Genomic DNA, 72089 nt, shown 5'->3' with positions numbered 1-72089 from the left:
TAACTCCTCCGGTCATCGGAACCCAGACCCAACCATATCGGGTCAGTAGCCCGCGGCTATCCTGAACAAACCGGGCGCTTTCGCCTTTAATCCTTTCCAATTTCCTGTTCTCTAGTTTCATACCCTAGATCTGAGCATCTCTGACCAAACCCACCAGTGGGGAATCCACCGCTATCCTGAGACATCTGGCTGGGGTAGAAGAACCAGCTAACTTGCGGCTCAGGGCATCCGCGACCACATTCGCTTTACCAGGATGGTAAAGGATCTCACAATCATAGTCCTTGACTACATCCAGCCACCTGCGCTGCCTTATATTCAGGTTCGGCTGATCCATAATGTGCCTCAGACTCTTATGATCCGTGTATATGGTACAACGGACCCCGTACAGATAATGCCTCCAAATCTTGAGAGGGAAGACCACTGCTCCCAACTCAAGATCGTGTGTGGGGTATCTCGTCTCAAGCGGCTTCAACTACCGTGATGCATAAGCTATCACCCACCCCCTCTGCATGAGGAATGCTCCCAAGCCTGCGATGGACGCATCACAATATACCATGAAATCCTCCACTCCCTCGGGGAGTGTCAACACTGGTGCCTCGTATAACCGCTGTCGGAGGGTCTCAAATGCCCTCTGCTACTCCGGTCCCCACCGGAAGTCCACTCTCTTTCTCGTTAGACGAGTGAGGGGTACAGCAACCTTGGAGAAATCACAATTGAATCTTCGATAATACCCTGCCAAGCCCAGAAAAACTCCTGATGTCTGAGGGATATATCAGAGCCTCCCACTGCATAACCGTCTCCACCTTGGCCAGATCGACCAAAATCCCATTCTGGTTAACGAGATGTCCAAGGAACTAAACTTCCCGCAACCAGAACTCACACTTTGAGAACTTGACATAAAGCCGTTCTCGTCGCAGCACCTCCAACAGCTCCCTGAGATGCTCCTCATGCTGGTCTCGGGTCTTGGAATACACCAAGATATCATCTATAAATACAATGACCGAGCGATCGAGCATCAGTCTGCAAACTTGGTTCATCAGATCCATGAACACTGCTGGCGCGTTGGTGAGTCCATACGGCATCACTACGAACTCGTAATGACCATAACGAATCCGGAATGCAGTCTTCTCCACATCTTCCTCCCTCACCCTGACCTGGTGGTAACCTTATCTCAAATCAATCTTGGAAAACCAAGATGCACCCTGCAGCTGGTCGAAGAGGTCATCTGTCCTCGGGAGCGGATAATGGTGCTTTACCGTTAACTTATTCAACTCCCTATAGTCAATGCACATCCTGTGCAAACCATCCTTCTTCCTGACAAATAGGATCGGTGCTCCCCAGGGTGAGCTACTTGGACGAATAAACTGCTTGCCTAGCAGTTCCTACAACTGAGATGACAACTCCTACATTCTGGCGGTGCCAAAATGGTACGACGCCTTGGCGATAGGGGCCGCACCTGGCACTAGATCAATCCTAAACTCAACCTGCCTCACCGAAGGCACTCCGGGTAACTCCTCCGGAAATACATCAGCAAACTCTCTAACCACAGGGACCGCTAAAACTGAGAGCTGTTCTCTAACCCGTGTATCTACCACATATGCCAAATAACCGGCACACCCGTGCTGAATACGCTGTCGAGCCCTGGCCGCCGAACAAAACCTTGATCCCGACCTGGTGCCCTCACCATATACCACCAGTTCTCCCCCACTTGGGGTTTGAACCACCACCTGCTAACCCTCACAGTCGATCATGGCGCCAAAACGGCTAAGACAATCCATTCCCACAATCACGCATACATCCCCCATGGGGATAGGAATCAAATCTATCAAGAAAGACACTCCGAAAATCTCCAACTTGCATCCCCGGTAGACCGAAGAAGCAGAAACCCCATCCTCATTGGTGATCAAAACTCGCAACGGGCACTCAAGATCATCTATCAGCACACTGAACCCTCTAGAGAAGGTCTGAGATACGAACAACCGACTCGCCCCTAAGTCAAATAAAACCAAAGCAGGCAAAGAATTTACTAAAAACGTACCTGATCATAGGTACAACCAATAAGCATAACACAACTATAACAACTGAGATAGAGAACAGAAACATACCACCAACCACATCCGGTGTTGCCTTGGCCTCCTCGGCCGTGAGCTAGAAGGCGTGACCCTGAGCCTTCGGAGGCTCCAACTTGACTGGCCTCCCATCCCCAATCCTCCAAGTAGATGGCGCGGAACCCTGCGCCGACTTGGCGGCGAGCTGCGGACAGTTGGTCTTCACATGACCAACCTAATGACAATGGAAACAAATCCTCATATCTGCTGGAGGGGCGGACTGGCGACAATCTTTGGCAGAGTGCCCCTCCTTGCCACACTTGTGGCACCCTCCTCCTGCTCGACAAACCCTTGCATGAGCCTTGCCACACTTTCCACAAATGCGGCTCTGATGACCCCCGGACCGTGTATCAGCGGTTTTTGACCACTTAGGCGTCGGCTGAGACTATGTCGGTGCCTGACGCTGCTTCTTCAGCTGCAGCTCTATCTCCAACTCACGCCGCCGCGTGGCTTCCTGTAGATCCAAGAGGGTATCACATCGCTGAGTAGACATAAACTGTCGAATATCCGTCTTGAGCATACTCAGATACCGAGTCATCTGAGACTGCTCAGAAGCAAACTCCGGGCAAAACATAGCCCTCTCCGTGAACATATGGGTAATCTCCATCACAGACTCCCCATCCTGTCTCAAGGTCAAAAACTCCTGAGCAAGCCGCTCCTGTTCCACACGCGGAACGTAGCGGGTGTGAAACATATCCCGGAACTGCTCCCAGGTAACAACAGCCCTCTGGTCATCTGTATACAACCCAGCCGTCAGCCTCCACCAGTCCTTCGCCCCAAGCCTCAGCAGGTTCAGGGCACACCTGACCTTTTTGTCAGTGGGATAGGAACACGTGAAGAGACATCCCTCCACGTCAGATAACCACCTCATAGCCTGAATAGCATCCTGTGTGCCATCAAATGTTGTGGGCGTCGTATTGTCGAAGTCCCGGTACTGGAAAGCCCTGCCGACTCCTCCTCCTCCATTCCCTGCAGCAGTTACAGCCAAAGTGGCTGCAACGGCAGCAGTCTCTGCTAGAGCGGCATACTTCTCATCAAATTACTCGATCATCGCGGTCTTAATTGACCCAAACATCTCTGGCAGCTGCGCTCGGAACGCAGCAACAATCTCATCGTGCATGATCTCCCGAATCTAGGAATCCAACTCCTCAGTCCCGATCTGAACCACGGGCTCAGGTGCTATCGGCACCTCCAATCCTCCGTCTCCTGACCCTGAACCTGATCCGGATCCTGATCCGGTCCCCGAAGCAACACGTCTCATCACCACCATACTGCAAACAAACTCAATGTCTCAAACAGATCATATAATGACGGAAGACCAATTACCCTCAAACCCTAGGGGTTGTGACTTCCTTGATACGTGTATAGGTCTTGTGCTTTCAGTAGTATGGGCCCCTACTACTTTCCACACCTACCCATATTTGTGTCAAGTATCACCACAACGCCCTAAACTGTATTTAACATAATCCGCTCTCAACCCTCACTAATAGGGGACATCGCCTAACTAGTAACTGCTCCAGCAGTTCCACACCACTCACATATCCATGAAACTTCCATTACCCCCTGTAGCTCTAGTGTACACTGGTTGCACATAGTGTAGGACCCGATAGACTTTCGAATATCCGATCCTACACTAAGGTTGAATCGGGCATTCTTAGGCTATAAGATCTTGACTATCCACAGCCGTGGTGCATACACTAAACATCTACAGTCATGATGTCAATCCCGTATACAAGAAACCCTAGGCTATTAGGTATCATACAATCAGGCCAATCTATCATGTGATTCCTAAAAATACCTAGCCTAGCACTAGCATGCTGTTCTAATCATATCAGAATATCAAATAACTATATAGTATTTTGGGGCTTACTTATAGGCTCCGGCTGATCGTACCTTCTGCATCCTCCATCCTTTATGTTGAAAGCCATTTTTAAAACTTATTTCCCAAAAATCTCCTCGGTTTGAGACTGGATTCACACGAGTGTTCCTCCAATTCGCTCAAACCAAGGCTCTGATACCAACATGTAACACCCATAAAATTTATGCAAAATTTAAACTTTTAATACTAACAAAAGAGTCAAATAGTAATTGTTTTTACAAAACATTTTCAATTCATTTATCATCAGAGTGTCCCAAAAATAGATCATGAGGATGAGGAGCGGTACGGTCACGTCTTCGCCTTCCCTCGCTGTCCTGAAGTACCTGAAACAATAAACTGGAAACTGTAAGCCCGAGGGCTTAGTGAGCTACCCCCAAAATACCAATACCACACAGGCAGAACCATAGCCATAACGATCAATCAAACAACATACATAATGGGCCATCGGCCGGACTGGTCCGCCCTATTGGGCCTACAGTCTATCCGAATCTATCCCGAACCTTCGGCATGACTGGTCCGCCGCGTGGGCCAACAGTCTCCCCAGACCGCTCAGAGGGTGTGTTGGCCTTCAGCACAAAGCAGGACCGCCTCAACCCAACCAACAAGCAACTAACCATGTACGCATACTATCATATACTGGCATGTACACATAGCAAACATATCCATATCATTTGTCATCAATCAAATAGTTCACTCATAGCTAGAGTTTCGACCTAACAGGTCACTAACCAACCAATCCTCACGGATCATAAAAGCATAACATACTATCTATCTTGATTCTGATCCTATAGATCAGAATCTTATGCAGCATACCATAACTACCGACCTCTAGTATAACAACCATCCTAATAGTATAAATTCCAGCAAAGCAATAACATAACACCTATCCTAAACCAGGATGAAATCTAACATGGCAAAAACAAAGAAACCATCCCAACCCAGGATGTAATTCATAAAGGACCGGCCTTGGCGCCGTAGTCCCTATAGATATAGTGAGGATAACTCACCTTGCAGATGTCGATAGGAATGCAAACTCCAACAATCAGATCACTTGACACCGGTTCCACCACCTATAACCATAGCATGATATACTCATACGTTCTTACCCTTTTGGGACAACCCATAACCTCATAGAACTTCCTGATCAAGGTCAGAGTCCTTAGTCAAAGTCAACAGCCCATGTTGACCTCTACTCGTCGAGTACACTCGGCCACTCTCCGAGTTCATGGAGCACACTCTAACTCGCCGAGCCACCGGAGTGACTCGTCGAGTTCCTTCGAATCCCGATCGATCCTTAAGGGCCACCCGTCGGGTTTCCCTCCTGCAACTCGGCGGGTACACACGCAAGTCTATCCAAGGGAAAAATCATCCGACTCGCCGAGTTGTTCTTCAACTCGTCGAGTTTTATGGCGATCTTCATCGGACTCGCCGAGTTGTTCATCCAACTCGCCGAGCTCAATGACCATCTTCATGGGACTCTCCGAGTCACCCTTGCGAATCGCCGAGTCCATTCAGTCCTCTTTCCATACAGATTTGTTTTGAGCCATGCAGCGGCTCCAAATCACAGATCCAAGCTTCTAGGGAATACTTATCACGTAAAGTTGCAAACTTTACGTACATGCATGGCTATAAGGGATCCAAATGTATATTTTAAGTTCTTAATGGAGCTTCTAGTCCAAGAGGGACTTCTTCTACAACCAATACAACAATTTTATGACTCTAGCACCTAAGGGGGGTTCAGATCCGAAGTTACAACTTCGGATCTAGCCTATAACTCAACATCCCAACTTGAAAACCCATAAAAAGCCCTAGAACTCAACAAGAGGATAGAAAAGGAAGTAAGAATGGCACTTTAATACCTTCAAAAGATGCTAGCTGAGGCAAAAACCCATCTCCCCCTCCTTTCTTGCTTCAATTTCCTTTGCACTCTTAACTCCCTTCCTTCAAGATCCTGTTTTCCAAGCTTCAAAACCACTCCAAGGCACACACACACACAAATTAGGGTTTATAAGGGCTCTCAAAGACTATAAGGAAGCCCAAAGGAGGCTGAGGCTCCTTTAAATAGGGCGCAAACCCTAGGATTTAGGGTTTCATCTGCCAGCTCCTACTCGCCGAATCCAAATAGTGGACTCGCCGAGTAGGTCACTAAACACGCGTTCTCACCCCGCTCCTACTCAACGAGTAGGTTGACCAACTCGTCGAGTAGAGCTTAATCCAGAATTTCATAATAATGAAATACCTGAGGATCGGGGCGTTACAATTCTCCCCCACTTGAACTAGACTTCGTCCTCGAAGTCCGCTGAAGAAAACAATGTCGGGTAGTGTTCGTGCATTTCCGCCTCCGGCTCCCACGTCCACTCGGATCCCCTCCGATGTTCCAACTGCACCTTTACTAAAGGTATTTCCTTATTCCGCATAATCTTATTCTTCTTTTCTAAGATAGCTACAGGCCTCTCCACATAGTTCAGGCGCTCATCGACTTGAGTGTCATCCAACGATACCACTGCCTCCTGGTCCATGACACACTTTCGCAATTGTGAATCATGAAATGTGTTGTGGATCCGGCTAAGTTCCTCCGGAAGCTCTAGCCTATAAGCCACCTTGCCAACCCTAGCAACAATCTTGAACGGCCCAATGAATCGGGGACCCAATTTTCCCCTCTTCCTGAAACGGATCACACCCTTCTAGGGTGAGACCTTCAGGAGAATCATGTCACCCACCTGGAATTCCAACTCAGATCGGCGTCGGTCGGCATAACTCTTTTGTCGACTCTGGGTGGTCAGCAGCCGCTGTCTAATCTGCTGTATCATCTCGGTAGTTTACAGAACTACCTCCGTCCGACCCATTACCCTGTGCCCAACCTCGCCCCAACAAACTGGCGTCCTACACTTCCGCCCATACAACAACTCGAAAGGCGGGGCACCAATACAAGAATGATAGTTGTTGTTGTAGGCGAACTCCACAAGCGGTAGGTGGGAATCCCAACTCCCACCGAAATCGATGACGCACGCCCTCAGCATATCTTCGAGGGTCTGAATGGTCCGCTCACTCTGCCCATCAGTCTACGGATGGAACGTTGTACTGAAATGTGGTCTCGTACCTAGTTCCTCGTGGAACTTCTGCTAGAAACGGGAAGTAAATCGGACATCCCGATCGGAAACTATGGAAACTGGAACCTCATGGCGAGAGACGATCTCGCGGACGTATAGGTTTGCCAGCTTCTTCACCGACGAACTCTCCCGAATAGCTAGGAAATGGGCACTCTTGGTCAATCGATCCTCGACAACCCATATAGCGTCGAATCCCTTTGCCGTCTTTGGCAACTTGGTAACGAAATCCATCGTAATCCATTCCCATTTCCACATGGGTATCTCCAGGAGCTGCAACTTACCATGCGGCCTCTGATGCTCGGCCTTGACCATTCTGCAGGTCAAGCACCTCTCAACGTACCAAGCGATATCTCGCTTCATACCAGGCCACCAATAACTCAAACTCAAATCTTGGTACATCTTGGTAGCCCCTGGGTGAATAGAAAAAAGTGACTTATGAGCCTCCTCCATCACTGTCTGTCTAACTCCTCCGGTCATCGGAACCCAGACCCAACCATATCGGGTCAGTAGCCCGCGGCTATCCTGAACAAACCGGGCGCTTTCGCCTTTAATCCTTTCCAATTTCCTGTTCTCTAGTTTCATACCCTAGATCTGAGCATCTCTGACCAAACCCACCAGTGGGGAATCCACCGCTATCCTGAGACATCTGGCTGGGGTAGAAGAACCAGCTAACTTGCGGCTCAGGGCATCCGCGACCACATTCGCTTTACCAGGATGGTAAAGGATCTCACAATCATAGTCCTTGACTACATCCAGCCACCTGCGCTGCCTTATATTCAGGTTCGGCTGATCCATAATGTGCCTCAGACTCTTATGATCCGTGTATATGGTACAACGGACCCCGTACAGATAATGCCTCCAAATCTTGAGAGGGAAGACCACTGCTCCCAACTCAAGATCGTGTGTGGGGTATCTCGTCTCAAGCGGCTTCAACTACCGTGATGCATAAGCTATCACCCACCCCCTCTGCATGAGGAATGCTCCCAAGCCTGCGATGGACGCATCACAATATACCATGAAATCCTCCACTCCCTCGGGGAGTGTCAACACTGGTGCCTCGTATAACCGCTGTCGGAGGGTCTCAAATGCCCTCTGCTACTCCGGTCCCCACCGGAAGTCCACTCTCTTTCTCGTTAGACGAGTGAGGGGTACAGCAACCTTGGAGAAATCACAATTGAATCTTCGATAATACCCTGCCAAGCCCAGAAAACTCCTGATGTCTGAGGGATATATCAGAGCCTCCCACTGCATAACCGTCTCCACCTTGGCCAGATCGACCAAAATCCCATTCTGGTTAACGAGATGTCCAAGGAACTAAACTTCCCGCAACCAGAACTCACACTTTGAGAACTTGACATAAAGCCGTTCTCGTCGCAGCACCTCCAACAGCTCCCTGAGATGCTCCTCATGCTGGTCTCGGGTCTTGGAATACACCAAGATATCATCTATAAATACAATGACCGAGCGATCGAGCATCAGTCTGCAAACTTGGTTCATCAGATCCATGAACACTGCTGGCGCGTTGGTGAGTCCATACGGCATCACTACGAACTCGTAATGACCATAACGAATCCGGAATGCAGTCTTCTCCACATCTTCCTCCCTCACCCTGACCTGGTGGTAACCTTATCTCAAATCAATCTTGGAAAACCAAGATGCACCCTGCAGCTGGTCGAAGAGGTCATCTGTCCTCGGGAGCGGATAATGGTGCTTTACCGTTAACTTATTCAACTCCCTATAGTCAATGCACATCCTGTGCAAACCATCCTTCTTCCTGACAAATAGGATCGGTGCTCCCCAGGGTGAGCTACTTGGACGAATAAACTGCTTGCCTAGCAGTTCCTACAACTGAGATGACAACTCCTACATTCTGGCGGTGCCAAAACGGTACGACGCCTTGGCGATAGGGGCCGCACCTGGCACTAGATCAATCCTAAACTCAACCTGCCTCACCGAAGGCACTCCGGGTAACTCCTCCGGAAATACATCAGCAAACTCTCTAACCACAGGGACCGCTAAAACTGAGAGCTGTTCTCTAACCCGTGTATCTACCACATATGCCAAATAACCGGCACACCCGTGCTGAATACGCTGTCGAGCCCTGGCCGCCGAACAAAACCTTGATCCCGACCTGGTGCCCTCACCATATACCACCAGTTCTCCCCCACTTGGGGTTTGAACCACCACCTGCTAACCCTCACAGTCGATCATGGCGCCAAAACGGCTAAGACAATCCATTCCCACAATCACGCATACATCCCCCATGGGGATAGGAATCAAATCTATCAAGAAAGACACTCCGAAAATCTCCAACTTGCATCCCCGGTAGACCGAAGAAGCAGAAACCCCATCCTCATTGGTGATCAAAACTCGCAACGGGCACTCAAGATCATCTATCAGCACACTGAACCCTCTAGAGAAGGTCTGAGATACGAACAACCGACTCGCCCCTAAGTCAAATAAAACCAAAGCAGGCAAAGAATTTACTAAAAACGTACCTGATCATAGGTACAACCAATAAGCATAACACAACTATAACAACTGAGATAGAGAACAGAAACATACCACCAACCACATCCGGTGTTGCCTTGGCCTCCTCGGCCGTGAGCTAGAAGGCGTGACCCTGAGCCTTCGGAGGCTCCAACTTGACTGGCCTCCCATCCCCAATCCTCCAAGTAGATGGCGCGGAACCCTGCGCCGACTTGGCGGCGAGCTGCGGACAGTTGGTCTTCACATGACCAACCTAATGACAATGGAAACAAATCCTCATATCTGCTGGAGGGGCGGACTGGCGACAATCTTTGGCAGAGTGCCCCTCCTTGCCACACTTGTGGCACCCTCCTCCTGCTCGACAAACCCTTGCATGAGCCTTGCCACACTTTCCACAAATGCGGCTCTGATGACCCCCGGACCGTGTATCAGCGGTTTTTGACCACTTAGGCGTCGGCTGAGACTATGTCGGTGCCTGACGCTGCTTCTTCAGCTGCAGCTCTATCTCCAACTCACGCCGCCGCGTGGCTTCCTGTAGATCCAAGAGGGTATCACATCGCTGAGTAGACATAAACTGTCGAATATCCGTCTTGAGCATACTCAGATACCGAGTCATCTGAGACTGCTCAGAAGCAAACTCCGGGCAAAACATAGCCCTCTCCGTGAACATATGGGTAATCTCCATCACAGACTCCCCATCCTGTCTCAAGGTCAAAAACTCCTGAGCAAGCCGCTCCTGTTCCACACGCGGAACGTAGCGGGTGTGAAACATATCCCGGAACTGCTCCCAGGTAACAACAGCCCTCTGGTCATCTGTATACAACCCAGCCGTCAGCCTCCACCAGTCCTTCGCCCCAAGCCTCAGCAGGTTCAGGGCACACCTGACCTTTTTGTCAGTGGGATAGGAACACGTGAAGAGACATCCCTCCACGTCAGATAACCACCTCATAGCCTGAATAGCATCCTGTGTGCCATCAAATGTTGTGGGCGTCGTATTGTCGAAGTCCCGGTACTGGAAAGCCCTGCCGACTCCTCCTCCTCCATTCCCTGCAGCAGTTACAGCCAAAGTGGCTGCAACGGCAGCAGTCTCTGCTAGAGCGGCATACTTCTCATCAAATTACTCGATCATCGCGGTCTTAATTGACCCAAACATCTCTGGCAGCTGCGCTCGGAACGCAGCAACAATCTCATCGTGCATGATCTCCCGAATCTAGGAATCCAACTCCTCAGTCCCGATCTGAACCACGGGCTCAGGTGCTATCGGCACCTCCAATCCTCCGTCTCCTGACCCTGAACCTGATCCGGATCCTGATCCGGTCCCCGAAGCAACACGTCTCATCACCACCATACTGCAAACAAACTCAATGTCTCAAACAGATCATATAATGACGGAAGACCAATTACCCTCAAACCCTAGGGGTTGTGACTTCCTTGATACGTGTATAGGTCTTGTGCTTTCAGTAGTATGGGCCCCTACTACTTTCCACACCTACCCATATTTGTGTCAAGTATCACCACAACGCCCTAAACTGTATTTAACATAATCCGCTCTCAACCCTCACTAATAGGGGACATCGCCTAACTAGTAACTGCTCCAGCAGTTCCACACCACTCACATATCCATGAAACTTCCATTACCCCCTGTAGCTCTAGTGTACACTGGTTGCACATAGTGTAGGACCCGATAGACTTTCGAATATCCGATCCTACACTAAGGTTGAATCGGGCATTCTTAGGCTATAAGATCTTGACTATCCACAGCCGTGGTGCATACACTAAACATCTACAGTCATGATGTCAATCCCGTATACAAGAAACCCTAGGCTATTAGGTATCATACAATCAGGCCAATCTATCATGTGATTCCTAAAAATACCTAGCCTAGCACTAGCATGCTGTTCTAATCATATCAGAATATCAAATAACTATATAGTATTTTGGGGCTTACTTATAGGCTCCGGCTGATCGTACCTTCTGCATCCTCCATCCTTTATGTTGAAAGCCATTTTTAAAACTTATTTCCCAAAAATCTCCTCGGTTTGAGACTGGATTCACACGAGTGTTCCTCCAATTCGCTCAAACCAAGGCTCTGATACCAACATGTAACACCCATAAAATTTATGCAAAATTTAAACTTTTAATACTAACAAAAGAGTCAAATAGTAATTGTTTTTACAAAACATTTTCAATTCATTTATCATCAGAGTGTCCCAAAAATAGATCATGAGGATGAGGAGCGGTACGGTCACGTCTTCGCCTTCCCTCGCTGTCCTGAAGTACCTGAAACAATAAACTGGAAACTGTAAGCCCGAGGGCTTAGTGAGCTACCCCCAAAATACCAATACCACACAGGCAGAACCATAGCCATAACGATCAATCAAACAACATACATAATGGGCCATCGGCCGGACTGGTCCGCCCTATTGGGCCTACAGTCTATCCGAATCTATCCCGAACCTTCGGCATGACTGGTCCGCCGCGTGGGCCAACAGTCTCCCCAGACCGCTCAGAGGGTGTGTTGGCCTTCAGCACAAAGCAGGACCGCCTCAACCCAACCAACAAGCAACTAACCATGTACGCATACTATCATATACTGGCATGTACACATAGCAAACATATCCATATCATTTGTCATCAATCAAATAGTTCACTCATAGCTAGAGTTTCGACCTAACAGGTCACTAACCAACCAATCCTCACGGATCATAAAAGCATAACATACTATCTATCTTGATTCTGATCCTATAGATCAGAATCTTATGCAGCATACCATAACTACCGACCTCTAGTATAACAACCATCCTAATAGTATAAATTCCAGCAAAGCAATAACATAACACCTATCCTAAACCAGGATGAAATCTAACATGGCAAAAACAAAGAAACCATCCCAACCCAGGATGTAATTCATAAAGGACCGGCCTTGGCGCCGTAGTCCCTATAGATATAGTGAGGATAACTCACCTTGCAGATGTCGATAGGAATGCAAACTCCAACAATCAGATCACTTGACACCGGTTCCACCACCTATAACCATAGCATGATATACTCATACGTTCTTACCCTTTTGGGACAACCCATAACCTCATAGAACTTCCTGATCAAGGTCAGAGTCCTTAGTCAAAGTCAACAGCCCATGTTGACCTCTACTCGTCGAGTACACTCGGCCACTCTCCGAGTTCATGGAGCACACTCTAACTCGCCGAGCCACCGGAGTGACTCGTCGAGTTCCTTCGAATCCCGATCGATCCTTAAGGGCCACCCGTCGGGTTTCCCTCCTGTAACTCGGCGGGTACACACGCAAGTCTATCCAAGGGAAAAATCATCCGACTCGCCGAGTTGTTCTTCAACTCGTCGAGTTTTATGGCGATCTTCATCGGACTCGCCGAGTTGTTCATCCAACTCGCCGAGCTCAATGACCATCTTCATGGGACTCTCCGAGTCACCCTTGCGAATCGCCGAGTCCATTCAGTCCTCTTTCCAGTCAGATTTGTTTTGAGCCATGCAGCGGCTCCAAATCACAGATCCAAGCTTCTAGGGAATACTTATCACGTAAAGTTGCAAACTTTACGTACATGCATGGCTATAAGGGATCCAAATGTATATTTTAAGTTCTTAATGGAGCTTCTAGTCCAAGAGGGACTTCTTCTACAACCAATACAACAATTTTATGACTCTAGCACCTAAGGGGGGTTCAGATCCGAAGTTACAACTTCGGATCTAGCCTATAACTCAACATCCCAACTTGAAAACCCATAAAAAGCCCTAGAACTCAACAAGAGGATAGAAAAGGAAGTAAGAATGGCACTTGGATACCTTCAAAAGATGCTAGCTGAGGCAAAAACCCATTTCCCCCTCCTTTCTTGCTTCAATTTCATTTGCACTCTTAACTTCGTTCCTCCAGGATCCTCTTTTCCAAGCTTCAAAACCACTCCAAGGCACACACACACGAATTAGGGTTTATAAGGGCTCTCAAAGAATGTAAGGAAGCCCAAAGGAGGCTGAGGCTCCTTTAAATAGGGCGCAAACCCTAGGATTTAGGGTTTCATCTGCCAGCTCCTACTCGCCGAGTCCCAATAGTGGACTCGCCGAGTAGGTCACTAAACACGCGTTCTCACCCCACTCCTACTCGACGAGTAGGTTGACCAACTCGTCGAGTAGAGCTTAATCCAGAAATTCATAATAATGAAATACCTGCGGATCGGGGAGTTACAAAAGATCATCACTAGCCCAATAGAACCAATCTTATTATCTATAACACTTTATCTTTTTCTAGAATGCTCTAGAAGATTCTAGAACATTATGGAAGACTTTGGAATAAACCGGAAGAGTCTAGAATACTCTAGAACGACAGGGAAGACCTTGGAAGGTTATGGATCATTCTAGAAGACACTAGAGCAACCTAGACCTCTCTAGAACATGGTAGAACATTCTAGAAACATATGGAAGCTTATAGAGTATGTTAGATAGTTCTAGATTTATCTAGTAAGTAGTAAGTGTATACTAGTATGTAGAACCTTCCTAAGAGGCCTATAAATAGGTGTGGAACTCATTTTCTCCAAACCATCCGGGAAAAGCCTCAAAGAAAGAAAAGTGTCCAGTAATCTCTCAAAGTATAAAGTTCTTCTTAAGTGTCTTAATAAAAGTATTGTTGTTTCCCATATAAAGAGTCGTGTTCAACATGTGCTAATGTAAATGTGTTACAAATAGCTTTTTTTATAGTTCATTCCTCTTTTCTCTATATTTAGTGTGATGGCTTTCATCATTGTATTTTCTTCTTTAGCACAAGAGAATGCATTTTGGATCACTTTTATATTTTAACCAAGTTTATTTTTTTCAAAATGACGATTTTGGTCATTTTCGTCATTTCAATGATGTGAAACATATCCGGTTTGTATTATGTTCATTTTAAACTCATCTTCATCTTACAAAATGATGTATTTGGACCTTTTTTTTTGTCATTTTTACCATTCAACTCATTTTTTGTCATCTTTACTGGAAGTTTTTTTTTTTTTTTTTTTTTGATTTTTTAAATGATATTTGAATGTCCTTAAAGTTGATAAAGTATAGCCATTAGAATTGACTTTTTCCAAAAAAAAAAAAAAAAGAAATAATGTCAGATGCATGTATGTAGCATGTTGTATTTCACCATTAGACAATGAATATGATGACTCTATTCTATTTAATCCGTAACAAAATTTTCTAATGCTTTTATATTGGAATCTAGAGTTGTGGTTTAATGCATAATAAAGTCAAGTCCCCTTTTCTATGGGAGGTCGATAAATGTGTTAAATTTGTAACAAATGTTTTTACATTGAAGGGTATATATGGAGAGGTTGAAAAAAGTTAAAATGTTAAAATGTTGACCAAAATGTTGTGTCCGACTAAATGTTATGTTTATGAATGATTGTATTTGATTGGTGATATATAGTAAGTATAGATAATTAAAATTATGTCCATATTGTGAAGCGGATTAGGAATGAAAATGAATAACATCAACATAATTATCTTTGGTTATTATATTTTTATTGGAAAATGGCAATATTTTTTGTTGTTTTAAACCATATTGTGGACCCAAATGAATAAATGAGAACATACATCAGAAAATAAAAACATATTTTTATTTCTAACTTGGTTATTTTGCATGAATTCATAAAAAAAAAAATAAAAATAAATAAAAAAAAAAAGTTGCTAAATACCGCAAAAAAAAAAAACACTAAGTGACCATTTTTTCCATCATCTCACAAAAAATTGGAAAAACGTACATTGCTATATAGCGGAAAAAAAAAATAAAAAAATAAAATAAAATAAAAAAATAAAAAAAACTAAGTTGTCTCTTTGTATTAGGTCAAAAAAATAGAAAATGAAAAATATGTTCTATTTAACGCACTAAAAGAAACTATTTTGTCTTTTTTTAATCGGGTAAACCATTATAAAAATGGAAGTACATTGTTAATTAGCATGAAAAAAAATAACTTTACATATTTCGCATCAGGTAAAAAAAATAGAAAAATAAAAGTATTTTGATATTTAGCAAAGCTAACTTGATTTTTTTTCATAGTATCATAAAAAATAGACAAAAAAATATGTTAGTTTTACATTTCAATACATTGAAATCCTCAATCAACATGTTATTTTGTACAAAGGGAAATGTAATTTACTTATTCCTTGATTCTTTGGCTTTTTGTGTTTTATTTATTGTTATAGAGTTTTACAAATTCCTCCGTCTGTCAAAGTTATATCTCTTTATATTCTTTTACCTATAGTAGAAAAATAATACAAGTTTTTACCTTTAATGATAATTTACTTACGATTTTCTTACAGGTAATAAAGAATTTCATCTCCTATATTAGAAGATTAGGTAAAAGTAAGTTGTTATTCTTTGCAATTTTCCCAAAAAAGATGAGTCATATTATTGGACGGTATTACCCCTGTGAGCCATATTATTGTATTTTTCATTAAACTTAACTTTCTTGTAAGATAATTGGTTAACTTTCAAATAAAGTAGGTGGATGTTCACTACATTTAAAGAATTAGTTTAATAATATAACATACAATCTTTTTTTAAGGTTTAACTCATCATTCATGGCGTGTTTTTGAATAACATTCTAATCGTTTTTAAGCTCATAGTAATATGGGCTAAATGTGATTGTGTCTATACTAAACTACATTACTATTTAGTATTTACAATGAATTAAAGCAATGTACTCTTAAAGTATAATTGTTTAATTTGAAATATTTTAAAAATATAAATACTCTTTTTATAATACAAATGTGAGAAATATGTTATTTTAGTAAAAACAAATGAAAGTACATTGTTTTAACACATTTAGCCCATATTTGGGTTAATTACAAGAATTAACAATGTATGTGCATTGGTATTTGTTGTAAGTAACCGACTAATGCGATTGTACTTGAATTTACAGTTAGGTTAACTATCAAAAATAATTGCAAAGAATGTAGGTTGGTATAGTGAACAAACATAAGTTTGTATGTGTTTGTATAGTTGGAACAAATCAACAATATAAATAAAAAAAATAATAACATATGTTTACCTATAATGACAATCTACTTACAATTTTCATACGAGTAATAAAAGTTTATCTTCTGTATTGGAAGTTTGGGTAAAGTAAGTCGTTATTCTTTGCAATTTACGTAAAATAAAAAAAAAAAAGATGAACTAAAAAGCCCATTTAATGATCTTTATGGACAATGTATGCATTTTTGAGTAAAAAAATATATTTTTTATTTATCTAAATATTTTTAGTAAATACGTTAGAAACTACATTCATTTGGTAAAAATAAAATCGTTACATTTTTTTTTTGAAACCCGACACCTGACCAACGGGCGTGTATAGCACTAGTTAATTTGGAAAGTTTCAACTTCCAACTAATTGGTTATTGTTGTATATTGTAAGCTTATTTATTAAGTGTAATATTAATACCAGTATACATTACATGCAGTTATGGTGTTTCCTTTTATTTGGAAAGTTTCAACTTCCAACTAGTTAATTGGTAAGTTAATTTGGAAAGTTTCAACTTCCAACTAATTGGTTATTGTTGTATATTGTATGCTTATTTATTAAGTGTAATATTAATTCCAATATATATTACATGCAGTTATGGTGTTTCCTTTTATTTAAATTGTCGATAGTGTATATATAGTGCATATAAATGTTATTTAGATATGTTATTGATGTTGATTATATTACTGCATTGCAAACATTAGAAAAATATTGAAACTAGAGATATAACTTACTTAAAAAATATGATTATGATAATTTATTAAAGTTATATGACTTTATTATTGATGTATAATACATATTATGATGATTGTTTACACTTAAATTTGTTTTCAAGTTAACTCCAAAATCTATAGATTCATATTTGATTTGTATTTTTTTTCTTCAATTCGCTTAGTTAAAAAATAAACATTGCTAGAAAAAAGCTTACTATATATTACGTTATCTACTCTACTCATATAATAAATGAATTTCGAATTGTGTACGGTCGTCGGTCGTTTAATATTTAATGATTAGTTTAGCTGTCCGTATTCCATGAATAGAACTGCTATCTCACGCCCAAATAAGAACTCCTTCTCCGATCCCTAAGAATCTTCAATACGCTAATTAAGCTCAAATTAGTAAGCTTTTTCTATATGTAATCCACACGTACCCTTTGTTTTCAGAGTATTTTCTTTGTCCTGTTTGCATAAATGATCTTCCAGACACGTAATCTTTGATATAGCAAACTTTGGAATTACATCTTTTTATAGTTGTTATATGATGAATAATGATTTCTTGGATTCTCCACTGATATGTATACTCTCAGTTTTTTCCTGATTCTCTTTGCTTCTTGTTTTTAATTTCCTTGATCTAATGTCAACAGATCGAAAGCGGGTTGTTGAAACCCTACTAATTAATGGGGAGAGGGAAGATAGTGATTCGAAGGATTGATAACTCAACCAACAGGCAAGTTACTTTCTCTAAGAGAAGGAATGGATTATTGAAGAAGGCTAAGGAGTTGGCTATCTTGTGCGACGCTGAAATCGGAGTCATTATCTTCTCTAGCACCGGGAAGCTCCACGAATTCGCTAGCTCAAGGTTTAGTCAACTTTAATATACTTATTATATATACATCTCTTGCTTGAACTATATATGTAGTTTCGTATATATGACCTTGGTTATGCGCAAATGTTAGTTTGTCATTTCTGCAAATAGGAAAAAACTAGGGCATCTATACCTGCAATTATATAATATACGGTTTGTAGAGTATAAAGGATGTCACTTTACTTTTTTTTTTTTTTTTTTTTTTTTGATCGACATGTGTAGTAGTAGTACTGATCAATTGATTTGAATAATGTTGTTGTTTAGGAATAATAAATTTAACAGTAGTAAATTGAAACTTGCTTTCTTATTAATTGAATCAGAAGGCATATATATATATATATATATATATATATATATATATATATATATATATATATATATATATATATATATATATATATATATATATATATATATATAACCTGGAAAAGAAAAGAGAACCCTAGATAATATAGGAAACGTTTGAAGCCCTTAAAATAAGGGATAAAGAACAGAAAATACATAAATTGCAAATAAGAGATAATCTCAACAATGAAAGATGGTTAATATACATCTGCAGATAGACATTATATGCATTCAGGTGTAAGTTTTTGCTATCTCACTGTGATATTTGAACTTTCATGAACCTAAGACACGAAATGCTGGAGATTGGAGTACTCGTGAAAAAAAAAAGATAAAGTTTTATTAATTACTTGATGCACATCGATCTCAAGTTTTTAGCAAGTTTAGGATTTAGATATCTTTGAGAACACACAGAACTTTAGATTTAGACTATAGAACATAAACTATAGTTATTAAGACTTTCATGCAACGTAAAAACAACATGATTTTTTCCATAATTTCATGGACAGTATGTAATTATGACTAGCTGCTTATTACGCTTACCTTAATTTTAAGCGGAGGTTACTGCTGTATGTTTAATGTTCATTGTGGTGATGAAAATATTATTAGTTTTAAGTAGGGATGTGCATTTGGACTGAATACCCTAACAAAAACCGAAACCCGGACCGAACTGACCCAAATTAGGATCGAATAAGTTATTTGAATCGGTTCGCGGATATCTATTTTAGCCCAATTCTGGTTTTCGGTCTTTCGGGTTAGGTTAACCGAATAACAGTTTAATCAGGCCAAAAGACCAACCCGAAAATTGAATAATCACTTGATCTCTTTTTTCTTCCTATATATGTCTTTCCAAAAGAAATTACAAAGAAATGAGCAAAGATGCACGGTAGAGGTAATATCAAGAAAATAAACATCAACACTGCATTTTTCTGAATTAGAAAAAACTTAAAGTTACGTATATTTACTAAAAATACATAAGTAATAAGTTCATCTTGAATATGAGCATACTTTTTAGTTATTTTACATAAACATCGTTACGTTGCCTGCATTAATGAGTAGGTTTCTGGTTAACAACACCAACATAATATGCTAGAGATGAACATGTCTTAAGAAAAAATAGACTGTTTTTGAGCAAAATGAATGAATTAGTGAATGAATGGTCTGCTTCTTCTGATATGACTAGGAGAGAGGTTCTAAACTGTATAACACATTTCTGATTGTTGTTATTTATAAGAAAGTACGTAAGCAGATTGTCATCAACCATTAACGCTCTGTTTTCATGATTTATAAATTTGGGTTATTCGGGTAATTTCGATTTATTTTGGTTATTTAGGTCATTTCAGTTCAAAAGATAATGTATGTGTTATTTCGGTCATTTCAGGTTAATAACTAAACTGAAACTCGTATTATCCGAACCAAACCGGTCCCATATTAGTATAATATGTCCGGTTTTCGGTTCCAAATTTTTATCCAATTTGGGTTTTGAGTTATTCGGGTCCGGTCTGGTTCGGGTCGGTTCCGACCCGAACCACATCCCTATTTTTATGCACTACGTATATAGATTACAATCTCCAAGGAGGCTTAGGTCTCATTGTGTTACATTACTTAAGTTAGAGTAAATTACTAAAATCATTCATATGGTTTGGTCAAAATAACTCGATTAGTCCCTAACTTTTATTTTACACTCGGATCATCCCTATACTATACTGTGTTTTTATTGCGGTGTTGGTCCTTGTTATACCTTAAAAAACTAAATTGCCTCTATTAATTAGTTTTTAATTAATTTATTGTTTATTTTTTTAAATAAAATTATTTATAAAATAATAAAGTAACACGTATATCTCCCTCCTCTTCACCTATATATCCCTTGTCAGTTTTAGAGAAATGAATAACCTATACAACCTTTGTTGCCACCGCTTCAACGTTGGAACCATCCACCATTATCGGTTACCAGTTGTCATCGGAATCGACCCTCACCCTTTATCTCTTAACCCTTCATCTCTACATCCCCCTTCATCGTGTATTTAAAGCCACCACCTCCATCCATCTTGACTCCTCCTACTATCAGAATCCACCTCTCTCAATCCTTCCTCATCGGTTAAAAACCCTTCATCAGACCCACCAACCATCGCTACCTTCTCTAAAAAAACCCATAATATTAGTAAAACCCTAGCATTTGTCCTACGGATCCTCCGATGTCGTTCCACCTCTTCGCCCCTAAACCTAGATGCAATTTGGTTTCATCTATGTGCATTGCGTCTACTCCTTTATCATCGTCTCCATTTTTTTGATGGTTTTAAAGGTCGATTGAAGTTCTTCTTTTCTTCCCTCTTTATTTGGTTTCATTGCCATTATCATTCTTCTCTTTTCTCCATTCAAAATATAACTACCACGGTAAAGCTAGATGCAATCTATAGTTTAGGCTTTGTGTTTTTTTCTTTTTTCCGATTATAGTTGAGCAAATTGATTTTGGGATTTTCGATTTGAACAATCTCATTTTGCCGCATTCTGATTAGATTGAGGGTTTGTGTTTTTCTTGGTTGTTTTCATATAGGTTTTATATATGTTTTTTTTCTGGATTGTTTGCGTCAAAGTTAAGGTTTGTGTAACGTCCCAAAAATTACAAAGAGATTTTTCACTTGAAATCAGGTTAACCGATTAAAAATCTTTAACTTAAAAGCAGTAAGTAACATTCATTTGTTTGAAACCATATTGTTATCAAAGTTGAATTACAGGACAACGGAAATCGTTACCTTCGATACGTGTGTACCATCCCGTCGAGTTATTCTCATGAACGACCTGCAAAACATTTTATCCACAACTATAATAATAAAGTTTACTGAGTTTCCAAGTATACCACATATTCCAACATATATACAATGCATCCATACAAAGTCCTTGTCTCTAAAGCCGACCTACCTGCTTTCCTAATCACAAGCATGCATCAAACATAACGGGCCCAACCCAAAGAGTATAACGGCCCCAACCCTGATCATAAATGGCCTAGCCCAACGTACATAACAAGTCAATATACATGGCCAGATCCTGGTCTTTCATATAGTTGTCAGGAGCTAGATCCTGGTCTTTCATACAATAGATAAAGTTAGATGTAGTCAGAGACAAGATAGACAGTCGAACAAGTGGTCTGCCCGAAAGCAATAAATCAGACAAGAACCATGTAATAAGGCGTCAGACCAAAATTTCTCAAGCTATCTAACTTGGACTACATACGACCCCTTAGTTTGTCAACTTAACAACAATTCAAAACTAACATTATCCTAACCATTCATAAATATACAAATGTTGTGATCTAACCACAGCCTTTCGTACAAGTGTTGTGATCCAACCACATTCTTTCATACAAGAGTTACAAAAACAGTCTAGCGTAAAATGACACCAAGTGTCGTATACTACACATACATATCAAGGAAGTATTTAAATCAACTAGAATGCTCGTACTCTAACAGTGCTTCTATCTTATTATGCAAAGGATATACAATGGCATATGTGGCATAGTGAGAAACTCACCTTAACCAAAGAACCGAAGAAGCACAACAATACTCTCACTCCTTGAACTAATCAATCCCATGAACCGTCTAACACAAAATAAAGATCAATCCTCCATTAACAACTAAAATCCTTCAGGTTTGACCCAAGGTCAAACTAGTCAAGAGTCAACGGTCACGGTCAACAAAAGTCAACGATCAACCAAGGTCAACAACCACCATAACATGGAGACTACTTGGCCACATCATGGGCATGTTAGGAAATAATAGTTGACATACAGGACATCGACACATGGTGGGCTCTCGTTGGCCATGTTGTGGGCATGTCAGGACAACATTAACATAAATCTGAACTCCACCATATTGTGAACCCTCATTGGTCATGTCGTGGTTACTTGCAGATCTTTTATTTCTTCATTAAGAGCTTAATCCTTACAGATCAACGCCCAAAACTTTAGATCTAGTCCTTATCAATGACTTAATGGATAAAGTTTCCAACTTTATCCATTAGGACCTCACCCCTAAAGCAAGATCTACAGCCCTAAGTCCATTAAGTCCTTAATATGACTAAAACTTGTGCATGGGATCAAAAACACTCAAACTAAAACCTTTTTCTCACTTAATCAGAAGTCCACGACAACAAGAGTGTCATAATGAGATTTGGAGTTTCCCTAAAATCCAAGAGCATCCAAGAAAGGGCCAAAATTAACCAATAATGACCATAAACATGAATATCAAAAGAAAAAGCTCAAGGAGCTAGATTTATACCTCCAAAGGTTCAGAAACGTGAAGAAGATGATGCATCTAGAGTTGCTCTTTGCTTCCTTACACCAAGAAGAAGTTCCTTCCTTCATAAGCTTCAACAAATCAAGAAAACAACCTCAAGATCAAGCCACCAAGATCGTAATCATGGAAATGAGGTTAGGATTTTGAAAAGAGGAGATGAAAGATGGAGGAGATGACCTAATCCAAGAGCTAAAGTCATTAAATATGGGAGAAACCTTAAAAATCTTGGGCTTGAGCTGCAACAACCACCATGTCGTGGCCACCCTCTTACCACATCATGGTGCTCATCAGGATATACTCTTAATTTAAGTCCCATGCCATGTCGTGGTCATCAACACACCACATCATGGCATAAGGTTTTCCCCCAAAACCTTATCGTTGGCCCCCTTTAAGTCTTTAACTGATCCATTCTAGAAAACTGGTGTTACACTTTGAGTATCTGAAATTGGTTTGTTTTAAATATGGTTGGTTGATGGTAGTTAACAGAAGTGGTGTTTGACAACAGAGGATGTAGTGGTTGTGGTTGTTGGTTCTTTTAGTGATGGTGGTGGTGGTGGAACCTTATACATATAAATCGACATTATTTTTTTAAATTTATAGATAATGAAAGAAATTAAAAATATGAAAAATAAATATAAAAGGTAGTATAGTCTTTTTATGTCAGTGACGGACTAAGAATACAATAAAATCATACAATAAGGACGCTCCGAGTGCAAAAAAAAGTTAGGGACCAAACATGTAATTTTCACCAAACCATAGGGATGATTTAAGTAATTTACTCTTTAAGTTATAACATACACATGCATATTTTAATCTTCTGATGTATCCTTTTCAGCATGAAAATAGTTACCGAGAGGTATGACAAAATGAAGGAGGAAAATCATCAACTGTTAAATCTTTCTTCACAAGTCAAGGTATTGTCTTTTTAGTTTTCCATCAATTTCATGCATCATCAAGGATAGCTTTATTTTTATTATTATTATTATTATTATTATTATTATTATTATTATTATTTTCTGCTATATATAAAATGGTGATGCATGTAGTTAACATAATGCAACATAAATAAATAATGACAATCTTATGAGTAACATATAAAAGTAGGCATGCATCAAGAGGATATTAATTGTCACTAATATGATTAAGTTTCTTAGCTAAGTAAGTTGTAAAACATACTTAGGTAGCACATATATAATAGTTTGACAATATTATGTCTAGGTATCAGGAATTTTGTAATAGGATAATCCAAACGAGATAGAAACTTTTTATTAAGGCAAAAACAAGAACTTGTTTCTAAATTCGTATAAGGTTTGTTCTAGAACTAGAGATCATGAAAATCCTCCCTAATAAATCAAAATCTTTTTGTCACATATCCTCTTCTTCTTTATTCGGACACATGTCATTTTTTAGAATTTTAGAATTTTCTATTTTCTATTTGTCACTTTATTGTATTTTTCATTTTTATTAAATTAAAATTCCACATTTAATATGTAAGGTATTTATTAGAAAGGGTTTATATATGTAATGTATTCAATGTGTTAAAGCCTCATTAACTTTAATAATTTTAAAATTTTCTCATTTTTCTTATAAATTAAAACTTCTCAAATTGTTAAAATTTCATATCTATTTTTTTTTAAATAAAGTCATGTAATACATGGGTCTCACACCTAGTCTGGTAATAAAATATGATATACTACTAGCTAGTTACCCGAAAACGGATAAGAAACACGATATAACAATTTTCTAAAAGTTGCAAAAAGGTTTCTGAAGAGTTATCTCATCAGCTTTAGCCCTGTTGATCTTTTTTTTTTGATGTATAATTGGAATTGATCCCATTATAAGTGAGTTAAGTTGCCCTGAGTTGACTCCCCACGAACTCAACGTATCACAAATTAGTCGGGTTAGCCCATCACATTTATAGGGACATCGCCAAGCGATCTTGCCCACCAACCAGTCACCATGACCACCATAATGGGATATTTGAGATATCCTAACAACATGTTATAAGATTGTAGTCCAAAATCTTAGAATGTAAAGTGAGAATAATTCACCAACAATTTTTTGAATAAAAAATTTAATTTATTATTTAAATAGGCTAGCAAGCATATGGGGAATAAGGGAATATAGTCCCTAAAAAGGTTACAAAACCATGCATACCACTGTACCAGCCAAACACATTGCCCTTACTACGACTTTCAACACAAAAAAAACAAAATAAATTTAGACATAAAAGATTGTGTGGTCTAAGTAAGCAACTAAAAGTTTTATCATTTTGATAGGAGTTGATTCGTACATAATATTTTTTTTCATACATAACAATTTGTGCTTTAAAATATTGTATTTTACAATTCTATACAACATAACTTGTTATATATAAAATCAAATTTTTATATACCAATCACTTTTCTTATTAGGTCCCATAAAGCCCAACTTATGGTGAAAAATGTCACATCAATACACCTAAGAACAACATTATCTTGAAAGGTTGAGATACATCAAAGGAGAAGGAAGTCAAAATCAATCCACTGAGGAACACTTAACTGCCACATACTATATATATATATATATATATATATACACACACACACACACTAGGTGTAAGACCCATGTATTACATTGGTTCATTTTAAAGAAAAAAAATATATGAAATTCTAAATATTTTCTTAAGTTTGAATTTATAAGAAAAAAATAGAAAATATTGAGTTATTAAAATTAAACTGTTTGTTTTTCTTTTAAATTAAACAAATAATTTAGATAAATAAACAAAAGAAGCTAATGAAACTTTAATTTAGAAAATTTGAAATTAGAAAGAAATCAATTAATGAAATTGATATGCATTTATTATTACATTTATTGTAATTATTACATTTAATATTAAGTGGAAATTAATAAAATGAAAAATTCACAAAAATGTCATGTGGAAAAAAATTAATTGAAAATAATCACAAAATGACATGTGGCAAAATCAATGAGAGTGTGACAGGTGACAAAAACTTTTTTATTTTATATATATATATATATATATATATATATATATATATATATATATATATATATATATATATATATAGAGAGAGAGAGAGAGAGAGAGAGAAAATGTCAAGATTTTTGACAAACTTATATTTTCCTACGATCCACTCTTAAAATGCAAACTTTTTGTAATAATATTTTTTTAAAAATAAGTGACATAAAACACCAAATTGGTCCTATAAAAACATATTCGTAAAAAAAATATCTCGAAAAAAATGTGCATATACAACAGGTGCATATGTATGCAAACGTCACAAAGTTTGGTAAAAATGCACAACAAAATCAATCCCAATGTTTCCCCTTCATGTTGAACATCTAGTTCTCCAAATCAGCAACAATCTCTATAAACTTGGACACATGATTGAAAACATAACCACCTTAAATAAAATGATAAAAATACCAGTGTCGCTTTTAGTATAAGCTCTTCGTCATTCATAATTTCTTAAATTTCAACCATACAGTCGTTGCACTAGTCTCTTTCAAGACATTTTGAAAAATATTATTATATACATACAAACAAAGTTGTAATGATGATGCTTTCAAATCATTTATTTGCTTTTCTTTAATGGACCATGAGATCAATAGGTTCTCGATACGCAACAAAACGTGAACTTTATACCACGGGGTGGTACTTTTAGAAAATATTTACTAATTCATAGTACTGTGAATTTTAATTAGAAAAATATGGTAATTTTATATAAACCGACAAGTTTGTTCTTAATTTTATAATTACTGTTTATTTTATTCAAACCACACAACATCCCACACTATAGCTAATCCCTTTCATATTCATAATCTTTTACATGTGAATGATGAATGAATAGAAAATTTCAATTTCTAGAATCTGAATCGGATTTCATGGACTCAAGTTAGTAGATCACAAAGCTTTGTTGATTATTTAAAACAAAGATGACTAAATTATATTCCAATTAAATCAACAAAGATTTTCAATGAAACAAAACATGAAAGATCATTAATATTGGTCTTGTTAGAACTACAAAAATATCATGTTTCTTGATGATTTTTCATGCTACAAGTTCCCGCTGAAGTTCCCAAACTATCTTGAGATACCCTCTGCAAGGAAGTTCTAGGTTGTCTCAAAGTTCTGAAGGGGATTTGAATGTACTAAAGCTTCACGATTGGTATGAAGAAACTTGAAGTGTGAGAGGTTAAGAAGAGATTTTTGATAAATTGATGATTGGGGGTAATGGATTATTAGGCATGGGAATACAACAATATTATAGTTGTTTTTAGAGCGAACCGATGATTCTAGAATTCGAGTAAAGAGTTAAAAAAACATAATAGATGCAGAAGGAGACCGAAACGAATGTCATAGGTTGCATATTGACAATGAGTGTGTATGATTACTGTGGATGGGGCACCGATTATAATTTGAGGAAGAAGGTCGATGTTGAAATAAAACGGTAAAAGACAGAGTAACCGATGGGTTAGAAAGAAGACGCTCTGAGAAAGAAGACCGTGTGAGGTAAATGAGATTTGGATTTTTTTTGTTTAACAAAACTAAAATTATCTATAATAAATTTTAAAATGCCATATGCTAGTAAATACTTTCTCAAATTACAATCTTATGGTAAAAAACTCACAAAACATGAGGTTTTAAATCAAGTTGAATCAAATATATATATATATAATCTTGACTTTCCATAATCGAAATATTCATTTCAATCTAACAAATAAATGACGAATTTCATAGTTGTCGTACTAGTGAAAAAACTTCAATATTGAGATGTCAATCAAACGAAAAAAACCCTAAAAAGAAATCTCTTGTTAAAACACATGAATAAACAACAATAAAAACTTTTTCTTATTATTAAAGTATATAGAAGATTGATAAAACGAGGTCAAGAGTATAAAATGACTAGCAAAATTAGGTTAGAATATAAAGTCTTATTAGCAAAGATCACTTTTTTATAGCTTTTCCTTGAATATGTTTTTAACAAATTATATTAAACTTGATGTGTATTTTAAACTTCTAATACACTATAATAATATGTATCCAATATATAAACCCTTGTAATAATACAAATCCAAAATATTACCCTATAAAAGTACAAATCCAATACTATTACATATTCTAAACAAAATAACACAATTACACACCACCATACTAGAAGAAAAAATGTAGTATAAAGTGTTAGAAATTTAATGTTTGTGGTAGAGATCTAGATACCAACTTGGATCGTGTAAACACTTTCTGATAATTCTACCATATGTCTGGGTTGTAAGAAATTCAACCTAAGATAATCCAAGTGGATACTTACGATACAAAATACAAAAATCGTAAGCAAAATTGCTAGAAAGATTCGTGAAAATTTGAAGAAAATGAGAGCTAAATTTTGTATGTCTCTTATGAGAAGAAAGAACCGTTTATATAATAAACGAGATTAGGGTTTCATTAGGGTTGGGTCATCATTAATTTCTTTGGAAGCAAATCAGGGTAATCCGGATATTAATGAGGATTTAGGGTTAACAAAACTAACGTGTTTCGTTAGTTTTACCATAATCACCGTCAATAATCCTAATTTCCCACTAAGCTCTGCCCCTTGGACCCGCTAGGGGCGCTTCCCCCCTTGGAAACCCCGGACCCAGGGGCGCTGCCCCCGGACCCTCGATTGTCGTCGAACCGACTTCTGATTTGATCTTATATATGCATGCAATTCGCACAAACCAATACATATATTATAATACAAATTATGAAGCGACTTAGCTCACTTGTTAATTCCAATTATATAAAATGACATGATGATCACTATGTTAATTCCAGTTATATAAAATGTCATGGTGATCGCCAACATAAAGTTGAACATAAAATCATATGCTAACCTGAAATTCTTTGGCAATTAACTCATTGTTTCAAGAAACAAGTTGTTTATCTAAACACAAGTAAATAATGTGTTCTCCTCGTGTTTAATCTCCCTCTCCACCTTTCATGGATTCCATTAACGATCCCCTCTATAATACCAACCTTCCTATTTGACAGAAATGACCAACCCTCTTGTGACATCTCCATTTTCACGGCCAGAAAAGACCGATTTTGTTTATGCTTTATAAAAATCAGAGTACCTTTTTAGTGAAAATGTTGCGGAATTTGTTCCCAGTAAACCATGATAAATACGTTATCAAAACATTTCCGAACAAATGTATTTTTATTCATTTTAAAACATTTGGGATGTCATCGTCAATACATAAACATAAGCATAAACAAAACTTACATTCATTTACACTAGTGATATACATCTCTTTAATCTCTCAGTGTAATGTAACTTCGTATCGACACCTATGATAAAAATAAGCTTGAGTGGGTCAGGTTGGGAAACCTAGTGAGTACACAGGGATTTAAATCCCACAATGTTATATCATATATATAATTTAGAACTCACAAAATATACAATTTCACCATATATATATATATATATATATATATATATATATATATATATATATATATATATCAAGGTTGCAGAAAACGCTCGACGTAGGCTCGGCGGTGGACTGGGATCAAGGGATTAATCGGCTAGGCGAGGATTAATCGGAGGATTAATCGGGGACCATTAATTATTAAAAAATTATTAAATTTTTAATAAATATAACATTAATCCTAAGAATATAACACTAAATATAACATTAAATATAACATAAATAGAACATTATAACATGAAAATATGATTACAAAAAAAACCCTTTGATTTTTAATACACCACATCTAAATAACTAACTATTACATTGCTTTTCTCAATCACTTCATACATCTTAATAACCAACTTTTAATGAGGTTTTGAATCGATCTCATGCTAACTTTCCAAGCTGTTTTAGTAGCACTTAATGCCATCACAGGAACATTTGGAAAATTCTGCTTTAGACACCCGAGCACTTTGTAATCTGGATGAAAATCATGTCCCCAATTGTTGAATAAACAATAATGAGTATGTATGTTTATATATCATAGTATAAAATCATAAGAGTAAGTAGAATCGGACATTGTTATACCTTACACAATGTGCTTCATCAACAACAAATCCAGCAAGTTGTCCTTGTAATTGATCGAACAGGTTGTTGCACCTTATCAACTAGTTGTGGCACCTTATCAACATTATCAACATTCACTCAAGCAATTGATCGAACACTCGTGAATTGAATTACCTTCAAGATCAATCACTTCTAATGTCTCCATATCCTAAATTTCAGAAGGGATTTTACCACTCAGATATTTGAAAGGAAGTGATAAAAGAACATAAGAAAGAACAAACTATAGAAAACACAATCTTGAACGCTGTAGCCTCCAACAATTGTGAATCAAATTTCACTGTGACAAAACATCAAACAGCTGGTGTGCACCTTGATTCGCTATCGCCTGCATAACATTTTCATAAGAGATTACGAGCTTTTATGTAATCGCTATTCTATTTTCTTAATCTCAATCGATTTCACCATTGGGACTTAACCCATGGTCAACAAACATGCTACCGATAAGTGAGAAGTCGGAAGAAGAGTTAGAAGTAAAAAATGAACCTGGATAACTCAATTAGTGTTGACAAGAGGAGCTGAAGTCGGAAGAAGAGTTGATTTTGGAATCGATAAACTTCAAGAGTTGATTTTGGAATCGATAAGCTGAAGTCGTGAACTGAAGCTTGGAAGGAGACTGCGGCATCGTTGCTTGAAGGAGATGATGAACCGGGGGCCAGAGCTAAAAACGACGGTGTGAGACTGTCGAAGGTGAACGGAAGAAGATGCGATCGATTTCCCTTTGTTCATTCTCGTTCGTGGTTCAGAGAGACAGAGAGAATGATACTTAATCGATTTTATTTTGACTGCATCAAATGAGAAAACGGAAGCAACCCTAGAAGCATTTGTTAAATCTTTTACAATTTTGCCCTTTTTTTTTTAAATTGCGTTGACTTTCGTTGACCGATTTGGGCGCCTAGACCCGCCTAGACCCGTCTTTGACCGACTTTGACCACCTCCGATTATATAGCCCGATTAGCTATAAACGTCGACAGTCGAGGACCGTCAAGCGCCTAGGCGCCAATTAATCGGCTGCCTAGGCCGATATTTGCAACACTGATATATATATATATATATATATATATATATATATATATATATATATATATATATATATATATATATATATATAAGCAACTCTTACCCCACCCCGTTAATCCTTACAACGAGACTATCCATACCCTCGGACCTTGAATTTTACCTGTTACTTAACCCATACTCTCGGATCTAATTCATGCTCTCGGATCAATAATTGTGCCCATTCCATACTCTCGGATTAGGGACAAGTGTCTATGTGTAAATCCATTCTCCCAGATTAACGACGAATGACTATGTCTTATACATACTCCCAGACTGTGGACGACTGACTATGTCTTAATCGATACTCCTGGACTAAGGACAACTGACTATGTCTTAATCCATACACCCGGATTAATGACAATTGACTATGTCCAATCCATACTCTCGGACTAGGGACAATGACTATGTCTAATCAATGCTCTCGGATCAATGACATATACTAAAGTTCTACACTCTGAGTATAACTTGCGCGTACTCGTAAGAAAATACTACCCAATATTCCTCATAACTAATTTAGGTTTACTCTTTATCCTAAATCATCATATATAATCAGGTATGTTCTTTAACACGTATTTGTGACATCCCCAAAATCTCGGCCAGAAAAGACCGATTTTCATTTATGCTTTTAAAATAATTTCAGAGTAAATCCATTTGATTTGAAAGAGTTGCGGAATTTGTTCCCAAAAACAAAGTATGATAAAATAATATTTACCAAAGCATTTCATAAAGAAATGTATTTTCATTATATAATCAAAATTCGGGATGTCATGTTCCGATACAGACCATAAAGCATAAACGATAACATTACAAGTCATTCAACAAATATATACATATACAGACTTGTAAATAAAACCACTTGATGGTTCATCCATCTTATGCCCTTGCGCCACTTCCTGTAATACAAATAAACTGAGTGGGTCATGTTTGGGAGCCTGGTGAGCATATAGGATTTTCAACCCACAATAAATAATTATATTTAATTTCCACCAACCAACAATAACCCAATTACCCGTTCTCGTTATTTTCACTTTACGTCCCTAAGACAACTAACATAAGGTACCTAGTCTAAGAATATTTCATCAGGGCGACAACACATGCTTCGGGGGTTCCTCAGCAATATAAGTTAAATAAGGCAACCATGAGGGGGATGGAATACAGCGAATGAACACCCAAGTTCATTAACACCTACAGGTTATGAGCCTGCTAGCGTTCCATTGGACAGTCTAGAAAAGTCCGTGGTCGTCATCTAAATTCCGCTAGATGACTGGATCAAAACAACATCAAGGCCTCTCATCTGTTTATTACACACCAACTATCTACCCATGTTCTACCCAACATATTAGTAGATAAAATATACATTTTTTATACATAGTTTTAAAACCTGTATAGCATGCTCAATCAATACATTTTCCACATAACGGATGAGGCACACACACATAACATGTATTTCATAGAGAAATAGTCAGATCTATAAGATAGAAGAAAGTGAATATACATTCACACACATAACAACAAAATATACACATAACACGTATTTCGTATAAAATACTTCATAATTATACCTTAGAAGAAAGTAACTACACACTCACTTGATCAGAAGATGATCGGACAGCACTACGGCTTGTAGAAGTAGTATTCTTCGGTAGATCTGAAAGATCTTCACAAAAACCGGACTCCTCGCAGGCAGAGCTTCGGCTCGGGAATCTTACTTCTCGGGATCTTTGGGACCTCGGGACTTGCTTCGGGGCTCGGGAATGATACCGGGGCTTCGGGATAATTCTTGCACGAAAAACGATGCAAAAACGCGAGAAAAAGGGAAGAAATGAGCAATGAACTCGGTTGCTCTCGACCTCCTTTTATAGGGGCTGGAACTTCAAATTACGCTGGGCGTAATATGAAATTATGCTGGGCGTAATGACGATAAGGTCGCTGACTCCCCCAAGGATAATATCGGTTAATATATATTTAAATTAAATATCGAAAATATTTAATAAACTTCAAAAATTCATATCTTCCTCATATGAACTCCGTTTTCGACGTTTTTTATATCCCCGCGTAGGTGAGACTACGATCTACAACTTTCGTTTAGACTCCGTCGGCTAATTTTTACATTATTTTTATTATTTATTTTTAGTAGGCCGGGACAGGAAAACTCCGTTATAAAATCATAACTTCTTCATCCGACGTCCGTTTTCGCCTATCTTTTTATCGTTTTACTACAATTAATGAGATCTTCGATTCTCATTTAGATTGTTTCGGCTAAAAACCGCTCGGTCTCAAATCAAGTATTCGGGCTGCATACCGCTAAGTCGAAACTTCGAAAAATCATAACTTACTCATACGAAGTCAGATTTTGGCGTTCTTTTTATGCACGCTCTCGGTTTAACGAACTCTATGACTTTTGTTTAGGTCACTAAGGCTAAATATCGCTCTAATGTAAATTTCACTTTTTACGTCATTCAACGTTGCCGGTTCTGTCGCGAAACTTCGACAGGTCATAACTTCTTCGTTATAACTCGGATTTCGGCATTCTTTATATCTTCGAAATCCTTGTTTCGACCACTACATATTTATGCAAAGATATCGGGCTTATCTCATACTTTAATTTTGATGCTTATTTTATTCTTAATTCATTAAATTATAATAATTAAGAAAATAAACACATAATTCACATAATACTCAAATATTTCATCATTAATACTCCAAAAAAAAGTTACAAGGGTTAACCTAGACTATTACATCAATGATAATGCCTAGCCTGGAAACGCGGGCGTTACAGTATTTCAGGCAACATCAATTAACTCGCACATAAAGATATAATTAATACTTCAATCAATACTTGTATTAAAATCATGTTCATGAAAGGGACTATGCACTCACCTGCAAAGGTGGTGACTCGGTACTCGGACAACACTTCGTTTACTTTAAAACAAATTTCCATTGACAAAACCTGGTATCATTTCCACTAGAGTTTAGTCTAATGTTCAACGAGACTAATTAATAGTCTAGCTATTATTACTATTATATAAGAGTTAAACAATACTTTTCATCCACTATGTACAGACAGGGGCCAGACATGAAACACCGTAGGGCAAGATCATTTTGGCATATAGCACTTCTGAAATCCAACAACCTAGGCAGCCCTTCAAACTGGATTCCCCGTACCGCGAGTGGTTAAAAATATATTATAATGACACTTATATAACCTATAATAATAGCTCAAATAATTATTATAAGGTCCTAATAACGTTACTATATTTAAATAAAAGCTATATTAAAAATTAGGTAGGCATATCTTACCTACGAGGGGGCTTGGCTAGAAGCCAATCTCTGCAGGGGTAGAATTTCCGAGCCAAAACCTCTTCATCTCGGAGCGGTTGAGCGCTCCGGGGCTTTCTTCTAGCGCTAGGGGAGTTTTGAGAGGTTTAGAGAGAGAGAGAGAGAGAGAGAGAGAGAGAGAGAGTAGAGAGAGAGAAGGGTAGAGGTGTGAAGAAATGAGGGTGGAAGGGGTTGTATTTATAGGGTGAAATATGCTCAAATTGGTGCCACATGTCACCATCTAGTGGCAAGCCTTGGAGAGAAAGCAATGGTCAAGATTGTGTCACATCACCCCTTTTGCAGCAGCACCCTGTCGACTTCTAAACCCTGTAACTTTCACATACGAGCTCCGTTTTTTTATGTTATTTATATCCACGCGTAGGTAAAAACAATATCTACAACTTTCATTTTGACTATGTCGGCTAGTTCTTGACCGATCTTAAATTTAACATTATGATGAGATTATACAGTTAAATGTTCGCGTAAAATTCATAACTTCTACATATGAACTCCGTTTTCGTCTGTATTTTTACCGTTGGGTTCCTATTAATGAGATCATAAATTCTCATTTAAGTCGCGTAGGGAAGAAACCGCTCGATCTAAAATTCGAGTTTCGGGTCGTGTACTACTATGCCAAATCTTAGAAAATTCATAACTTCCTCATACGAAGTCAGATTTTGGCGTTCTTTTTTTGTATGTTCTCAGTTTAACATATACAACAACTATTATTTAGATTTCTAAGGCTAAAAAGTCTTCTATCATAAATTCACTATTTACATCTCCCGGTGTCGTGTCGGTTTTGCCGAAAACTTCGACGAGTCATAGCATCTTCATTATAAATCGGATTTTGGCGTTCTTTATATGTACGGAACCCTTATAAAATATAATAACACTTGGAAAAGATTAATCCTTCTAAATAATCTTCCACCAAAAACTCATTTTTGATGCTTATTGTCTCTAAATTGACTAGCCCGGATCTGCGGGCGTTACAATTATCTCCCCCTTAGGATGATTACATCCCAGAATCATCAACGAAACAAAGCAGTATAATGACTCCATAAGTTATCTCTTAATCCTAGGTAATAATATTAACTTCTTTATTCCTTCGAATGAGTATCTAACTCTTGGACTTATTGGCTCCAAGTAGTACTCGATCGTGCACCCACTCTCTATCTCACGTTAGTCTTCCAATCATGACCTTCGACTCACAATATTGATTCCTTATTGGAAACTCCTTCTTGACAAACTTATGATAAGCTCTTTCATTACCACCATGGACCAATGGGGCATGTTCTAATGACATCTCGTCGTATGATGCGACGCTTAGACTCAGGTCTTTTAGAGTCAAATTCCAGACTTGAAGAAAACTTCCTTCATGCTCTAATGTGATATAATCACATTCTAACATGTATCACTTCTAGCTACAAGCTCTTACAATGATCGTGATACTGCTATTGATCGCTTCGATTTTACTTCAATCGTGTGCCTTAAGTCGGATGTTACATCGATCTTGGTTCTCTGAACCATGTAACACACTCATCTTAGTCTGACTTGATATGATATGACCACTAGGGTCGAAACGACAATCATATTCTTAATCGTTACCGAAACGATGGTAACGATAGACATGAACAAAACAAAATCAATTACTAGTGCCTTGGTAACCTTGTGACTTTCCCTGATTCAAGCGTGAGTCCTGTTCTTCCGGTAGTATAGGCCTGTACTACCATTAACAGCTACTCATACTCGTCTCAAGTATTGTCTCGCAGTTTTCCAAGTCATCATAAAAGAAAATCACACAACACCTTAACACATGAGATAGTAAAATGAAGGTTTTATATTATTCCTTGAAACGATTACATGGGTGTTCAAGTTCATCCTAGACTATGCCTCTAATAGGCTACACCTTAAGATACTATAACTTGATCTTCGAATATCCATCCTCACTCCTGACTCCTTGCATTGTCAACTTCTTCGTCTAGGATCATATGGAATGCTCTTGCCTTCGGTTTTGGCGGCACATTTGGCTTTGTAGCTTCTTCTCTCCTTGGGCAATTTTGCTTGTAGTGTCCTTCTTCACCACACCTAAAGCAAACTTCTCTCTTGGTTGTGCATTCACTGGCATAATGACTAGTCTTCCTGCATTTGAAGCATGTCATCTCTTTAGAGCATCACACCATTGTGCTCATTCTCCAGACTTTGAGAATTTTCTCTTCTCGTCGGACCTTGTGGATCCTTCAAACTTTCTCTTATCACCAACTTCAACCTTGTTGGCGGCTCTTCCTTTGATCATATCTTCAACAGACTTGGCAACCCAGATAGCTGCCTCTAGAGTAGGTGCCTGACGTACCGGCACCACATACTCCCAAGGTAGTCCCTTTGTGTACTTGTCGACTTTTGTCAGTTCGTCTGGGACAAGGCACAAAGCAAACTCCATTTTGTCTATGAAGTTGTTGGTGTATTCATCGATGGACATGCTCCCTTTCTTCAAAGTTAGGAATTGGTTCTCTAACTCGAGCAGGTTTTGGACTGAGCAATACTTACGCTTGAAATGCACCAAAAACTCTACTCAAGTCAGTTGCAGGGGCTCATTGGGGCTTAGAGTCTTCCCCAGGGTGTTCCACCAGCGCACAACGCCTCCTCGGAACTGATGTACTGCAAATGTGGTTTGTTACTTTCCTCTGCATCCATACATCATGAAGGCCAACTCCATCTCTAATATCTAATCTATAACTCTGATCGGATCTTGCTTTCCAGTGAAGGTCGATGGCATGCAAGTTAGAAAATCCTTGTACTTGCATCTGTTCCTCTCGTCTCCGTCATCTTGGTTGTTTCGTCGAACTATTGGTGGGTTGGCTTGACCAACGATCCCACTATAGTTCCCTCCTTCCGACTACCCATCATTCAGTTTGGTTTGTTCGATTGGTATTGTAGCTTCCTCTCGATTCTGTTGAAGCAAACGTCTGGTTTCCTCCATTTGAGGATCCAACATCATTTGGATCATCGCCTGTACTCCGGCCATCGTGATGGGCTCGGGAGTGGCTACCACAACAGGTATTTGCTTAATCCATGGAGGTTGATTCATGTTTCCGTTCGCGTTCCCGACTCCACTTTGGGTTCCTGCCATTTCAATCTATACACCAATTCAGACGTTCGGTGTGTAATTACGAGAATTAAGATAGGAAAGATTTTATTTACGATCGACGTGTAAATCTCCCTATCACTCCGAAAAGTTATATGTCAGTTCTAATATCGTAATTAAACGTTTAGAAACCTGAACACATAAAGTTTCCAGATCCGGTCGGCAACAGACCATAGATTCGATCATATAATGCATATCATAAATCATTTAGCACATAAAAGCATGTTACGTATTTTCCCTAAATAAGTTAGTGCTTGTGTCTATTCAGGTGAATTACCTAAATTTTATTAGACACACTCCTCACAATCATTGCTTAGCATTCTAAGTTTAAGTCTATAAATAAATTCATATTCCTAGTTCGCTTAAACTAATGCTCTGATACCAACTGTGACATCCCCATTTTCACGGTCAGAAAAGACCGATTTTCTTTATGCTTTATAAATATCAGAGTACCTCTTTTAGTGAAAATGTTGCGGAAATTGTTCACAGTAAACATTGATAAATACGTTATCAAAACATTTTCGAACAAATGTATATAATTTAAAACTCACAAAATATACAATTTCATTATATATATATGTATATATATATATATATATATATATATATATATATATATATATATATATATATATATATAAGCAACTCTTACCCCACCTCGTTAATCCTTACAACGAGACTATCCATACTCTCGGACCTTTAATTTTACCTGTTACTTAACCCATACTCTCGGATCTAATTCATGCTCTCGGATCAATAATTTTGCCCATTCCATACTCTTGGATTATGGACAAGTGCCCAATGTGTAAATCCATTCTCCCGGATTAACGACAAATTACTATGTCCTATATATACTTCCAGACTGAGGACGACTGACTATGTCTTAATCCATACTCTCAGGCTAAGAACAACTGACTATGTCTTAATCCATACTCCCGGATTAATGACAGATGAATATGTCCAATCAATACTCTCGGACTAAGGACAATGATTATGTCTAATCCATGCTCTCAGATCAATGACATATACTAAAGTTCTATTCATCTCGGAGCCGTTGAGCGCTTCGGGGCTTTCTTCTAGCGCTAGGGGAGTTTTGAGAGGTTTAGAGAGAGAGAGAGAGTAGAGAGAGAAGGGTGGAGGTGTGAAGAAATGAGGGTGGATGGGGTTGTATTTATAGGGTGAAATATGGCTAAAATTGGTGCCACATGTCACCATCTAGTGGCAAACCTTGGGGAGAAAGCAATGGCTAAGATTGTGCCACATCACCCCTTTTGCAGCAGCACCCTACCGACTTCTAAACCCTATAACGTTCGCAAACGAGTTCCGTTTTTTACGTTCTTTATATCCACGCATAGGTAAAAATAAGATCTACAACTTTCATTTTGACTATGTCGGCTAGTTCTCGACCGATCTTAAATTTAACAGTACGATGTGATTATACTGTTAAATGTCTGCGTAAAATTCATAACTTCTACATACGAACTCCGTTTTTGTCTGTCTTTTTACCGTTGAGTTCCTATTAATGAGATCCTCAATTCTCATTTAGGTCGCGTAGGGCAGAAACCACTCGATCTAAAATTCATAACTTCCTCATACGAAGTCAGATTTGGGCATTTTTTTTAATGTTCTCGGTTTAAGGTATACTACAACTTTTGTTTAGATTTCTAAGGCTAAAAATTCCTCCATCGTAAATTCACTATTTACGTCTCCCGATGTCGTGTCGGTTTTGCTGAAAAACTTCGATGGGTCATAACTTCTTCGTTATAACTCGGATTTTGGCGTTCTTTATATGTACAGAACCCTTGTAACATATACTACCACTTGGAAAAGATTAATCCTTCCAAATAATCTTCCATCAAAAACTCATTGTTGATGCTTACTGTCTCTAAATTGACTAGCCCGGGTTTGCAAGCGTTACACCTCTCAACCTCCTTAACTCCTCCATGGCAGTTAACAAAATCACTTTGCTACATCTCTGTCCAAATCCTATTCAAACATAGATTCCTGCCCATGAATCCAACTTCTCAAAAAAAAATCGAATATCATAATATTCAGTACAACTACTAGTGTTTCGAGATAATTAAAGGAATCAATATTTTCTGAGAGTCAAAATCATAATACGAACTGAAACAACAAACCTAAAATTTTAGAGGAACCAGTGAATATTATCGTCTATTGTTTATCTCGTCTACTCGGTCTCCAATTTTGCTAGATCATTAATCAGCTAACTTGCAATTTCGAAAAGCGGATGAAGGCCTGAACCTAGGGTTAGCTTATGTGATTGCTGCTTCTCTCGTTTTGTCTAACTCTGTTATCGTTGTTTCTAAGGGCGTATTTGGGATAGGTTTTCAGTAAAAATATCAAAAACTAAAACAGACTCACCATATAAGTTAGAAATAAAAAAAGTTAGATATACCAAAAATGCTATTCTCACACAGATGCCCTCCTTCCTGCACCGGATTTGGGAATGGGTGATGAATTAAAGGATGGCTTTGGTGGGATGAAATCAATGGAAAAAAGAAAGAAATTGAGGATACAGAAGCTTATAGCCTGTGAAAGCGGCGGCGTGGAGATGGCATGCAAACGATGGCGATGAGTAATAGTTGATGACGACTCCAACGGAGATGGCAATGGTGGAGGAAGCGGAGGAGTGAATTTAGAAACGAGAAAACGTGAAAGAGCATGCCAATGATTTTTCTCTGGTGGTGGTCGTAAGTAGAGAAGATGGAAACTAGGGCTTTTTCTTCCTTTCCTGTCGTAATTTATAGGAAAATTAGGCAGTATATATATTCATTTAAGGTGCACAATTTTTCATTATTTCACGAAAATTAGCGGTATTACGGTATATATTCAATTAGCCGGGCTGGATTAAAACCATTTGGTAAAATGACTTTTCTTTTAGCAACTGATCATCTAAAGTTGTTGTATCTATTCCTCATAATTTTTTTATAGGTTATCACCTATATATGTGGCCAGTCAAAATAATTATGATGAACACACATATAAAAAAAGCAAAAAAGATCAAATATAAACATCAATAGTTGATATATCATTTAACTTACTTTTTGTATTCATCATAATCCTTTTGACCGCGGTCAAAAAGGTTATAGATTATACAAACAATAAGTAACTAAATGATATGTTACGTAAAAAAAATTAACTGTTGGTTATCATTCTGAATTATTTTTTCAAACTTTAAAAGTGTTCTTTCGGTTTCCGATAGAAATTATTTATTATTATATATAAAATAAAAAGGAAATTTTAAGGATAATATATTTTTTTATCATAAAAGTTTTTTATTTTATATTTTGGTCATAAATTTATTTTCTTATTTTCATTTTTGCCATAAAGTTTTTTAATAATGACATATATGATCCTTTGACTTTTGTACGTTGGCAATTTCCACCCTTTTATTTTGTAGAATGGATTTTCCACATCCTTACTTTGTAGAATGGCACTTTATACCCCTTTACTATGTAAAATGTCATTTTTACCCCCTCAAAATTGAACAACGACAAATTGTTTCTCCAAAAGAACCTTTGTGGAGAGAATGAGAACTCCAGCATATATATAGCCACTTATAAGACCTTGTTGCATCAATGTGGGATACACTAACAACATTGATTTTGGGGATCATATTGACCATACGGGTTGTTTGAAAACTTTTGAGTCAAACAGTCAGCATTCATTCCGTTTGATATGAACTTACATTCTCTTAACAAATAAGAGGTTGGAATTCTTTAGCACTAATTAGTTCTGTTTGATAATAAAAAGGCTCCATAGTCAATACTTAATATGCATATGGCATATTTCCTCTCAGAATGAAATACCAGAACAACTCAACTTTGGTAATTGTGCCTAAAATGATCAGATGGTCATAAGTAGTTTGCATTTTCCAAACTTCCTTCAAAGATTTAAAAAACTAAACATGGTACTTGAAATCCACTGCAATTAAATACTGTTACCACAAAATGTAAAATATAATACTCAACAACTTTGTTTGTCTTGTTAATATTATAACAACAACAAGTAGAGCACAAAGTTTCAAATAGATCAAAATTATCAAACCCTAATTAAACCCTTGAGTGAAATATTTCATTGAAACTAAATATTTAACTTATATTTCTAAGACACGTATGTATGACCACTATAACCCTCCAAGGGACACACGTCATCTAACAATGCAATTTTCGTGCAAAGTTTTTAATATACATGTAAAACTTCATATGAATGACAATCCCATTCACATTGTGAAATAGTTATGAGACGAAACTGGGGAACTACAATGTTGTACTTAATTAAAAAACAGAGGAAAACCAATGAATTTACAATGAAAATTTTTAAATAAAATTAAAAACAAAACTTGATATACCAAAAGACATGACCAATGGTCTACCATACTACCCAAAAACCTAATTTTCCACTCATAACACTTGATAATGCAGTTATGTTTTGAATCAATATTCAACGCTCCTATTTGTTTCTAAACTATAGACTCTAAATGAAACCAAAAAATGATGTATTTTTATTATGGAAGTTACTTCCTTTAAATCCCAACCACATATTGCAAAATTTGCCTCTTATTCCATAATAATGCATATACCTTATACATAGGGGTGGCAATTATTGACACGACACGACAAAAATACACGACACGAAACGAAATTGGGACGAAACTGAAATTCGAATTCGTGTTCGTGTCGTATTCGTGTTAAGTGTAAAAAACACGATGTCGTGTCGTGTCGTGTTTGTGTTTAAAATTCGACATGAAATTGACACGATTTAACATTTATTTGTCGTGTTTTTCGTGTTTGTCGTGTTTTCGTGTTATCGTGTCGTGTCGTGTTTGTCGTTTTTTAATCGGTTTGTTTTCGTGTTAGTTAAAAAAAACAGGACATCGTGTCGTGTCGTGTTCGTGTTACATAAAACATTGTCATGTTGTGTCATGTCAGACAAAAACACGACACAATGACCCGATTTACCACCCCTACTTATACATTAATCTTCACCACATCCATAAATTCCATAAAATAATTTATTTCATAACTTCCATAAAAATATCTACAATATTTATGTAACTTGCATCATTAGATACACAACCATTGCAGTCATCTCTCTTGTGAAATTTGTATGTTTTCCTCTTTTTTCCGTGCATCCGCATTTGCATAGTTGTTACAAAGACTACCCTTTATCAGGAGAGGCTTTCTCTTCCATATTTTTCACTAGACCTATCCAACATATCATCATGAGCTAAGCTAAAAAAGAGCTAATAAAATCTTCATAAATATAGGTTTATATGTCCTTAGATTCACAGATTCTCGAAACTCGCATATAACATATTCATTGCTTATAGTATCACCACTTTATAATTGTATTTATGGGTTTAATAATTATGTATTATTTTTGTGAATATCGATTGGATTTATAGCCATTTACAGAGATATAAAGACCACATATACAGGGGATAATTATGGAACAAACCATTGACCTATATATACAAGGTAATTAAATCAATTAGAATAATTCTGGGAATGAAGCTTGAGAGATGGATCACGACCCAGTGGTTTAGTAAAAGTATCAACCGATTGATTTGTAGAAATAAAATTCAGTACTTGAAAAGAACCATTTGACACCATTTCAAGAATAAAATGATAATCAAGTATAACATGCTTCATATGCAAATGATACAATGGATTGGCACACAAATAAGTAGCTCTAGTGTTGTCACAATATAGCTTAGGAGAAAAGCAATGGAGAGAACCATACAGATAGTAACAAATTTTGTATACAGATAAAGATGTCAAAGTAATCAACGCCATGTTTCTTGAGAAAACCTTTGGCTATGAGGCAAACCTTTTATTTAGCAATGGAACCATCCATATTTCTTTAGACACGAAAGGCCTATTTGCAACCAATAGGTTTGTGATCGGATGATGGAATGAGCTCCAAAGTTGCATTATGAAGTAAAGCATGAAACTCGTTATCCATAGATTTTCTCCATTTTGGATCCTTAAGAGCTTAAGTATGAGTGGCTGACTTTAGGGTACTAGGTAACGGATGAAGGGTGGATGTGTTGACAAACTTATCACTAAAATACCTAGGATTGTGTTTTCTAGTTCAAGGTAGAGGATGGACATTGGAAGGAGCAGGAGAGGCGGATGAGATCGAATGAGAGGATATAATGGTAGCAAAGGTGAATAATGCAGGTGAATCTATGAATGCACTAGGCTTTAGGGGTTAGTGGATTGTTTGGTCGAGGAGTGAGAGAAAGGTTGAGTATTGGTGATTTTAGTGTAGTTATTATTAATAATGAGATAGGCTAAGCACTGAGACAGGAGGTGCAGGGGTCCACACTCAGAGTGATAAATTTATACTCGAGAATATGGGGGTCGGGGGGCAACGTGCATGGGTGCAAGGTCCAAGGGACTATGCCCCTGTTAGCGTCTAGGGGCAGCTCTCCTAGCAGGGGTCCAAGGGTGGAGCCCTTGGCGATATTTCAACCATCTTTATTTGGCGCCAAAACGGATGTAAGCCCCATAAACTAACTTTCAACCAATTGTTTACATCTGTATAAGAATGATGAATGTTAAAAAAATTGGGTTGGAACATATATACATAAAAATCATACTTTTTATTTGATCCATCTTTCAAGAACACAAAACAACAAGGTACTTTTATGTGTTTCAGATTCAGAAGTGGTATGACTTCTAAATTGTAATTCTTTGGATTATCCCAAATCTGATTTCATGATACCCTAGGAAATAGGGTCGAAATCACAAATTTTGGAAAGTGATTGCAATCACGATCCTAGAAATATCCAATTAAATTGATATTCTTAAGACCCCAAAATCTAACATGGAGAAGGTGTTTAATGGATTGAAGGGGAGGGCATAGTAGTACAAGTGGTAGGTTGGGCTTGTGGTTTTGGTCTTTTGGAGTATGTTTGAAGTAGGGGTGAGATAGTGAATCTTGGTGTGGCAGGCATTGAGGCTTCTGGAGTAGTTATGTGTAGAAAATGAGAGATAGATTTGGTAGATGTAGACCGCATCATGGTTGGTGAGATAGAGGTTGTAACAGAAGTTGGTATAGGGGTTTTAAGGAATTAAACAATAGTAAGTAAGGTTGTGGAGTGGTGAGAAAGAGTTTGATTAGGAAATAGAGTCTTTATGAATTACACATGCCTTGAGTGAAAGACACAGTTCTTAGAGAGATCAAGGCACTTGTAAGTTGATTTGGATGACGAGTAGCCAAGAAAGAGGCATTTGGTGGATCTGGGTTAAAATTTGGAGGTGGAATAAGGATGAAGCCAAGGATAATACAAGCATACAAATGGTTTTAATTTGTTGTATGTTATAGGTTTGTTGTACATAAGTTCAAATAGGTTTTATTGTCGAGTACATGTGTAGGAAACTATTGATCTGGTAAACCGCGATTTGAAAAGTATGTGAATGATAGGTAAATGGAAGGCGTGCATAGTGAAGTAAGGCTAAACCAGCTTCCATAATATTCTGATGATGCCTTTCAACAGTACCATTATGCTCACGTGTATGAGGGGGAGTGGTGAAATGTAAGACACCCATAGATTGAAACACGAGATGAGATGTTGATGTTTACCACCATTATCGTAAAAAATAGATATAAGTGGTGTATGGAAATGCTTTTCAACCAAGTGTTCAAAATGTAGGAACAATTGAGCAATATTAGAATTTTTTTATGGGGTAGAGCCAAACATACTTACAATAAAAGTCAACAAAAATATATAATAAACAAAACCATCAATTGAATTTTGTGTAGGATCCCATACATCAGTTTAAACAAGTTGCAAAGGCAACATACTTACAAAAAAAGTCAACAAAAATAATAAAATAAGAAAAACCATTAAGTGAATTACGTGTAGGATCCCATACATCAGTTTAAAAAAGTTGCAAAGGCTTTGTGGTTGTAAAAAAGTTTTTCCAAATGGTAACCTATGACCTTTATTAACTGAGTAAAAGTCACAATAAAAATCAAAAAATAACAATGAATTAGAACAAGGTCCTAGGTGATGTATAAAAGAAGGATAATACAAAGTGTGACATAAGTCAAGCACATAATACTTGAAGGTAAAGTTGGTTTGAGGTAGTGTTTTCAAGACAACATGATAAATGTCACCTTCATTCACTCCCCATATAAGAAGCGCCCCGTGCACAGATCCTTGACAGAAAAATGTGGGAAAGAATCCCATAGAATCATTATTAGATTTTCAAGCTTGGTGAGGAACACACAAACATCAGTTAAAAAGATAAAGCAAGACGAGGTTGAAGGATATGTGTGTACAATATGAAAAAATGGAGAGACCTTTAATGATTGCGTTGAGACCCCATATTCAAAGATAGATTAAAAAATTGAGTTGTCTGAGGTAACATGATGAGAGGTCCATATGTCAAACATCCAACTAGAGGAGGATTGATTAGGCTGGGAGGAGGTGGCATTGATAACTGGTGCTGATAAAGGGGAATTCATGAATAGGGCTTGGCCAAATGAGATGTTATTGTCTTTAAGAAAACATGAGAGTTTTCGGTAGTCACATGTATCATGACCTGGTATGCTAGAAAATTGATAAAAGGTTGTAGAGTATAAGGAACGATTACCTCCGTATTGAGTGTTGTTGTTGGACCAATTCCCATGGTTGCTTTGTGGTTGTCCACTCGAACCAAATCGAGCTGACCGAGTGTCTAGACTATCGTTGAGTGTAATGTGTTTTTGCAATCAAAGGTGCTGATGAATGAATGTGTCTTTTCTGGCAGTCGTTGCTCACAATCAAATAACATATCAAAGAGCTATGGGAATGAAAAGTGGTCTCACGGACCTTGTGAAACGTCTCAAAAATAATGACATAAAATTTTTGTTTTTAGATTAATAAATCGTTAATACATGACAACTCCAAAATACCAAGGTAATCAAGATTTAGCAAAATATCATTAAATTAGGGTAATTCACAGAATGCACAAACATGTAGTGTGCTCTGCAATCATCCCGAGCCCTTCCATTTTGAAAACCGATGTACCTAAAACATAAACTGGAAACTATAAACACAAAGCTTAGTGAGTTCACCAAGATACCACATACCACACATACATAAATCACATACTGGGCCTCCGCTCTCTATCGAGCCTCGCCTGGTCTCGAGTCCTACTCAGCCTCGAGCCCCGCTCAGATTACAGATCTGTCATTCACCAAGCCCCGCCTGAAATTGGGCCCCGCCCGATACACACATTATCGAATAACCATATAATCATATAAACATATAACCTACTAACACATGCAATAATCAAAACGACTATAGCATTCCATACAGTCATCAAGCCCCTCCTAGAATTGGGCCTCGCCCAGTAATCATAAGACACATACTGATAATTAACATACGATATCCTCCTCAGGCATCGTTGGCATCATGCCTTGCCCGATAAACATATCAGCATATAACGCACACGAGAGTTGAACATACATCTAGCACCCTAACATAGAATAATGGGTCGACATTAGTGCCTTCGACCAGCTAAACCCAGTGAAGAGACTCACCTCGCACTGCCGAAATATACAGACGATCCCTGACTCATAGCTGACAGATTCCGGAACTGTCAATATCAAAACAACACCTAATTACCAATTACCAATTAGGTTCCAAACCATAACCATAAATCCATACTCGAGCTAAAAAATACCATTTTACCTCGAACCTAGCTTGGTCCAAAACCAAGGCCCAAACTCATAACCTGAAATGCCCAAAAGTCAAATAACCAACCAAGGCCCAATTATGGCTTAATTTTTCAAATTGGGCCCAAACGCCTTACATGGGCCTTACCATAAAGCTCAACCAAAATTCCTAGTCCAAGACACTCATACTCAGATGGCCCATTAAGAGCTCAAACACCCAAGCCCAAAAGGCCAAAACCCTCCTGACTTAGTACGCAGGGCGTACTTAGCTGTACGCTAATGCAATTTGGCTTGTACGCTGCGCGTACAAACTTGTATGCCCAACGTACTCCACCATTAAGCCAAAACTCCATTAAGAACTTAATGCTCAAAACCAGGAGTCCAAACCACATACCTACTTCTTAAAGAATGTCTAGAACCATAAATTCATTGACTTGATGACTTTGCTTTCCCCAAAAGAACCCAACATCAAAATAAAGAATTATACTTCCACCAAATGGACACCATCACATGCATGGGGGATTCCAAACCCTAAAGGAGACAACTTTAAGCATCTAGAACCTCAGAAACACCAAGAGTGGCAACTCATAGCTCCTGGAGTGGTACAAAACCACTAGATCTCATTCTTGGGACCAAAATGAACCAAAAACTCATACAAACTAGATCTAAGCCAATCTTGCATCAAACTCCATCTTCTTGGAAATGACCCAAAAACCCCAAAATGCACATGATGAGCTCATAATTACAACCATGGGGGCTTAGAGACGATTTCTAGGGTTTTGGGAACTTGGAGGCTGGTAAAGAGGCCAGCCCCAAGGACTAAATGTGTTTATATATGGTCCAATACCAAAAATTAGGGTTTCTTAACTCCCCTCGTACGCCCCATGTACTCCTCATATGCCCAACATATGAGGCTTCGCATTCGCGATCAACCCTCACACTACACTCAGCGTAATCCACACTACGCCTTGTGTACCCTCCTCCACAGTAGTACGCCCCACGTACTCCCTAGGTACGCCCCCACATACTAGGGTTTCCCCTCAAACCCTACATATTCCAAAGGCCATAACTTCTTTGATATACAACCGATTCCGACGATCCATATATCCATGAAAAGGTATCGAGAAGCTCTATGCTTTAATCAACTAGTACCCGCCTTACAATATCCCGAACAAACATTCATTTTCCATAGAAGCTCGAGCTGACACATTACTAAAATACCTTTTAACTCCAAAAACACAATACAAATACCCGAATCCTAAGCCCGCTATTACCCAATCCTTGATCACCACCCCGTAATAGAAACAATCTGAAACAGGGCGTTACACCCTGCTACGATAAGGTTGAACTCATCCCCCAATTGATTAAGAATACGAACTTGGAGGTCTTCCTCATCAATAGCGTTTTGAGCAAGCGCTAGGCCATTCGAATTGGATTGTATATTTGTAACAAATAGGTTACCTCTTGGATTCTTGGTGCTTGGTCTTGAGCGAGATGATACGCGATCAGGAGGAACTGGCATTACTTGCAGTGAGATACTCCAAGGTTTCACTAGCAATTTTTATCGGAGCAACTACCAAGGATAAGAACATAACACATAGGGTGATCTGATCTCTATGGTACCAAGGCAGGAAAGCATGATTCGTTTCTCTTGTTTTGGTGTCGAGAAATTGCACATGTTTGGAGAGTGATCCATCAATGAATTTGTCAATGTCAAATCTAATTAGGGTGGATTGGATTTGTTTACGCCGTACCGGAAAATTCGAGGCAGTGAATTTAATCGAAAAATGGGTTGTTTTGTGATGGGGATAATGGTAGAAAATTTTCATTAAACCCCTTTTTGTGTCCTTTTGATTGTCAAATTCATGTTGTGGAAAATTTTCATCATTCGTAGCTTATTGAATGAACAAAAGTCCTTTTGTGTCCTTTTGATTTTCCCTCAACTAAGCATAGGTCCCCGACCTCATTTCCTTTGGGTGCAACATACACATCCTTCTTTAAGCCCCACAATTCTTAAGACTTAATAAGATACTTCAATTATAGACATTAATATGATACTTTTGGTCTGTGAAAGTTGGAATTAAGGGTTAAGATGAAGAATTTGCACCACTTAATCAAAAAACAAACGACAAGCAAACCTTTTATAATACAAAAAAATAAAAAGAAATTTGTCAAATTGGAAACATCAAGAGACACGCCCCTTGATCTATACACTACCCAACTAGCTTACCACTAATAAAAACTATTAATGCAGTTATATTTTGAATCTTTATTCAACACACATGTATCCGATTTTGTGACAAGCAGATAAAGAGCCTTTTATATTACATGCATTCATAAACTAAAGAAGATATATTCACTGCTCATGCACTGTTACATAGAGATGATTGTTCATATATATTTTATACTTAAGCATTTTTTTCTCATTCAATAGATTTGGAAAGGAGAAGCAGTTCAACTGAGGCAACAACTTGAATATTTGCAACAAAGCCACAGGTTAAAAATAAAGCCCCTAATCTTTCTTTTATGTTCCTAAAACAATATAATATCAATGATAAATCTTAAAATTCGCTAATATTTGTTACCCAATGATACCATTCTTGCAGGCAGCTGTTGGGCGAAGAACTTTTTGGTTTGAATGTCAATGATCTCCAGAATCTAGAAGCCCAACTGGAAAGGAGTCTAAAGGGTGTCAGAACAAAGAAGGTAGGAATTCTCATGTTATTGTCATCCACACAAATATATCAGTTCAGTTGTTACTAAATATGAAGAACTTTATTTCATAATCAAACATAAGTATCATTGTGTGTAGAGTGAAGTGATATGAACATTGAAACAAAGCCAAATACTAATTACATTTATCTCTTGCTACAGGAACAAGCATTAACAATTGAAGTAAAAGAATTACACCACAAGGTAAAAAACAAACAATAATTGTTAATTTCCTTAGATTATGCATGAAACAGATTCTGAATTCTGATTCATATCATTTTAGGGGAGTCTTGTTGCTCAAGAAAATGAAGAATTGCAAAAGAAACTAGATCTCCTGCTTCAAGAACAAGCAGAACTGAAGAAGGTACTGATCTAGACAATCTTTCCAAGTATAATTAATAAATGCATTCTAATCACCATTGAGCATATATAATGATCTGAACCTTAGGTTTATGGATTGCATTGCAATAATAATGAGTTACATGCACACGTAAGTCTCCAGCTAAGCCAACCACAACCACAAAAGAACTACTTGCCAACAGAAACAATGATACTAGGGTATGAATATGAGTTTACTTTGATTTATTATACAATTATTATGATTAATGCATGTGAATAAATATGAAAATGTATGCCAGGTTACAGTTGAACTCCAAAACATGTTAAAAACAAAAAGGCAGATATTAATGGGATTTCATATCAACTACCAAGCAACTGCATCATGCTTTGATAGGAGATATGATATGATTGAATGCATGAAAAAGTACTTTGATTGGTATGATGTATTATGTTGAATAACTCGAGATATTGTAAAATAATTCACCATGTAGTAATTTTATGGTGATGCTGTGTTGATTAAAGGTGTAAAATTGTAATAATTACAAGTGTAGAGGTGTGGTTTACAATGTACTAAAATGTATACATTTGTGAAATTGATTAGGTCAGTCTTGTGTTGTGATGTTTATCAGCAATGTATAGATTTGAGCTGCATTTGGTGATAATAAGAAAACTGGCTATCTGGATAAATCATAAATATAAAGCACAAGTGAATCTAGCAACTAGTGATTAATAGCAGCTAAAATCTTTTCCTATGATTAATGTGGAATAACAACCGGTGGCGGATCCAAAATCGAAATCAACCGGGTGCACGATATAATTAACAAGAGAAAATATCCTCCTACTTTTATTCCTACAAATCCTCCTACCCAATTAAATGATGACATGTGTGATTTTAGTATATTAAATTAAATATCATTAAATGCACATTAAATGTGACACATGTCATCACTTAATTTGATAGGAAGATTTGTAAGAACAAAAAATAAAAGGATATTTAATTTATCAATTAACAATGGTCCCTTCACCAATAGTGATTACTTATAGTGGGGGTGGCAGGTGACCCTTCTAGTAACGGTTGAAGCCAGCAAAACAACAAATTGGTGGTTGTTTTTTACAACTTATAAAAATAGATAGAGTTTCTTGAGTTTTTTTTTTGTTTTCAAAAAGAGCAAAACTAAAAGTGAAATGGGGTTAATATATGAAAGGGAGATGGGCATGGGAAACATAATGTCAATAAGAAAAAGCAAGAAGAGTAAAAAAAAAACGGAAATTTGTAAAAGAGCGTGTCATCATTTAACCAACTAACTGGGGACAATTTCTACAATTTTATAGAATAAATTAAAATTTTTGTGTAATTTATAAGGTGAAACTCACGTTTAAGTGGGGTGCATGCACTCCAGACTACATCCGCCACTGCTAACAATCGGTGGCAGCGGATCCAGAATCAAAATCAACGAGGGTTCATGATATAGTTAACAACGGTGTCCCCTTCGACAATAGTGGTTATTTCTAGTGGTGGTGGCCCCTTTGGTGAGGGTCCAAGCCGGAGAGACAACAAATTGGTGGTTGTTTTTTTAGGGTAATCTTGATGGGTTAAGTGCATGGAGATGGATCGGGTTATGGGTCATAAATGAAGAAAAGTTAGTGGGTTTACTGATTCTTTGGTTGACCGAGTATTGTGAGATATATATGCATGGCAGGTTTTATGGAGACAATAAAGGTGTATTGTGAGATATATATGCATGGCAGGTTTTATGGAGAGAATAAAGGTGTATTGTGAGATATATATGCATGGCAGGTTTTATGGAGACAACAAAGGTGTATCGTGGGCTAGGTAGTTTGTTATTTTTATTGTATTTAGCATGTAGTCTATAAATCGATTAGGTTGTCATTTGTTTTAAATTGTAATCAATTTTTCCTTTAGAAAGTAATATAGCAGTGAAGAAGTCCATATTTCCTTGTTGTGTAAATCACATGAGAGTCGATATATAGTTGCAGGTGGGTTAAAGGAAGGGCTCATTACCAACATTTTTTTCAACATATAAAAGTAGATTGAGTTTCTTAATTTTTAATTTTTTTTTTTTTTTTTTTTTTTTTTGAAAAGAAGCAAAATGTTCATCTGTTAAAAGTGAAATGGGTTTTAACATATGAAAGGGAGATGGGCATGGGAGTCATAATTTTAGTAAGAACAGAATGTAAAAAAATGAAATTTGAAATTTGTACGTAAAAGAGGGTGCCAACATTTAACCAACCGAAGACCTACTCTACAATTTTATAAAATAAATTAAAAAAAACATGTGTAATACGTAATGTGAACCCTAGTTCTAAAATGCGGTGCATGTAGTTCTTAAGGGATCCCTAGTTCTTAACTACATTTATGACGTGCTAATAACCATTTTCCACCTATAATCAATTAAATGCTATTAATTTAACAAAACTACATTAATTCTGATATTCATTTGATGTAGGGCTTTGCACTTTTCATCGTCAAATAATAGTATTGTTTTTATATATAAAAAGCCCACGTAAACTAGAATTGGTCTTGTGATGCTAATAAAATCATCAAAGGATATGGTATTACGGAAGGGGACCTCTTTTCAGTGTGGTGATTGGGTTTATTTGCTTAGTAATATGATTTATATACTAGATTATCACCCGTTTAAAACGCGGTGAACATATTAATATATATATAAAAATATAAAAAGTTCACAAAGAATTAAAAGATAAATTAAATATTCTTTTATTTTTGTTCTTACAAATACTTCTACCCAATTAAATGATTAAATGTGTCATTTTAGAATACTAAAATGTTATTAAATGAACAATAAATGTAACATATATCATCATTTAACTGGATAGAAAGATTTGTAGGAATAAAAAACAGAAGAATATTTAATTTCTCTAATTAAAAAGAAGGTAACAGAAATAGAATTTGTTTATTGGTAATATTGAAAAAAAAACAATGAAATATTTGAATATCTATAACCGATTAAGGACCTCTTTGTAAACAACGTTTTTTGTTTTATTAGTTGGACGATCTTGTCACATATGAGTACCTTCAATACAATATATTTTTAATTTATACTCTTCTTAGGCTCAGGAACCAACGCCAGTTGTCTTTCTTCTTTCTTGTTGATGTATCAATTAATGCAATACAAATTGGTGCTGCATTTGGAGTTTTTAGTTCTATTAGTCGATTTGTTAATGATCTTCTAGTAAGTTCATGTTTTTTTTCAAAAAAAATTACAAATTTTTATATTTTCTTCGAGTTAATGTTTTATTGATTTGTAATAATAATAATATGATTGGTGTAGGAGAGTCCTCAAACACTTGTGAGAATTACATTTGACTCATTGCAACAGGTTATTATTATTATTATTTTTTTTAAATTAACCTTTCAAAAAGAATTATTCATTCAAGCTCTTTTGCATTTTTTATTGCAGCCATTGATTTTTTTAGTTTCAGACATATATGATGTTTACGCTCCTCTCCCCTCTGATGTTATTGTTCAACTTTCTAAGGTGATGAAGTTACCAAAGACTGATGTTGACGATCATTGGACATTAGCAAATAACGTAAATGCTTTTTCAAGAATCCTGTAAGTAAATCTATTTCTAACTCAAGTTACGACAACACCCTTGTGTTTGTCTATCGTGTGTTTATCATAACATTTATTAAGGGTATTACTATCAATTTATACATATCTTCAAATATAAGTCAATTTTAATCAAGGGGCAAAATACTCCTTTTTCTTGAGTTGGCAAAAAACTTTAACCTGGAGAACACGAGTGCGACCTATATGAAAATTGTCAAATGTCCTCTAGAATCTGAAATGTTATAAGTTGTCTTTGTAGTTGAATTCTATGTTATTTTTCATTTTCATTTAAGTTCATTTTGGGATTCTACAAAAGGAAAAAACAACAAAATTTCGTTATATGAAAAAAATTCGGAGTACAAGGCTACAATTGGTATAAAACCCTAAAATGATAGCTCATGACATTGTCCTAACTCATCTAATTTTATATCATACACTAAAAGAACAAATAAAAGAATTAAAAAACAGTTGCAATGAAAACCTTGTTTTGTGTACCAATAAATTGGCATAAAACTCAAAAGTTCTTGAATATAGGAAGAGTCTACTCTTAAAAAATGAAATTGGAAACTATAATAAGGAAGCAATTCATGTAAATGTGCAGTCCATAATCAAATCCAACCGTCCGAGTATACCTGAAGGGCTAATTTTCTCATGGAGAGCATGACAAAATCACCGATAAGAAATTCATTTGGTGGCAAGTTAAAAAGTTTTTTGAATGTCGAATTCCTATGAGGTGACTTCATATTGAGTTGTCAAGAAGTTAGAATAATTCGTATAGATGTGAAGTCCATAATCAATACTCTTATAATGCAATAGTTAAAAGATTTTACAAAAAATGAAAATAAAACGCCCTAAAAAGGAAGTGTAAAATGGTCATTTACAAAACTTTAGATGGCTGCAAAAAAGAAACGCTCTTTGTTTATACTTACTTCACACATACATCATTTTAATAATGCAAATGTCAATTTACCTATAAGGAAATTAAAAATAAATAAATAAGCCAAACCTAAGATCCTTTTTGACAACATATGCATCCGACTTAACTATATTGGGTCTTGGAAAGAAAATATATTGGTTAATGCAAGTGAAGGATGTGGAATTGATTTTCCAACATCCATTTTTGGGTAACATCCACTTTCATATCCCTTTTACACATACTTCAGCTCTCATCATGTGCGATTCTTGCTTCTTTTAAAAAATACAAAGTTATACAACCATATATATTGCATGAAAAGATCTATCAATCTTTTTCTGGTCAAGGATTTAATCTTCCTCATCATACAAAAATCATAGTATATTAATGATTCATGATTCATGATTCATCCGAGCCAATTGCAAGGTTTCTAGGATGAGGATCAACATGAAAGAAACTGGTTAGTATTTACATAAAATAGGAAAAATATATTAAAAATTCAGTAAAAAATAAAAGCATTTTTATTTTTTTTAATGAGCGTGTTCATCTAAGTGTTGGGCGACTTATTTTGGGAGTTTTTCGATATTCTTTTTTAGTCCAAAAGAAAAGTTCCATTTTATTTTAAAGACAAAATTATAAAATTATTTGACCACTTCTATTTTTTATGATCATAAGATAAATGTTGACCATTTTTTTATATTATTTTACCAACTACTCAATCAATCTGAACTAGGAGTGAGCATTTGGACCGGTGGACCGGATCGGACCGGACCGTTTTTTTGGACCCCCGGGCCGGTTCTCGGTTCTAAGATTTCTCGCCGGTCCGGTCCGGTTTTTTCCCGGTCCGGTCCGGTTTTTACTGGGTTTAGAACCGGTTGGACATGATTAAAATTTTTGTGACGTTTTTTAAACACACATAACTCATTCGTTTTAAGTCGGATTGACCTGCGGTTTTTTCCAACATTTAGTTTACAGTTTGTAGATAAATTTAGACTATAATTTTGTTTATTTTGGTATTATATTTATCGTGTTACAATCATTCAAAGTAGAGTTATCAAAGCTGAAAAAATTCAGCTTTTCAGCAACATTTTGTAAGCTGTGACGTTTTTTAAACACCCATAACTCATTCGTTTTAAGTCGGATTGACCTCTTATTTTTTTCCAACATTTAGTTTACAGTTTGTAGATGAGTTTAGACTATAATTTTGTTTATTTTGGTATTATATTCACTGAGTTACAATCCTTCAAAGTAGAGCTATCAAAGTTGAAAAAATTATGCTTTTTAGCAAGATTTTATAATCTGTGACGTTTTTTAAACACCCATAACTCATTCGTTTTAAGTCGGATTGACCTACGGTTTTTTCCAACATTTAGTTTACAATTTGTAGATGAATTTAGACTATTATTTTGTTTATTTTGGTATTATATTCATTGAGTTATAATCCTTCAATGTAGAGCTATCAAAGTTGAAATATTTCAGCTTTTTAGTATTATTTTATACTATAATTCCGAGTCCGCGTTTAGCACTTGTGGTAGAGTTGTAAGTGAGTATCAAACTAGTTTATCGACATTGATAGTTGAAGCTTCGTTATGCACCCAAGATTGGGTGATAAAGTTTACAAATCTGATAGTTGACAACGTTGATGACATCTTGAATGATGATGATATAGCTTTGGGTAAAAAAATTACAATTTTTATTCTTTTTTTATACAATTATTCATTTTTATTAAATACTAACAACATTTTCATTTGTGTTTATGTAGAGATTGCACAAGCTTTAAATATGTTACATATGGATGACAATGATATGGGGAAGAGGCCAATGGAAGATTAGATTATGAGTTTATGAAATTTGTTAGTTTGATTGATTTTAAAGTTTAAACTATGATTTTTGTTGTTACAGTAATACTTTTGTATGTTTGTCTTAAAATTGTTTAGCTTTTGTTGGTGAACTTGTTTATATGTTAGTTGCTTTTATTTGGAAAATTAATTTTTGCAAATTGCAAGTTATAATATTATACATCAATGTAGATTAGTTAGGTGTGAAACGGAAACATATTAATTTTGCAAATTATAATATTATACATCAATGTAGATTACTTATTAGACTCTAAGCAATTAAAGTTGTACCGGTCCAAACGGGTCCAAAAACCGGAAAACCCGGACCTGGACCCGGACACGGACACGGACACGGACACAACTCATCCGGTCCGGTCCATGGTCCACAAAATTCTCATTAACCGGTCCGGTCCGGTTCGGTCCGGGCCGATCCAAATGCTCACCCCTAATCTAAACTCTGGATAACTCACCTAATATCTTTTGACGACAACTTATTTGTCTATTTTGTCGTTTTATACAACTAAAAGCAAATACAAAAAAGAGATATATTTAACTATCATATTACTTATTCCATCACTAACAATAAAAAAAAATCTAGCAAGAAACATATTCGAAGACTGAATTGCTACCTGATGCAAATCGACTCTTTTTTTATTCCCTTTTTTGTTTATCTTCATCTGCTGATACCATAAAAAAATGGCATTTGCAAGATGGAGTTAGATATTCTTGAGGTACTGAGTGAATGTCGGCTGACATCAAGAACACATATCATACTTGTGTTCAACAAAAGCCCAAAATCAACATCAAGATAGCCTTGAAGAACAAAGTAAGCACACAAAAGCTATATATATATATATATATATATATATATATATATATATATATATATATATATATATATAAACAGAAAATGGTGAAAAAAATGAGGGAAAAGAAGAAAACAGTAACAAAAATCGTATAAAATGCAAAGCAAGAGGTTGGAGTGGTGTAGAAAACAAACCTATGAATAAATCAAAAAGACGAACGCGTTAACTATGTGTGTATGTCCTATTTCTAGTTTCTACAACAGATAGAGATAGAAAGAGGGAGGCAAAGAAGGAGCAGCGATTCCCTTAATTCTTGAAAGAAAGGGTAGAAATTAGGTTTTTTTCATCAAAATTGAGAAATAAACACCAGAAATCGAAACATAACAAATCAATTATAAGTTGTTGTGCGAAGAAACAAATAACTGACTGGAAGAAGGAGAGCCCTAAGGTGAAACGCAAGATATATGAAGAAAAGGAAGGAGACGAAATAGATGAGTGCTTGCGGTTGTGATCATAAGATGAAAGGGATTCGAGGTTACATAAGGAGGAATCAAAGAGATAAGATTATGGATTGTCTGGGCATAGAGACATGGCAAGAGAAATTGTATCTGGATTCGAGGTTGTAAAAGGGAGAATCGATTGAATCGTTGTGAAAGAAGATGTACGCATCATTGAAATTAGTGGGAGAATCTTTCTTATGTATCTTCCAACACCATTGATCTTCATATTTTCTTCCCTGCAATAAATTGAAAAGAAAATAATGATTGTGTTAATGATTTTCAAACCAGAACAAAAGAAATGGGTAATAAGGGGTGGGGTTGACCAAATGATGATGTTATTAATAAATTTCCTAATTTTAAAAATAATTTTATTTTTGGTGAGATTTAATTGTCATTAATAGATTTCCTAATTTTAAAAATAATTTTATTTTTGGTGAGATTTAATTGTCATTAATTGATATCCTAATTTTAAAAATAATTTTATTTTTGGTTAGATTTAATTGTAATAAATAGATTTCCTAATGTTAAAAGTAATTGTCATTAATAGATTTCATAAAATTGGTAGACCAAAAAAAAAGTTGACCAAATGATGATGTCAGCATAACGATCTAATGGTAGAAAATATATGAATGAAAGACAATCATTGACTCTGATTGTTGAAAGTGATGTCACAAATTTTCTCTTTTAATAATATTTATAGATAGGCCAAAGCTGGGGGAGGGGGGATTTAAGGTTATTTTTTTTTTGTAAAAAGATTTTTTGATTAATGATTTTTTTCTAAAGAAAATTTCTAAAATGAATTTGTATTTGTTTTTAGGGTAAAAATAACTTTCCAATTAAAAAGTTTCGAAAGTTAAAAAGAGACAGAATTTATGAGTTTTGAAAACTCAACTTTTCGTTCTATACAAAAAGTGATTTTAAAAGATCTTTTCATTAGTCAAACATCTTATGGCCATTTTTTGACTTTTTGAAAAAGTTGAAAGTCAAAAATTGTTTCAAAAGCAATCCCAAACATCCCTTAAATATGTAACCTAATTTCCATAATTATTTGATGCAAGTTTAAAACACCTAAGTTGCTTAAGAATTGTTAGGGTTTTTCTTGAGAGAATTCAAGGGTAAAAAGGTTAGAGTGGAGCATTTCCAGCAAGCTAAGTGAACGTAACTCTCTAGGCTTGCTTATACTCAGACTGCATGCCAAGAAGAATCAATCAGGGAGCATTTAAGCACCAAAAATGGATCGAGTATGGGTGGCAGTTGGTTCTACGCAAACCAAGTTGTATGCTGACATTAGAAAAACCATAAATAACTAAAATTAAAAAATAGAAAACAAAAGGTAAATATATAAATTTTATCAAATTGTTATATATATATATATATATATATATATATATATATATATATATATATATATATAATGAATCCTTGAGATATGCATAATTCTTAGATTTGTTCCAAGGGAATTTTGGTTATTTAGAAAAAAAAAAAAAAACTAACTTCTTTAAAGTTAAAGTTAACACTAGAAGGATCATTCATGCAATTTTTGAAACCATACAGACCAACGGAGTGACATTTTTCATAAAAGTCCTCAAAGTGCAATATTTTGCAATCCATATGGACTAATTATGAAATTTTGCCTATAATTAATTAAAGGTATAATGACTGAACGGTAATTGTTCAATAGTTGAACAAGAAGGAATTCCAGAACCTTCCATGAGGGTGGACGGTTTTGTGAGATGCCAAAGACATCTAGAATATTCCTTCTAAAGATAAAGAAACTGGATAACCACCCAGATTTCAAAATAGTATTATTTTAATCAGGATTAGGGTTTCTAAGATTATATTATCGGTTATAAAATATGACCTTTTTGGGTGCCTTATTTCCGTCCATGCTGCATACCCCAAGAAGAGTTGAAATTCTGCTTTCCTCTCTCCTCTTGTGTTCTTTTTGCTAGGGATTTGGTACAAACCATTAGAGGCACTAAACTTTTGGTGTTAGCTTCATGAGTCTACACAGGAGGGATTCAAGTAACTTGTTTACTATAACAAGTTTAACGTATGTAACCCTAATTTCTAGTTTTCGAAACTGCTAGGGTTTATGCTAGATTTTATTATTCAAAGTATGTTACTTTAATGTGAAAGACATAGATCCTTTTAGGTTGCATGTGTCCTTTCTTAATTGTTAAGTGATTTTCCGCATTGAGAATTTTGTTGTAACCTAATTAAACCATCACTAGTATCAAAGCTACTTGGTGTGTCTTACATTAAAAGCACATTTGTGAATCGAATAAAAAAAATCGTTAAAACTGTCTTCATGAGGTGACAGTGTTTCTATCACGAAGTGAGCTCAGTGCAAATCCAGAATTTCAGGATTTTCTGCCTAATCTAATTTATGTGGTTATTATTTGGTTATTATTTATTTTGATATCTACTAAAATCCGATTTTTGCTTATATTATATGATTAAATAAAACCCTAAATATTAGGAGATAATCTTAGACAAGATAATGATTAATTGTAAGATTAATTAATATTATCTTAATGGATCTAAATAATTAATTTAATTATAAGACTAATTAAAAGATAATTATAAATCCATGACAGGTTTAAATTGATTAATTAATTAAATGTTTAATTCAGATAATTAATATTCACTACTAGAAAAACAGCCTTTTACGACGCTCATTGCGCGTCGTAAAAGGCTCAGACGACGCGCAAATGCGCGTCAAGGAAGGCCCTGTCATAAAGAAAGACGACGCGCATTTACGACGCTCATTTACGACGCGCATTTACGACGCGCATTTACGACGCGCGTTTATGACACGCAATGCGTATCAAGGAAGGTCCTGTCATAAAGGAAGACGATACGCATTCACGTGTCGTAACCTTACGACGCGCGTGTTAATGACACGCAATGCGTATCAAGAAAGCCACTGTCAAGAAAGGTCATGTCATAAATGAAGATGACACACATTTTTGCGTATCATAATTTTAAATGTTTAAAAAAAATATTATTTATAGATTTTTCTAATTTTCAAATTAAATAATACATTAAAAATCTCATAATACAAAATAAAATACCATAAATAACAAAGATAATTCATTTCACTAATATGTCAAATACAAATAACTATTCCAGTAGTGAGTAAATGTTATAAAAAAAAATGAACTCATTTATATACAATTGCATTATCTAGCTTCCTATGTGCCAAGAACTCTCTGTACAAAATGTTATCTTTGGTATGCATGTCTAAATACCTACTAACTCCTCCTATTCAAAAGATAGCCACCAATTTTCTCAGCAAAGTGTTGAAAAGGTACCTGCAATACAAAATCATTAACAAACATAATATATTTTAATTTTTTATTGAAGTATATGAAAATTGAAGTAGTTAGTTTAGTTAGCTACCTCATTTTCCTGTTTGATATCATGTGTAAAGAATTGTTACATATACATCCTATACAGAGTAATAAAGTAGGAGGTTATTTCCTGTAGTTTACCCATAAAAGAAAGGAAAAAAAACTTACAGGTTCTGTAATATAGACACGTGTCAGGTCCTTCAAAAGGTGAATTGAGAGAAACAAATACGTTTGCAGCATTCATGAGATTAATACTTAACCTCCTTCCCATAATTATTCTTTGCATTTCATTGTACAATCTGTTAATCAAATTTATATGTAAAAGGGTCATCAATTTGAACTCACGTTCCAACACCTTCTTTGAATAGATGACTATAATTTCTAGCCACAATTCAACTTATAAAAAGGAAAGAAAACAACAATCTAGCTTATAAAAGATTAATAAATAGAGGACCTGAAATTGCTTAAAGCTCAACACCAGTAATCGCTAATCAATAAGATAATACTTTGTTTTTTTAACTTCTCCAACCATTGGTGGTTGTTGAGTTGACCTGACATCTTGTTGGAAAAATCAGGGCTTCCTTCAACTTCTCTCACTTTGTCCATAAGAAGGGATGATGGGCTTACTTCCTTCAAATCAACATTCAGATTCTTAAACAAAACCTGAAAGGCCACAATAACAATAGTGAATATAGTATATTATCAGAATTGATGTTATAAACTTTTTGATTATGATGTGTGTAATATGATGTGTGTGCAGAAGAGTAGGGATCTTGCTGGGTACCATAGTTTTCAGCATAAGTAACCTGAACAGGAAGGGTTTGTCCGCTTGCAGCCCCACCGTATGCATGGTACACATCCACTACACCATGTGTGGCTGCAACTGCAACTGGTTGTGCATACGAATCTTGACTGTTCACCATTGTCCTGCAACCTATATATATATATATATATATATATATATATATATATATATATATATATATATATATATATTACAACTGCAACTGGTAACACTGTAACTCCTAGCCACCAAGAAGGGTATTTTTGGAAATTGTAAAAGATCAAAAAGGGTATTTCAGGAAAGTGAAAAACCCAAAAGGGTATGTCTGGAAATTGAGATACCTGAACAAGCTCTTCATTTTCAGTAGCACAATTGGGTTTATCTTCATTTTTAATAGCACACTTGCAAAAATTTTAAACTTTTAAAATCCATCTTAGAAGGACTAAAGGTTAGAAAGGAGAAGTAATGAAGCTATGAGTTGAGAAAAGAGTAATCACAGCAAGGTCTCTAAAACAGACCTGCTGTTCAAAATGGATTTACTCCAAAATCTAAAACAGAAACATAGCTTTAACTAAATTTTATAGAAAACTATGATTGTTCAGGATTCCAGAACTATAAAGAACTCCTTCTAACTCCAAAGGATGAATTAAATATGAATTTTACAAAAAGGTGTATCACTTCTATCTCCAACAAGACAGTCAAGTGAGGTTGGCCAATTCTACCCAACTTGTGAGTAGAATTCGTCCATACCAAAATTCAGAGAAGTAAAGGACATACAAATGAAAGTCTCAGAGTTGGAATTGAATGAAAAGCATTTCCCAAGCTCCGGATATAAAATTCACATTGTGGACAATCACAACACTAGTAAAAGCTGGTGACTGCCCACTGATCTTGAGTCTGGATCAATTCTAACCAATTTATAATTGGAAATAACACCCCATCTGCTCCAGATCTTAAATTCATAATATCAGGAACATATAGAAACTTGGAATCACTCTGGATCCTTTTCCAAGCCTTATAAATGATGAAAACAAAATGACAAATCAGAACAGACCCGGATCAGACCTAACAGCAAAGATTCCACTCTTGCACATAGATAAAGTCCTTACCAGTGAAGTTGGGCTGCTTAAGAAAGTTAGCCAACTCAATTTGTGAACTTTGGGAACTGGTTTGGGGTCCGTTTGAGTTCTATAGCTCAAGGTATGATTTTTACAATATGACTATAGATCTGATGGAAAACAGAATCATAGCCACCCGTGATTCCTTTTTGGCTTATCCATCCTTCTCCATTGTTAAAAAAAAGTTCTACTAAGAACTGATACAGATACAAGGTCGAACAAAATTACATTATTACCCTCACGCTAAAAGTAATGGGAATTTAATAGTGATTTATTAAAAGTAAAATTCCAACACTCCACCAATCAGCGGCCTTATCATGGCCCCTCCCTTGTACAATTTCAGGTGTCATACCTTATATTTAGTAAGGAATGGAATATGGGATATGGGAAATATACCTTATATTTAGTAAGGAATTGAATATGGGAAATCATTTCAAAATCTTCAGTGTCTACAGCCATCACTACAAATTCAGAAAACCCCTATTCAGGTCCCTTGTAACTGTTTAAAAAAAAAGAAAAAACAAGAAGATAGAACCAACATTAAGAACAAAATATCAAAAATAAATATCAAAACAAGTCAGAATAATATTCACAAAGTTGATAAACTTTGGTTAAGAAAAAGAACAAGAAACATAGCCAATTTAGTTAGGCATTGAAAAAAACCTGAATAATATCAAGCATTATGCAACTCTGGGAAAAGATAAGAACTTTATGGCCTTCCGGAATAAGATTACCCTGTAATTGAATAAAAAAATCACATTGTAAATTTGTACCTGATGTTATGAAACACACATTCAACTGATTAAGATTTTCACTGCTGTTATGAAAAATCTACATTTGTACCTGATGTTAAGAAAAATCACATTGTACATTTGGATGACCTAGAAGCAAAAGTTTTCACTTTATGTAGAACCATGAACTATATAATAGTGTATGGCATGACCAAGAGAAACTTTATGCTGCAAATCCTTCAAGGATGGTTGGCAACAATCATCTTTCATCTCATTATCAGACCGACTTCCACCAGCAGCAGCTGGCAAGGAGCTCATTGATTTCTTCTAATAATGGGCATTGGAGTGAAGGTGAGAATGGAAATAATGATATGAGACTACTATGACCAAGGGTATGATTGTCGTTTTCTAACACAACATACCATTTTCTGTTTTCACCTGGAATTAATTTTCACAAAATAAAAAAAACATATAAGGTTTTCTCAAGTATCAACTATAAAAAATAAAAACCAATTTCCACTAATCTCGATTGATGTTACTGCTATTCAGATGAAAGAAGAAGAGGAGAGAAGTAAAATAGAGAAAGGAAAAGAAGGAGCTACTGTGGATCTTATGCAAGTGCTTCTTGCCAGCACTAAAGAAGTTAAGGAACAAAATGACGGGTTTGTTGATGTGGTGAAGAAAACCAAAGGAAATAATGGAAATTTGTTTTCAAAAGAAGCTACAGGGGGGGAAAAACAGTTTTCGAGTCAGGGGCATCAAGGGAATTTCTCGAAAAATGAAGGTTCAGGGGTTTTTGCTGGAAACCGCAAGCAGGGGCAAAAAGGGAATTATCCGAAAATTGGAAATTCTGGGGCTTCTGCTGGAATTCGCTATCAAGGGTATAATGGGAATAATCAGGAAAATTTGGAATTTAGTTTTGATAGAGGTGGGAAGACAGGAGGTAAAAATGGGCAGGGGTATTATGGGAATATTCAGCCAATGAAAGGAAAGTCTAATGATTCAAAGATTGAACAGGGGCAAAGTTGGAAAAGTAACAAGGTTATGGGAAAGAACAAGGATGGGGGTGATGTTTCGGAAGTCAAAGGGTTTGTGGGGAATAGTTATATGAGTCGGCCTGACCAGGAAGCTAAAAAACTAGAAGCAGGGGTAAATTTTAATGGTAACAGGCAGGGCTATATTCCGAAATATGGGGCTCGATTTCAAAATCAATATTATGGCTTGCTTTTAAAATCGATTGAATTAATTTTATATAAGAAGGGTACAGCTGACCTAATTTTATATAAGAACTCTAGAACTGATACGTACCTTTCTCTTTGATAATTTCTTTTAAGATGACTATTGTTTAGGGCTATCAACAACACCGTCATCTCCGCTACCATAGTGTAATAAACAAAGCACCATTGAAGGCCCTTCATCATCTTCCGCTGCCATTACTTCCTTGAGTGAAAATTTCGAACTCGATGGGAGAGGAAATGAGTCGCCAATAAGAAATCTGAAATCATAAAATCAGATGGGAAGAAATCTGTGAAAAGAGTTGAAGTCGTTTGAGATACCGATGTAAATCCTTAAAAATCTCATTCGAGAAGAGAATGGAGAGCCGCTTCTTTTTTTGGCGCTGAATCGTTTCACCACCGGTCGATCACCACGGAAATAGGAGAACTGGAAGCTTAAAATAAAATAAAACCCTACACATATTTGTAATCTTCAATCGTCGGATCTAGGGCAGAAGTAGATGGACGATGGGAAGTAGAGCAGATGTGAAAATAACCCTCAATCGCTAGTAGGCTATGGAATCGTTAGCTTGTGAAAATTTTGTGAGGCAGTGGATGTGGGTGAGAGGTGGAGACGATGTAGGGTAGATATGAGAGTCATATGGAAATGAATGTAGGAGAAGAAGGCGGGTGTTTAAAAAATTTGGGGATTTCATTTTCCCTCTTAGAGACGCGCGTTTCTTAAAAAAATATAAAACGACATTCACAGAGGACGCACGAGTGCCCTCCGTGTTTTTAATTTTTTTACATGAGACACTATTTAAGGGCACGCAATAATGCGTGACCTAAATCCTTAAATTTTTTGAATAGACGACACTCTTTTAATGTCACTCTCCTTTGCGTAACATAAATCACCGAGTGTCGTGGTTTGCACGTCGTAAAAGGCTATTTTTCTTGTAGTGATTTAAACTTTGTATTTTGATAAGTTTTAAAATACACCTTATATATTATATAAAATGTTTAATTACTATATATAAGAAAAGTCAGTCGAATCGCTAGTAAACCTCATTCACGAAGTCATGCTTTAAATAGGGTACAAGGAAACGACCTATAAAATGATCATTGAATGGGTGCCCTTTTCACCCACCCTCTCCTGTACGGTGAATGTCATTAGTTGAACGAGTTTGATAGGACATGATCATGATTAAAAGTATAATGTATAAAGTACTATAACCTTCTTTTGAAAATCTCACTCTAGTTACTTTAGTAAAAATGTGAAAATTATGCTAATCCAAGAAAACACACATCATTCTTTATAAAGTCATTAGTGGAGCGTGCATGTGATACCTGACACACTAATTTGGGGCTATAAAGTTGAATGATGGTAAAAATGGTAAATTATCATTGTTAATGGAGCGTGTGTGGTTTACCGACATATTAGTTTGAGATGATAAATTACATCGAGGCTCTCAAGCGTGTTTACATGGTTGTGTACATCTTATTTGTTTATCTTCAGTATCTCAGTCACACATAAAAGAGCATAATTTGATATTAAACATGTCATTGATAAGATTCAATGAATCTCAAAATATCTAGGAATTTCATATTAGATTAAAATTGGTGAATTGTCTTACCTACCTTTATAAATTCACAATAAGACTGTGACATCTCTCTTCTTGATTGTGAATTGTATTTTGAATCCTAGCCTTAAATATTTATTTCAAGTTAAAATATTAAGGATTTGTGTTAACTAACTAAACCTATCTCTATTAATATAAATGTCTACCTCGAATGATCCTTATGTTGCTCAATCCTCTACCAACAACTCAAACTTCACTCTTGTATCAATCTTATCGAAAGAGAAACTAGCTTGTCCAAATTACATGGACTGGATGTGAAATCTCAAAATGACTCTTCGATATGAGAGATAAGAATATGTTCTCGAAAAACCCCTACTCAAATTCGATGTGTCAATTGCTACTCCAGAGGAGCTCGCCACCTACAAACAACACTATGATGATGCAACAAAGGTCACTTGCATAATGGTTGCAACCATCATACATGAGTTGCAAAAGTTCTATGAGAACTATTGGCCATATAAGATGTGCTTGGATCTTGTTGAAAAGTTTCACAAGAAAGCACATCAAGAAAGGTATGAGGTCGTCAAAGTATTAATGGCATGCAAGTTAAAGGAGGGATAATTTGTGTGCAACCATGTGCAGAGAATGCAGAGACACATGGAGTGGTTAGAAAAGCTTAATATGTCTTTTCATAAGGAGTTGGCCATTGACATGGTCCTTAACTCGTTGACTCCCAGTTATGATCAATTTATTTTAACTTATCATTTGAACAACATGGAGACCAAATTGACCCTACTCCGCAACTTGTTGTAGACAACTAAATCAGGGATGAAGAAAAATCATACCCCTTCTGCAAAAAGTGCTCTTCTTCTAGCCATGGGGCAAAACAATGGAAAGAAGAGGAAGGCTAATCTTCAATCAAACTAGAAGGGCAAGGCCCATGTTGGAGTGTCTAGCAGTGGGTCGAAGTTAAAGCCTAATTTTGATATTCATGTTGTTAGTAATCCCAAGGAGGCGACTTGCTACTATTTATCACACCCCGAAAACCGAAGGCGGAAACATTTACGGGGTGAACTCCATGTTGAGTATCAAATCCAATGTACATAGTAAGCAAGTAAACAACCATTACATTACATATTAGAATTTACATCTATTCAAAAGTAAAGTGTTACAAGTGTTATACATATGTATATATGAACAAAAGTAGAGACGAGTCTTCTGTACGCTCCATCTTCTCCAAAAAGGATCGCTGGGTACCTGTCTAAAACGGACCTAAGAATACAAGCAGTTTGAAAATCAGCATAAAGCTAGTGAGTTCATAAGCGGTTTGTTTTCTGAAAATGTACCGGTTTCCTTTAGCTTTCTAAAAAGGTTTGTTATCCAAGAGAATCCCATATTTTCTTATGTAAAACAGTTTAGTTATCATTTGTTACCAATTCGATTACACGTTGTATGTTACCCCATGAAAATCCCATATTTTCCTAATAGTTTAGTTATCTGAGTTGTTACACGTTTCTGGTTAGATACAAATGTTATCCCAGGAAAATCCTATATTTTCTTAAAAGTAAGTTTAATTATTGAATCCCAATATAATGTTTGATTTCCTTTTATACTTGTTAAATTAGCTAGGTATTCTGATATCCTAATTGTGTTACACTTGAATGTACCTAGATGTATGCCTTCATATTCGTATTCTTATCCTTGATCATATTCGTATTTTATATGTGTATTCGTATTTATGTTTGTAGTCCTATTCGTATTCGTATTCGCATTCGTATTCGTATTCTTGCTCCTAATCCTAATTCTAATTCTATTCGTATTCATATTCGTATTTGTATTCGTATTTGCATTCGCAATCGTATTTGTATCCCTATTCCTACTCCTAATACTATTCGTATTCGTATTCGAATTCGTATTCGTATTCGTATCCTTATTTCTACTCCTAATACTATTCGTATTCGTATTCGTATTAGTTTTAATCCTAGTTATACTTTCGTATTCGTTCTATTCCTAGTTGTACTTTCGTATTCGTTCTGTTCCTAGTTGTGCTTTCGTATTCGTTCTGTTCCTAGTTGTGTTTTCGTATTCGTATTCGTATTAGTTCTAATTGATGATTAGTATGAATTATTCGTAGATTATGAAATATAATTTAGATTTTAACATTTTATCAAGAATTTTGTGATTAGTCTGAAAGCGAACTTCGTAATTCGAACTATTTGATAAACACAGCTTTTCGATATTAAAACATACAAAATATAGACATTTATACAGAAAACAATAAGTATGAGTACAAGATTTCCTTGTACTTTTGCTTGTATTCCCCCCTGAAAACATTTGAAAAAGGGTATGGGTATGAACTCACCTGTTGAGAAACGCGTCGGTTTGGATCCTAAATGTCAGTTCTGGGTTTGCAAACGCACAAGATTCCTATGTATTATAAAAAGATACACATTTGTATCTAATTAGGACTTGAATAATTTATTTGTTATGGACAAACACTTCTAATCACGAAAACACTTCATTACAAACGTTTGGAGGAACCCGGGTGGCATTTGAGGACACATAAGGCTTGGATATGGAGTTTACTCTTCGAGAGCAAACCCCCTTATGGAGTTTTCGGCCCTAAGACCAACTCCACATGAGTTCATGGTCGTGAACTCATGGGTGTGGGATTTATGGTGCTAAATGGCCTTATGTGACTTGGGAAAATTAGCTAGGATTAAATCTAAGGCCTTGGAATGGATCATGTAAGTCCCAAAACTAAGGATCCAATTTAGTAATCAATGAAGTTAATTGCAATTAGATTGAGATTGAGATGAAGAAGAAGTTAAATCAAGCATGCACACATCTATATTCAGTAAATGTCAAGTACATCTTGAGAAAAGTACAACTACTGCAGAGTTCTGACACCTAGCCAAAAGTACAGACTGACACAACTCAGTTGCTATAAATAGTACTCCTCCTACCAGCACAAGAGAGTGAAGCCAAACACATGTGTGGCAGCACACATTACATAACAACACACAAACACTGCAAAATGACACAATTATCTATACAAAATGATGCCTAGCTCAAACCACAAATTATGTTCTTTCAGTCTCCCCCTTGGTTTGAGACTAGCATAGTCTTGTCATCATTCCTTTGGCTCCTCAGCAGGCTTCTCAAACAACCTCAGATCTGATCTCCCCATTGATCCCATCCACAATCTTCCATTTATGATTGTAGCTACCATTGCAGTGTATTCTTTAGCAGCAGCTTCCATTACGTCTTTTCTGCAGATTATTTGGTGACGGGCCAAAGTCCGGATATCCCTTTCTCGAAAACGAAGAAGATCTTTTGCATTAATCAGCCTCAAAACATGTTCTTGATCATTGAATTTGATAGCGGTAGTTGTAGTTTCGTCATCGTATGCCCAAAATTCCATGTTGTCAAGATATCCCTCCTGGAAGTGCTGAGGGATTGGAATTTCTTTTTGCTTCTTTGTAGCAGGCCATAAGATAATCTTCATAGGTTTGCATGTTTCTGGGTCGAGAACATCCTTATCCTTTCGATAAAGGGCTTTGGCAGTCTTCATGCCGGGAAAATTTTCTTTGACCTGCCTATCAAGGAACCTCTTAAAGTTTGATGCACTTGGATCTTACGAGGGATTGTGAAAGGGGACTCTAGATAATTCTGCTAGATCAGTCTTAGTCCAGGAATTGAAATCATGGGTGCTTTTGTAACACTCAGATATTCCTGAGTTTCGCTTTACCACCCACAAATTCGTTTCTAGATCGAAAGCCCACATACGGATACCAGATCTGTCACCATACTCATCGCCAAACTTTCTCTTTTTCAAATCTGTTACAGTTAGAGCAGGGTCTTTTGCTTTGCGATTCTCATTTGTATTTTTCATGAATAGAAGTCCTTCGCGTTAATTTGCAGTCACAATCCTTTTACCCTGTTTAATTGTGATTCTAGCTCTGCTTCCTTCTGGTTCATTTTCAAATTTGTCGACAATGGTAGTTGTTCTTGGAGCAGGTGGGTCAACAGGTAGATCATCAGTTGCAGGAGGTGATTGAGAAGAAGGAGGATCAACTACTCCATGAGGCTGTTGAAAGAGGGCTTTGACTTTTTCACCAAAAGCATCATAATATACGTTCTTGAGATTAAAATAACTAGCTAGAACGGATCCAAGACTCGTTTGTAAATCTTTGATTTGTTTGGTCTTTTCTTCATCCTTTGCCCTGAGCTCAAAGATATATGCAGAAAGTTGATCCGTTTGAATTGATTTTTCAATGAGCTGTTGGTGGAGAACTCCAATTTCCTCTCGAAGATTAGATGAAGAGAATTTGTCATCATCTGTCCGACCCTCGTTAAATGATATTCCTTTCCCGCGTGAAGAGGTTGGACTAGATTGAGCCAGATGTCTTACTAATCTGATAGAAGCTTCATCTAGAGAAGGTCGAGTTGGAGAATATTCTGGAATAGAAGAGGATCCACCAGTCTCAAATATGGTACTTGGACCTTCATCAGTCTGCTTTGGAGGAGAGTGAGCGGAGGTTGCAGTGATTGTTGAGGTAACTTGAGGAGCACCTTTTACAGCGGGAATCACCAGACTTTCAAGAAATTGGCTTGATCTTATGGAAGTCTGAGAAATATGAGGTTCCGAAAAGTCAGAAATGATTGGAGCTGATGTAGAGACAAGTGACACAGAGGGAGGAATCTCTGATGTCACATCTCCTTGGCTTGTTGTGACCTCCAAGGGCTTCGAGGTGGAGAGTAGAATTTTGAGAAAGTTTCCTTCATCTCTAGTCTTGGTTGCTAGATAAGCAACTTCATTGACTTTATTTGCACGGCTGCTGGGAATATTGAGAAGAGAATCAAAATCTTCATCACCAAGATCAAACTCTATGTTTGTTGGAATGTCATCATTGATTCCTGTAAAGTCAATTTCTTTCAAGAATTCTACAGCATCATAAAGATTATCGTCATCATCCCCTCGAGAAGATTTTGAATCATTTGCCTTCTGATAATCATGTTCATCAGCTACACAAGCTGTGGGGGAGTGATGAATCTCCTCCACTTCAGGTTCGGAGGGAGAGTGATGAATATCTTCATTTTCAATTGGCACAGATTGATCTTCTGATTCTTCTCTATCATCCTCTTTAAAAATTCCAAATTTTATCAATGGGAATTTTCCTTCAAATACAAATTTCCCGCCTCTCTTTTGTTTCATTAGCCCAAAGGCACTTGGACCAATGGATTTGAAATCCAATATATCATTTCCTCTCTGCAGCTCGGCATGATTCACATTAAGGATAATTTGCAAAAATCTTGGATACATCCCGAATTTGTCTCTTTTGCTCCCTTCAAGATTTAGAATCATTTCATTCAGTATGAACTTTGAGAAATTATACTCAAAACCTACAGCCAATGCTGCAATGGCACTAGTGTTGGCTAGAGAGATCTCATTTGCTCCAGATCTCCTGCCGGAAATACAGC

General features: G+C 36.6%; 1 protein-coding gene across 1 annotated transcript; it reads left to right on the top strand.

Moving 5' to 3' along the window:
• Positions 1-17981: 17981 nt before the first annotated feature.
• On the top strand, positions 17982-50497 carry LOC145050362 (MADS-box transcription factor 23-like). The gene is made up of 8 exons (XM_078998623.1): positions 17982-18190; positions 23666-23744; positions 49554-49615; positions 49726-49825; positions 49994-50035; positions 50115-50195; positions 50280-50389; positions 50470-50497. Exons 1-8 carry the CDS (start codon positions 18009-18011, stop codon positions 50495-50497), a joined length of 684 nt encoding a protein of 227 aa, XP_078854749.1. The 5' UTR covers positions 17982-18008.
• The last annotated feature ends 21592 nt before the right edge of the window (positions 50498-72089 follow it).

This window comes from Lactuca serriola, chromosome 5, assembly GCF_051521515.1.
Source record: "Lactuca serriola cultivar US96UC23 chromosome 5, Lser_US96UC23_V15, whole genome shotgun sequence".
Classification (NCBI taxonomy): Eukaryota; Viridiplantae; Streptophyta; class Magnoliopsida; order Asterales; family Asteraceae; genus Lactuca; species Lactuca serriola.
This window is presented reverse-complemented; position numbering and strand designations above follow the sequence as displayed.

What these genes read in the sequence shown, in the direction of transcription:
- LOC145050362 (XM_078998623.1), top strand. Translation starts at nt 18,009, where the DNA reads ATGGGGAGAGGGAAGATAGTGATTCGAAGGATTGATAACTCAACCAAC. An exon ending in ATCTTTCTTCACAAGTCAAG is followed by an intron (nt 23,745 to 49,553) that starts GTATTGTCTTTT and finishes CTCATTCAATAG; the next exon opens with ATTTGGAAAGGAGAAGCAGT. An exon ending in TAAAAGAATTACACCACAAG is followed by an intron (nt 50,036 to 50,114) that starts GTAAAAAACAAA and finishes ATATCATTTTAG; the next exon opens with GGGAGTCTTGTTGCTCAAGA.